At 35.9% G+C, this 72,089-nt stretch overlaps 2 protein-coding genes and 2 pseudogenes across 3 annotated transcripts; 1 reads left to right on the plus strand and 3 right to left on the minus strand.

Annotated features, from left to right (window-relative positions):
* Window positions 1–1,953: 1,953 nt before the first annotated feature.
* Window positions 1,954–6,546, plus strand: LOC143545722 (splicing factor Cactin-like; annotated as a pseudogene). The gene is made up of 11 exons (XR_013137483.1): window positions 1,954–2,236; window positions 2,316–2,407; window positions 3,751–3,850; window positions 3,930–4,001; window positions 4,086–4,148; window positions 4,224–4,364; window positions 4,450–4,545; window positions 4,689–4,973; window positions 5,065–5,349; window positions 5,917–6,351; window positions 6,414–6,546. The product of XR_013137483.1 is annotated as a splicing factor Cactin-like (transcript).
* Window positions 6,547–10,989: 4,443 nt separating this feature from the next.
* LOC143546573 (putative lipid phosphate phosphatase 3, chloroplastic) lies at window positions 10,990–13,489 on the minus strand. The gene is made up of 6 exons (XM_077038221.1): window positions 13,211–13,489; window positions 13,017–13,126; window positions 12,830–12,920; window positions 11,578–11,766; window positions 11,365–11,424; window positions 10,990–11,256 (listed from the first exon to the last, which is right to left on the minus strand). Exons 1-6 carry the CDS (start codon window positions 13,407–13,409, stop codon window positions 11,135–11,137), a joined length of 771 nt encoding a protein of 256 aa, XP_076894336.1. The 5' UTR covers window positions 13,410–13,489; the 3' UTR covers window positions 10,990–11,134.
* Window positions 13,490–15,401: 1,912 nt separating this feature from the next.
* LOC143546562 (cystathionine gamma-synthase 1, chloroplastic-like) lies at window positions 15,402–19,908 on the minus strand. The gene is made up of 11 exons (XM_077038213.1): window positions 19,420–19,908; window positions 18,877–18,980; window positions 17,913–17,986; window positions 17,667–17,835; window positions 17,015–17,074; window positions 16,712–16,915; window positions 16,541–16,627; window positions 16,351–16,458; window positions 15,889–15,984; window positions 15,691–15,809; window positions 15,402–15,620 (listed from the first exon to the last, which is right to left on the minus strand). The coding sequence occupies exons 1-11, from the start codon at window positions 19,871–19,873 to the stop codon at window positions 15,497–15,499; spliced, it is 1,599 nt and encodes a 532-aa protein (XP_076894328.1). The 5' UTR covers window positions 19,874–19,908; the 3' UTR covers window positions 15,402–15,496.
* Window positions 19,909–34,634: 14,726 nt separating this feature from the next.
* LOC143545732 (protein PLASTID MOVEMENT IMPAIRED 2-like) lies at window positions 34,635–36,087 on the minus strand (annotated as a pseudogene).
* Between the last annotated feature and the right edge of the window lie 36,002 nt (window positions 36,088–72,089).

Here is a 72,089-nt window from a genome sequence, read left to right on the forward strand (position 1 = left end):
CAAGGTGTGAAAAAGCAACAAAGTGGCTAAGAAATAAAAATTGATCATCAGAATTTTATAAGTTTCCGAGTGCAAAATAGTATTTCGTCATAGCCAATTTTTTACAGTAGATTAGTTCAAACTGAAACAAGGGTCTTGGACAATATGGAAAAAAAAAGAATTCGGGTTATAATCTCTAGCAAGGGCATTTTAGGAACAACGTTTTTTTACTACAAATATTGTTAATCGATTAAAAACTTGATACAGGCTAAAAACATTTTTATCTAAAAAGAGTTAACGGGCCAAAGTATGTTTCAACTTTCAGGTCATGACTTTGGTGACAAATCTTTTGGGTCATGACTTTGGTGACAGATTAAAAGACTGATTTTGAAAATTTAAAATTTGGTTTCGGATTAGATTCAAAGTCAATGTTTTTTGTCATGTATTTTTATTTGATAGAGGTCAAATTTATAGAAATAACATTTTACGCATCTTGGTTTCTTTTAAACTACTAACGGGTCAAAGAAGAATCAAATCGTGAAGAAGTTTGAAGAGGTACATATGCTAGTCTATTTAGATTATATGCCAGTCCTTAGTAGTATCTCATTGTATGTATAATTTGTCTGAGTTGCTAAAATTTGTGACATGACATGCTGATATAGGCCACAAAAAAAATTTAATAATGTCATCAAATGTAATTTGGGGATATGCATGCTTATTAAACGTTTCATATATGTTGAGTTTTTTATTACTTACATAATTTAAACTAGGATAGACCCTGTGTGATACACGAGTGGTTAAGAAAAACATAATAAAAAAGTTAAATTTAATAATATACATAATAGCATACCTTATGGATTAATAAGATATAAATAATGTCAAACAAAATTTTACAATTCATAAATTTCTAAAAGCCTCTTTAAATACAACATTGGATAGTGACCCATGTGATTAGGAGACATGTTAAGATCATTATATTTAAACATATTCAAAAGATAACTTGTAACATACTATTATGATATTTAACGAAAGTTGTTTGTAACAGATACCTGTTCTTTACGAGACGGGTTAGCATACCGTGACTTAAACCATTCAGGTGTGATCTGGTTTTTAGCAGCACCCTTGTACCTGAGAATACATTTGCTTTCCGCTGTTGTGTAACAATAAGATTTCAGGGCTAAAAAGTAGCCCTCTTTGATCCTGTCTTCTAGCTTAAACATACCTAAGACCGAAGAAGATATCAATCCATTTGGGAGCGGCTGTCCTAGCACAACCGAGTCAATATCAGCGAAAAGAACAACGAAACTTTACGACAACTTTTTCGTACACGTTCACTTGCATCACATACACAAGTGCTCTCTGAACCATGCAATAAGGTCACCCATCACACGGCTCATTGATCTTTTGGGGGAACCGTATGTTCGAACAGGCCTGGAAAAAGAGGTAAGGTCTCGCTTTCCTTTTCCACTCAAGTGTACGGCATCTGCCGTGCTTAGGCCCCTTCTTCCCTTCCCTAATAAAAGAGTCCACCTCCTGCCTTAGTAGTCTCAAAGAAGGTGTGCGAGCCTGCCCCTATAATATTTCTATAACTTATTTATTGGAATTTCCAAATATAGCATAATTGATTGGCTTGATAAAAATAAGAAACTATTCACATGTCATATACGTGGCATCCTTAGAACGATGTCATATAGAAAAATCATAAATTTTTAATATTATAGTTAGATCAGATTAGATTAGAATGTAACATTTGTAATACTCGGTGGTCCTGCTAATATAAAAAAATCTTACTTTACTTAAAACACATCATGTGCCATATAAATTAATTTCAATTTCATTCATCGTCTCTCTTAAACCTAAATAAATCCTATTTCTTCTTCTTCTTCTTCTTCCACTTTGGTTCGACCGTTCACGTTCTCTTCGATTCGATCCCTAGGGTTTTCAGCCATCCAATTTCCCAAAGGCAAATCAACAATGGGCAAGAAAGAAGAAGAATCCAGACGAAGAAGGAAGAGAATCACCGACTCCGAATATTCCGATTCCGATTCTTCTCCCCAACGACGACGTCGTTCTAGACCAGAATCGCCGCAGTAGCAAACGCAGCCGCCGTCGGTACTCCGGTTCCGAACATTCCGACGATTCCGATGACCGATCCAGCAAGCGAAAGAAGAAGTCGTCGTCGTCTAGGTCTTCGACTAAGAAGAAGGTTAGCGAAGAGGAGATTGCTGAGTATTTAGCCAAAAAAGCACAGAAAAAGGTACCAATTATTATACGATTATTATTGATTAATAATAGTGTTTAGTGAATAGGCTTTATTAAAATTTCGTTTTGTTTAGACGATGAAAGTAGCTAAGAAGTTGAAGTCTCAGAATGCTTATGGTTACGCCAACGACTCGAATCCCTTTGGTGATTCCAATCTCAATGAAAAGTAAGTTAGTTACTTAGTTAGTTAGTTGTTACTTTCTTTATATATATATATATATATATATATATATATATTTATATTTATGTTGATTTTTATTTGTATGCATTTAAGTAGGATAGATGATTCATAATGAGGGGCTTTTTAATATGGCTCAGCACGAATGATAACAGAAACCACTAGTACGCGTATTGTACAATTCTGTTCGTTAGGCGCTGTTTTAGAACTATTCTTGTAGGTCTTTTATGCTAGCAACTATGTTAACATGCGGCTTTAAAAACTGTTAATTGGATTTAGGTGGTTTAGTCACCTTTTTAGTACTTTAAGTTCTTGTATAAGATACATTTTAAGGTTATGTCAACGTATGAGGACGACATTTATTCAAGCAATTGATTATTCCAAACGAGTAGTTTTGTTGTTTGATTGATAGGATTACTCCCAACAAAGGTTGAAATCACTCCATCCAAGTTGATAAACTTTGTAATATTTGCTTAGGTTTTGAGTGGTTTTATCTGATATTTAGGTGTTAATTATAGTGATTGAGGGCAGTTAACACCTAGGCAGTTTAGAAGAAGGCCCTTACTAATTGAAACAACATAGAGATTCTTAAGGCCTAGGTGGCTTTTTTAACTGATTTTAAGAAGGAATATATAGTACACATGTGTTGGACAGAGGATGTTGGTAATCAGTTAGTTAATTAGATATCTCAAATTGTGAGAAAAATTTAGATGATATGCTCGTTTTGTGAAGTTTATACTTTTCTTATTGGAAATTTTTCATTTTTATGAGTTTTTTTTCTTGCATTAACATGTGCATTTAATCAATTCCAGTATGCATTTGTGATGAGAAAAGTAGGAAGGGTTTGTATAAACCTTCATTGAGTTGGCCTTTAAGAAACCATAACAGTTTAACACTCTCAAGCCCTTTATACTAAACACTTTCCAACATTTTATGCGGCTGAATCCATTGCTATTTAATATCTTTTAGTACAAAATACAAACACGAGTTAAAAATCTAGTGATTATATTCTAAATAAAATCTTTTGTGTTTTTGTAATTGGAGCTCACTGTTCCAATTTTTTTGGTTACTGTTATTTTTTCATAGTAGCATTTGAAATTAAAATCTTATCAGTTTTCGCAAGTTGTTATACTTTCTTTTGCTGTGATGCTTTGTTACAGTTTAGTTTGCTCTGAAATGTAGGATAGAATTTGATGGCGTATATTGTAATGTTTCTTCTTGGCCTTATCTGTTAGTGAACTATTTAAAAATACGTGTCACCATTGTAAGATCTTTTTTGAAGACAGTCTTTAAACTTTAAGTTATCATACTCAAATACTTGTAATTTTCAGGTTTGTGTGGAGAAAAAAGATAGAGAAAGATGTTATTCAAGGAGTTCCACTTGATGCCTTTTCTGTTAAAGCAGAAAAGAAGAGACAAAGAGAAAGAATGGTATGTAATGTTTAAGTTTCAAGTTGAATCATTTACACAACACTTAATGTTATATTTATATCTTCACATAATACTGCAGGCTGAAATTGAAAAGGTTAAAAAGAGAAGGGAAGAAAGAGCCATTGAAAAAGCACAACATGAAGAGGAGATGGTAAGTTTGATTTGTATAACTATAATTGCAATTAGAAAATCCATAGTATCAATTGATAATATTCTGATCCTCATTGTTTTGCAGGCCTTGCTTGCAAGAGAACGTGCTCGAGCTGAGTTTCAAGACTGGGAAAAGAAAGAAGAAGAGGTAAGAGGGCTTTCTTTTTCTTGTGTTTTCAAATTTGATATTGTAAGTGCTAACTAACATGTGGTGTTTCAACAGTTCCATTTTGATCAAAGCAAAGTTCGATCCGGAATACGGTTACGTGAAGGGCGTATTTAGCCAATCGATGTACTATCTAAACATCTTGAGCCTTCTGATGAATTTGATGTAGAGCTTGAGGAGCCATACATGGTACTTAAGGTATCTACATTTTATAGTCGCTTCCCTGTTTTAAATCAAAGGTGATGTTCATGGTTTCTCACAAATCTATTTTGGAATAATATAGGGTTTGACTGTTAAGGAGATGGAAGAGCTCCAAGAGGACATAAAAATGCATATTGATTTGGATAGAGGCACACCCACACACATTCAATATTGGGAGGTACACAATTTTTTTCTTATATCATAAAATTGTTTTTTTAAATAATATCATGCTTATAATCATAGTTTTTTTTTTCATATATCATAAAATTATTTTTTTTAAATAATATCATGTTTGTAATCATATTGCTTGCGTGTACATAGGCTCTTGAGGTGGTCTGTGATTGGGAGTTAGCGGCGGCCCGCAAAAAGGACACACTGGACCGGGCTAAAGTGAGGGGTGAAGCACCGCCTGCAGAGATAGTTGCTGAAGAACGTGGTTTGCATTCAAGTATCGAGACAGACGTGAAGAAACTTTTAGAAGGAAAATCATTTGCTGAACTTGAAAACCTTCACGCCCAAATCGAGTCTGAGATGCGTTCGGGGAAAGCTAAGGTTGTTGAGTACTGGGAAGCTGTTCTTAAACGCATTCACATCTATAAAGCTAAGGTATTGTTATTATACTATTTCCAATTTACACATTGTTTATTGTTTTTTAATACAAAATTGGATTAAATTTTTTGGCGGTGTGTGCATGCAGGCTTGCTTAAAGGAAATCCATAATAAGATGTTGCGTAAGCATTTAGAACGTCTTGAGCAACCAGACGGGAGTCACAACTTTAATATGGAAAGAGACAAAACTGCTTCACCGAAAGTTGACCAAGAATTTGACTATGTTCTGGAAGGTGATGAAGTCAGTGAAGAAATACCAAGGGGCTAGCAGCAAGTAACAGAGGAGGAACAAGCGGGTTCGTTTTCACCAGAATTGTTGCACGGCGATGAAGACGAAGACGCCATAGACCCTGAAGAGGACAGGGCTATTTTGGTAATTAATATTCCCCTTCCACACTATCTTGGTTATTGGGCTGTAAACTAGACGAGTTGAGCCAGGTTGGGCTTGGGCTTAAATTTAAACTAGCCATTGGCTCAGCTCGTTTATATTTATAAGCTGAAAGGTTGAGCTCAAGCGTGGCTCGTCAATTTTCAATACACATATTAATATATATAATAGATAAATAAATTATTATTTGACATACACAATAAAAAATTTATAAAGTAGAGAATTTATAACATTGTATGCATTATTTTTATTTTTATCTAAAGATTATGAGGCAGATTCAAAATATTTTCGTGTATTTTTTTTGTTTTTTTTTCCCAATAATTTTTATATGTTATTACTTTTATATACTAGAGATTAGGGTTTAATTTAAACGAGCCGATTGAACAATCCAACAAGCCATGACTTGAGCCAACCCTTACTCAGGCTCGGGTCGTTTACAAGCACTTTTTTTTTTGTGCCAAGCTTTTTTCGAGCGAGCCATGAGCTTTTTGAACAACCCTAGGTGGTTAATGAAGGTAGGTAAAGTTTGCTAAATTTTGTGTAATGAAACAGGAAATGAGACGTGTACAAGTAGTGGAACAACAACAGAAAAAGCTTCAAGATGCAATAGCTTTGCCACCACCCGAGGATAATTTGGAGACGCGGGCCATGAAGGCCATGGGAGCAATGGATAATGATGAAGTATTTGGAAACTCAGATGAAGTCAACGTTGACTCACAAGTATACTGGTGGCATGACAAATACCGGCCTAGAAAACCAAAATATTTCAACCGTGTGCACACCGGATACGAGTGGAACAAATACAACCAAACACATTATGATCATGACAACCCGCCTCCAAAAATTGTGCAAGGGTACAAATTTAATATATTCTATCCCGATCTTGTTGACAAAACGAAAGCTCCGGTTTATACAATCGAGAAGGATGGAGACAGTACTGAAACATGCATCATTCGGTTTCATGCGGGCCCACCTTATGAGGATATTGTAAGTATTATAGTTAGACACTTCTTTTAATTGACCATATTTTGACGATTTATTTGTAACAGGCGTTTCGCATAGTTAACAAGGAATGGGAGTATTCGCACAAGAAGGGATTCAAGTGCACGTTTGAACGTGGGATCTTGCATGTTTATTTCAACTTCAAGCGATACAGGTATCGTAGATGAGTGTGGTCAATGTGCTTCTAGTTAACAAGGAATGGGAGTATTCGCACAAAAAGGGATTTAAGTGCATGTTTGAACGTGTGATCTTGCGTGTTTATTTCAACTTCAAACGATACAGGCATCGTAGATGAGTGTGGTCAATGGTGCTTCTTTGACTTGTAACTTGAGTCTGGATAAATTGTACCTTTATCTATATACATAAGACATATAACATGCCGGATGCTTTTCTTTGCACCTTTATTTCTTTGTTTTGTTACATTTTGGTACCACTAAGCTTGTTTCTTAGTCTTGAAGCACAATTCTGACTAATCAAAACCATAAGTAGTGTAATGTAATAACATTCATAAACTAAATATATAAAAAAAAGTTATACCTGCAGATATCTCGAGACCAAATTGTTTACGGTAGAAGAAATTAAGATATTTGTATTAGAACTAAGAATCAGAATGTGATAAATAAATGCAAGCATAATTAACTAATTTCGCCGTCTGAATCCAAATTAAATTTATTGAACCTCAATCACATTACTCAATTAGTTGGTTTAACTGATTTCAAGTTACTAGTGTCTTAAAGTTGAGAGGCATTCGGAAGTGATATGGTCACTGAAGTTGAGAGCGAAGACGAACCCCTATTATGGACGTACGCAAAGTGCCCTTGGTTTATAAAATCTCTTTTATATTAACTATAAACCATATTTTATACACAAAACACCTTAATCCATTTAAAACTAGAAGATTTGTAATGTAAAATTCATCGATCCATGGGAAATGGTCCCTGTAATGTTAAAATATATTTATTTTATCAATGCTATCGTGCTTTCATCCAACTATTTTGTTCATAATTCCTATAGTTCTTCATTTCTGTTCCCTAAGTCACACAGAAAAAGAGGTATGCATGTGGTTCATACATAAATATGAACACAAACAAAGAAAAAAAAAGCTAGCCTTACCAGCAGAAGTTATTTATGGGTGGTTACAGTATGAACATAATTGCAGACTTGATATCAGACGCAACTGGTTGAGGCTTGGAGAGAGAAAATGGGAAAATACGGCCAGAAATAGAGCGAAAAATATTTAAGGAGAAAAGTAGAAGTCAAGCTAGGATAAATCTTATCAGAAATCCAATGCTTTCCCATCAAACTAACAAACTTTTGAAACTAGAGACAATGAGATGCTATTGAAAAAAAAAATGTTTTAAATGCGTTGCTAATTACCGACGAAATTTGTTGTCAAGAATATGCTACCGGTGATACGTTTTGTTTTTTTATTTTGAATGGCATGCTAGCGGTGATACTCATTTGTTTGCTAGCGTAATAGGCTTAACCTAAGATATAATATATATATAATGATTTAATCATGTTTGATCCAAAGAAAGGAAAAAAAAACGTTATCTTACCGTACGTATCTAGACATAAATTTTGAAAATGCATGTGTATGAGTGTGAATGAAATAAAGGAATCTGTTGAACTACAAACCAGATCCGAAAATAGGCCCTACATGTTGTATCCGATCCAACATTTGCCACCGGCGGAATATATGCATGCATCTTTAATAATAATTACAAGACATGGTACATGTACACCACATGTACCTCATCAGTCATCACACATATAAATATTTACCCATGTTTAGACTTTAAACCCATCACACAAACACAAACACAAACACAAACACAAACACAAACACAAAACATATCAATTAGTTTTAAATCAATATTCAACAATGGAAAAGTTTTTAACAACCTCTGCTGATGTTAACAAGGTTTGGAGAAGAAAAACATATGAAGTTAGTACAGTTGAAGGCAGTAGCGATAGACGAAGGAATATGAAGAAGGTTAGGTTTGGAGAGAGTCACAGCCGGTTATCAAAGATCAAGAAGCTGTTTAACATGGGTTCGGATGAGCCGGCCAAGAAGGTTAGCAGCGGCTTTCAGAGCCGACTGCTTCTTGAAATTCATAAGAACACTTCTGCGTCTCATGAACTAGGTTCTATGTAAACATTGTACAGTTGTTCGGTCGGTCGCTTAATTGTTAAAGGATCGTGTTTTCTGTTTTGTTTTATAAAACAGCATGATGTTGTTTGAGATTTAGGTGATGACCGTGTCGTACCGATTATGCAAAAACCTAATTTTACCTATAGACAGGGTAAGTCAGGTATCGAATCCAGAGGAGCATGTGGTCAGTGTCATACGTTTGTTCGTTTATTTAACTATATTTATGAAACAATTATGAAGATTTGTCAAAAGTGCCGATCACATTAGCAATTGGATTGGTTTAATAATAAATGACTAGCTTAAGCAAAAATTCAATCAAACAAAACAAATCACACCCTCGAATCCAAGTAAGCAATAAACAGTATTCTCATGCAACATAACAGATTAATTATCCTAAGTCAACTAAAGATTGTTTAACAAGCTAAACCGTAGGCATCCACAATCGCTAACACACGGCACTGGTTATCAAACGGTCCCTGGCAGTGTGACTCAACTAAGGGCAATTGTATGCTTTCTTGTAATTAACTAGTCAACACAACCCTACGAGCAATTATTATAGCAACCGGCAAACTAATCGTTCTGATCGACAAAAACCTAAACCGACTGAATGCACAACAATACTAAACATCAATACTCGTAGATTAACAAAAGACAATTACAATTAGTTGTTCTAATACATGAAGAAAATACTGAAAAATTACAAACTTTACATCCCGGGAATGACTAAAGAGGATTCAGCCGCTCATGATCTTCGATTAGTCTTCGGCTATTGATTCAGGATGATGAACTACGAATCCCGAGGTGATCGGAGCTGATCCGGGGCTCCCGGAATCGCCCCTTGTCGTCCCAAAGCGGCTGGAAGTCGTTCTCTTTGATTAGGGTTTGTAAAATAGAAGATATAAATCAAAACCCATTTTTCCCCGTTTTTTAGGCCCGTCGCGTAGCGCGATGGCCATATACCCATACTATCGCGCTACGCGATGGAAGATGACCTCATTTTTGGATTCCTCTCGTTGAGAAACCCAAAATTCATATATTATGGGTTCCGTAACTCATTTTCTAACCCAGGATATGCTCGTTTTACTTCTTGGTCGCTTTTCGTCAACCTATCTTGTTCAGTTTTAGCATCGGCTTTAGGTTTCTCATCTAAACTCATCCCGAATCCTTCTAACACTTCCCAAGACTTCAACTTATGCTCTGGTGTTCCCGATATATCATTCCATGCTCGTACAAGTCTCCAATTTAGCATCTTTAATGATCAATGACCTGAAATACAAAAGCACGTATGAAGTACCAAAGTTCTAACTGAACAAAACTACATAATTAACACACTAATATATATAAAAAATACCCGAACATCACTAGGCAATCCTGATTAGATCACCTATTGCTTCATGTAACAAGATGTTTTCAGTTTTCATTTTTCATAAGAAAACTTGTATTGTTAGTATACATATTATGTCGGTGGATTTAATAAAGCTTTTAAACTATATTTTAAATTTAATAAATTCTTTTCTTATATAGTTCAAGATTATTGACTTCTTGTAATTGCTCGTTTAAAACATGTAACACATGCCCTTAAGAAGATCAATCCAAGTTTTCAACATATTTAGATGGGAAAAGTGATTTAGAGTTGGCATTGATGAATAAATTGGGAAAAGGATAGGAAAATATGATGTCAAATAAAAGATACTATATGCACACCCCACATATTAAGATCATGGAAAGGATTTTGTGGAATAAATCTAAATCTATATCAAGAACACTAATTATAATAATCATAACTTAAAACAAAACCAACCACCGAAATTGGTGACTAAACCATAATCTACATCAAGAACACTAATCACAACTTCAAGCAAAGTGTGTAGATTTGATATAGATTAAGGTTTAGTCACCAGCGAAAGTATTATTCAAGTCATCGGAACTCGCTGAAGTCAAAGCTTTGTAATTATTATTATTATTTTACATCACTAATTGCAAGTTTCATATATGCAATTCTCAAATCCCTGTGCAATTTTAATATAATACAAACTTTGCAACTTTGGTTTTTTTTTTGAATAGAGCAAACACGGGTATAGTTGTCATTCAACATCAAACCCTCACTATCCTCTTTTATTTGTGGTTCAATCTTCGTCCCCAACAAACCCTAAAACATAAAAATGAAAGAACAAAAAACAAAAACTGTCATATAACCATTTCCTTGGGATGAGACGGAGTGAAAGAGAGAAAAATGAGTGATTGTGATGTTTATGTGGAGTTAAGAAAGGTTAAAGTATATCTCATGGCCTGATAGTCATAACACTCAGCTAAGTAGCTAACGTGCTATACTGTTATGTAACATTCTTTTTTTTTACTTTTGTTTTGTTGGTGTTCTTCACATTTTATGTTTTAGAGTTTGTTGATGCTGGGGATGAAGATTGAACCCAAATATAAAAGAGGAGAATGGCGGTTTGATGTTAAATGACGGTTATACCCTTGCTCTTTACTCTAGTACCAAAAGACTAACGAAATGCTTGCAAGTTGTAAGTTTGTACTATATATCTTTACAAACCAAACAAATATTGTTAGAAACAATGATCAAACAATCTAACGTTCTAAATACAGAAATAACTACCTAATAACAGATTCTGGATCATCGATTGTCAAACGAGAATTGTCAGATGAAGACTCGACCATGTCGGTTTGGGTAACGGAATCCTCTCGAGCCCGAAAAAATGCGTACGGTCCCCAACCTTCACATGTATTCAAAATTGCATACATAAAAAACAAAAATGTGTAAAATAATAATGATAATAACAATAATAATTAGCACGTTCGACGAGTTGCGGTTAAGGTCATACCTTCGGCATGATAGGGTGGTGCGAAAAACTGCAAATAGCAAAACATGGCCATGGTCATACCTACAAAGAATAATATGCAAATGCTAAGTTCTCCGAACGATGTAATAAGTGCCTGATTGGTGTGAATCCAGCTTCCACCAGTTAGCAGAGTTTTTTTTAACAGGTCTTCATGGTAATAAAGGAAAAAAGTTCTCCAAACGAGTGTGAATTTACCTATTAGACCTCCAGCAAAGACGTCTTGCCAATGATGCCAATAGTCGTCTACACGAGAAATGCCAACAAGTGATGCTACAAGTAGAGGCAAAAAGACTATGCATAGCTTTGCCACATGGCCTTTACGGTCAAATACTCTTACTTTTCCCGATAGATAGAGAGACAAGAATCCAAGGCCTGAGAAAGACCCTGCAATAAATTCATAAAATTTAGTAAATTAATGGTTTGACTATTTTTCTTGGTATGAATCTTGAATTGTATAATACTAGAGATGTCAGTTTAGACCCATTTAGTTATGAAAATGGTCAAGTTGGGTTATGTCTAGACGGCAAAAAAGATGATGATTTTCGACACATATAGAAGCAACTGTATTTGACCCCCTTTACCGGGCAGCCCGTCTTACCACTTCTAATTTTTATCTTTAGTAACTAAATTGTTGACTATTTTTCTTGATTTGACTGAACTATGAATCTTGAAGTATATAATACTAGAGATGACCCCGTTTAGTGTATATTTAATGCGTAAAACCTCATATAAAATTTTATTAAAAAAACTAGAGCCTTTTTAAAATAATATAACCTTTAATCATAATTGACATGTTAAATAACGACTTAAGAAAGAACTAAAATTTGGATAAAAGTTTTATGGGTCAACCCAAATTCACCTGTTTAGTGATTAAATTCGTGTTATGTTTAATTTATAACATAGGTAACAGTTTCGACCCATTTAGTTTGTATCTAATGCAAAAACCTTATAATAATTAGTATTTTTTAAAATAATATAACTTTTAATCATAGTTGACAGAGTTATTAATCATTTAACAAGAAAAAAACATAAATTTAGATAAAAGTGGTATAACTCAACCCAACTTGACCCGCTTTGACCAAAACAAAAAAACAACCGCATTTGATCCGTTTACCGGGCAGCCCGTCTTACCAGACTAATATCATAGTACTGTAGTTGATTGTATATATATATATATAAATATTATCTGTATATCTATTTACTTTTGAGTTGGGGGTCTCGCCGGAAGCAACCTCTCTATCTTTAGGGATAGAGGTAAGGTGTGCCTACATCCCACCCTCCCCAGACCCTACTTATGATAGCCTAGGCTATTTGTGATGGGAAATACTGGGTATGTTTGATTGATTGATTGATTTGATCCGTTTACCGACACGCCCATGCTACCACTTCTAATTATACCGTAAGCATTTTGACGGAAATAAATAATCATGTAGAATGTGTTGCTCACATGAAGCATGTCCACTCGGGAAACTTTTATGGCCTTCTCTTACAACCTTGCTATCACCATGACATATAACGTTTCCCAATTGATCATAAAGCTGAAGAAAACAACATGATCCTAGTAAAAAAAAAACATTCAAGTATTTCAAAAAAACAAAACAAATGAAACAAAGCAACAATCAAAAGCAGCATACATCTTTTCCATCTGGAAAACAGCGCCAGAAGAAGTCGGGCCGAGGCCTGCCAACTGCATCCTTTATAGCATTTGTTATGACCCCGGTTAACATAACTGAAAACAAAAGCCCTGTGGTAACAAACAATAATTATTCAAAATTTCAAATCCTTTAAACCAGTGGCATTTATGGAAAGGGTTAAAGATTTAGTCTACCTAATATGGCATGATGAAGATCATAAACATCTCTTCTATAATAATAGAAGACCATAAAGATAGCCATTGGAAGCAATACGGCATATACGCGAACAGCCCACATCGGAACGGTGTTATCCTTCAGCGGGTACTTAAGATCAGCCATCATGTCTTTTCCAACATAACGGTAGAACGGATGGATGCGGTTTAAAGCGAACATTGTAAGCGCCAATAATACAAGAATGAACCAATCAGTGACGTGGGTCTTTGCCAATACAAGCCCATGTGAGGTGACAGTATGAGTTAGCAATCTACGAGTCTGTATTGAAATAGTAGTTTTTCTTTGTTAGTTAGGGGTAGAAAGTAAGTAGAAAAAGATAAGATAAGATGCCTTTTTGTTGTGATCTACTAAGGGAGAATAGAGGTTGCTTGATGAATCCTGTACAAGTAAACCCTAAATAATCAGTCTAATTGAATCAATAATACATCCAAACATCATTAGACAAGTTTTGAAAGTGAAATTGAGGTATTACTTTACTTTCTAATCTGTAATTTCAACATCAAATATGTATACAATTGAAATGTAAAGATAATAAGGAACAGAAGAAGTAACTAACTAACCAGAGGGGAATTAATATTATTCCGAAAAGTGAAAAGGGATCTGAGATTCCATGAAGAAGAAGAAGAAGGCATGATCGATGAATTACGAATTATGAAATGAAGGCTGCCATTGAATCAGATTTCACCATCACCACAGCTGCCGCTGGAACTATAATATTAATAACTCATTCTTTATTTTAACTCACCACATGTAGTATTTAGATTTGGTTGAATAACAAGTAGGTACGGTTGGGTCGGATTTAGCTCCAGCTGTTGTCTATGAAATTCATATCTTACGTATCTGGTGCGGGTCATAGTGCCGTGCAACCTAAAATCGGTTATTTGAATATACTATTTTCGGGTATTGAAAAAAACCCTATTTGCAGGGGGGTTTTATGGTTATATTTTGGTATAGATTGGATTTTTTGAGTAGTAGCACTTATTTGGGGTATTTTTTTTCAGGTATTTTTCGGGTAATTTCGGGTACAGATCAGGTATTTAAAAAACCCGGTTCTGGTTTTCGGGTATTACTGGGTACAGTTTCGGGTTTTGTACTAAAATGCATGCCCTATCTGTACCATACTATTAAGGCCAGGTATTAAAAACCGGCATATAAAAAACCCTTTTCAGTTCAAAAGTAAAGCAATTCAATCGATAATCATCATGACATGTTGGTGTTTTTGAAAGACAGGGAATGGAATACTGTTTGACAATTAAAGAGTATCCATTGATAGAATAAAGAAAGACATCAAGAGTTTGAGCTTTCTTTGGCTGAAGCATATAGAGAAACTATTGGAATAGTCGGTGTTCATTTTCGTTTGGGTAATGAAAGTAATAGTATGCATATGTAATTGGGTGCAATTGTTGTTTAAGTCTATCTTCTTGCTAGTCTTTCTGTGTCACTAATATAATCGATCATTCAAAAAAAAGTAAACTAACTTCGTAATCTTGGGGAGAGAGAGAGAAGTAAATTATGTCTTTTCATCTCATTACTGTTATGTAAAGGCTTCTTTTAGGTACTTGTTTCAAAATTCAACACAGTTTTCATTTTAAACCGTCTAATATGTTAGTGACTTCATGAAAAAGTTCACAACTTTGTAGTCTTGTAAGATGTTATTTCTGGGTCAACTAATCTCATAATATGCTTGAGATACTTGAAATTTTCATGTTTTAGGAGGTAAAATATTGACAAAACGAGCATGGTTGATCGTGGATCGATTGCGAGAACAACCATGGAGGCTCACTTTAAGAAAATTGATGTTTCATTATATTTAACTTCCAAAACTTTAAACATCCTCTTACACACTAATATTACAAGTTTTAAGTGTTAGTAGCTACATGGGATAAGCCTTTGGTAACCTCTACCCCATTAGAGAAGTCGAAATAGTGGCCTCTAGTTCCATTAGACAGAAAATGGTGGCTTCAATCAATCTTAGAAAGAAGATTGCAAAGGTTACCTGAACTTCTTGATTAACATTCGCTATCTCAACTTTAAAACTATTATTGTTGACAATAAAAGACCAACCTCCTTTTTTTTTTCTTTTTTTGAAATAATGGGTCGGACTTTGATGGTTTTTGAAATGTCAATTTTCAGCCAGAAACTTATTCACTCAATAAGTGTTCAACTACAAACAATCATGATCATGATCCAATAAACCACATTTAACACCAAATCATAAAACAACAAGAAAAAAACACACAGGTGAATCATATCTTCTCCAAAGCCTGAAGAACATCAGCTTCCAGATCCTCATAGTCTTCCACACCGAAGCTGAAGCGAACCAGATTATCCAATATCCCATATTTAGCCCTCTTTGATTGGCTAAGATCCCTGTTCACAAGAACAATATCCAAATTAAACACTGTTACACAAATTCAATAGAATATGACAAAAAACTGACCAGTAAGACATAATGGCTGGCTGGTCCACAATGCTTTCACAGCCACCAAAAGATGGTGCAATATATGGAATCTTTAGAGAATCAACAAACTTAATGGTGGTCTCTAAGTCGCCATCAACCTATAAGTAACACAAAAACGGTTAACTAACTTCAGAAAGCAGCAAGGTTAAACAGAAAGCAATAAAGACTAGAGTTGACCTCAAAGCTGACAACACCACCAAAACCAGTCATCTGTTTCTTTGCAAGTTCATGCTCGGGATGACTTTTCAAGCCTGGATAATAGACACGTTTCACCTGTAAAATTATCATTAAAAATTCTCATCATTAGATCATGTTACATCCGTTTTATTTATAAATAATTATTTATAAATAAGTTGAATCTGGTTATGCTTTAACTCTAACCAATAAATCAGGCAATCGAATATCATGTAAAAGTCAAACTGGCTGAATGAGTCAAAGTTTTCTTCAAATGTATTACTAACGCACAAAAGCCTCTGAGACGTCTTATTTTGTAGCTTGTGACTATTTATCTCATATTTTGAGAAAAATACTATTAATGAGTAAATATATAAAATGTTTTAAGGGTAAAAATGGGTGGAATATGTAAAGTTTTTTTAAAAAAAGGGTAAAATGTCATATTATGAATTCCAACTTAAGTACCTTAGGATGTGCCTCTAAAAGTCCGGCCATCCTCTGCGCAGTGGAATTCTGCTGCTGTACACGTAGCTTCAGCGTTTTCATGCCTCGAATGATTAGATACGCCGCATTCTGACATATCACATATATATTCAAATTTAATATCAAACAAGATGGTATTAGTAACAAAAAACCAGATAAGCACGATACTTACAGGATTAAGAGTGCCACCTAACACATGATGCACATTACGAACTTGTGATACTATTTCAGTAGAACCACTAATGCAGCCTGCAAGCACCTAAACAACAAAAAGCAAATGCTAGATTATTATTGTCTTCTTGATGCTAGTAAAAATTAGATTAGTTATAAAATAAACGCTTACATCATTGTGACCACCGAGATATTTAGTTGCAGAGTGTAGAATGATGTCAGCACCGAGTGCAAGTGCCTTCTGGTTTAAAGGTGTAGCAAATGTTCCATCAATGCAAACCACAGCTCCTTTAGCATGGCACATCTTTGATACTAACTCAATGTCAACACATCTTAGAAACGGGTTCGTTGGTGACTCAGTGAAGAAAAGACTAACCTAAAATATTAAACCATGTTATACATTAACACCTTTTTAATCAAACACACAGCAGATATAAAGATTGAATCAAAGTTGTATTAATATTTTAATACTGACTTTGTGGTTATCAAGTGCATGTTCAAGTCCAGCAATATCGGCAGGGTCAATAACTGTAGCCTGCATTTCAAGAAAAATAAGTCCATTTAAGCAATTTACAGCTATAGTATAGAAGTGTATAATAATAAGAAAAAGACAACTACAAAACATCAACGTTTACATAAAATTGCAGGTTTCATCTTTCAACTTAAAAATCACGCTGAACATCCTTTATGTTAACACTTTGTTAAAAAAGTATGTCCTTCACACTTACTGCTGTTAAAAACTTTAGTTTACTTTGAGAATGAAAAGTTTACCTTTGCCCCTGAAGGATCCTTTATGTTAAAAAGAGCGTCCTTCACACTTACTGCTGTTAATAACTTTAGTTACTTTTTGAGAATGGCAAGTTTACCTTTGCCCCTAAAGGACCAAATCTGTATTTATCATAATTGTTCTTTTCATTTATGTAAAAGAGAAAACGATCAAAGGAAATGAAAACGAAAAGCGAAAACAATTATAAAAATTACACATTTTGGTTCTTTAAAGGATAAGGGTAGAATTGTCACTTTAGAAAGGTAACTGAAAATGAAGAATGAAACCTGTAACTTTATATAAATGTAAAGTACATTTTCAGTCATTTTGTCTAAGAATAAACATGGATCGCGTGCCGTACCGTGATCCCCATCTTGGGAAGAAACGTCTCAATGAAAATCCTAGTTTTTCTGTAACAATCAGTGGTAGTGATGATGTGGCCGCCAGCTGGAACAAGGGCTAGCATCATAACAGTGCTTGCACACATTCCAGAAGCCAATATCAAGGTTGACTCAGATCCCTCAAGCTGACTGTTTCACAAATCATGGTTATAGTTTTCGCTCAATAGCATAAAATTTGATCAATGGGATGATAATAATAATAATACCTTATCTTGTTCTCCAAAACCTCAGTAGTAGGATTCCCATATCGCCCATACTCAAAGCTAATGCTACGTTTTTCCTGGTCAAAGATCAATGATTCAAAATATTAACTTACTACAATAATGAGTTTTTTTTCCAATAAAGGTGTGGTTACAAAAAATATTTACCATTTTGGAGTACTTTGAAAAGTATTTACGAAAATGGTGTAGTTTAAGATACTTATATTCTTTATTAATTAATATTTTTCATCAACAGCAATCCTCTATTAATTACCTGAAAATATAACAAAAAAAAAACATCTTTTTTTTTTCCTGTTTTCATGGCGGCAACCATGAATAACTGGTTAAGTTTCTCACTTGAACCGCAATGCCAGCAACAAATGGTTGATTCACAATCATTCATGGTTGATAACTAATATCTTCAACTCCGATAGCATCTCAGGCACCGGAGAATGCTTTGATGATTGTGAATCAACCATTTGTTGTTAGCCTTGCGGTGAGTGTGAGAAACTTGACCAATTATTCATGGATGCCGCTATGAAACAGCAAAAAAAAATGCTTTTTTTTTGTTTTTTTTCAGGTAATTAATTGGGGATTGTTTATTAACAAAGGGAGACACTGATTGATGAAAAACATTAATAAGGTATTTAAATATCTTAAACTACACCATTTTGGTAAATACTTTTCAAAGCACACCAAAATGGTAAATATGTTTTTGTAATTACACCTTTTTTTTTGGGGGGGGGGGGGGGTAATATAAGAAAAGTAATGTGACATGAATAATCAAATGCATAAAGTCAAATTCAGATTTCAGGGACAACAAAGTTATCTTAATCCAGCTTAATCAAAACTCACTCACTAAATTAGCATACAACATAAAAATTAAGGCTTGAGTGCTTGACAACTAAAAAGATCTTGAAATAAAATTATATATAATATTTTAAAAGAAAAAACTTGGTGTAGTGTATACCTTGAAATCAATGAGGTCAATAGTTTTCTTGAAAAAATATGCAGATGTATTAACCACAGGTGTAGTTATTGCATCAGTAACAATGCCCCTACCCAATCTTTCACCTAACAATATCAGATCATGTTTCATTCAGTATCATAAACACAAATTGCAATTGAATTAGCAGATCACATAATAACTAAAATACTATTCAGTCGATATCGGTGCTATAGCAGTTATCGAACCTCTAGCAGAATACCAGTACCGAGATATTGACTGATACTTGATCGATATATCAACGATGATACTTGATCGATAATATATCACCGATTTTCCCGATATCAGTTTTTTAAGTCTTAGTTAGTTCCTACTTGTTACAATTGTTAGTGTTTTGTAAGTTGCAAAAGATTAGTTAGTTAATGGTAGGAGACTGTAGTAAATTGTTAGTATTAAACTGCTAGATGTATAAATTCAGCATGATATTAAAATAACCGATATCCGATAGCTACACTACACAACAATAAACAGATCTAAGTGTTGAGATAAAGAAGCAAACATACATACCAGCATGAATTGCAACGCTACCATCACCGTTCAAAAAAGAAGCCTCATGAATAATATTATTATTATTATCCACAGACTCAAACTGTACAAATTTGCTATCAATATTGTTGTTATTATTAATAATAATATTATTATCCACAACAACGTCTTCACCCGCAGCGATGGGGACGGAGACGGCGGCATCAACCGCCGCCGCCGAAAGAGGAGGCTGGTTGTTGGACCATGAGGCGGCAACAATCTGAGCAACACCGATGTTGCTGCAGTTCCTTCTGGCCTTGTTGCTGAGCTGTCGGACGAAATTCGACGGGAACCTGAGGATCAAAGAGGACATGCCGAACGGTTGTTTGCCGGAGAAACGGGCGTCGTCAGGGCGGGGAATGGCGCCGGAGATGCCGGAATCGGAACGGCATTCGAAAGGAAATGAAACCCTAGGTGTGCAGCTGGACATGGCCATGTTAATTGGGAGAGAGGTTAGACTGCTGCAATGAATCTCAGTGGATGATATGATCTGAAATGAAATGAAATGAAATGAATTGAATTATATTTAGGAGGGGGGGGGGGGGGGGGCTGTTTTTATAGGCAATAATAATAATAATAATAATAATAATAATAATAATAATAATGAACAGATTCCATGGATCGACGCCGAAAGGGGCCATTATTATTATTGGGTCAACAGCCAACTTTTCTCTCTTTTTATTATCTCTTTTTTATTTTTCATCAACTTTCATTTTGTATCAGGGCGTAACCGAGCCGAGTCGAGTCGAGTCAGTGTAGATTTGAACTCGAGCTCGAATGTAAACGAGACAGTTTGGCTTAGCTTAAGGTCGAACTTGAAGTTAAACGAGGTTTAATAGGAAGGGATTATGAATGAGATTCATCATCGTCATCGTACTCGGTGTATCCCACCAATAGAAAAGCTATGGTAGGGTCTGCGGAGGGTAAGATGTAGACAACCTTACCTCTACTCCATAGGAATAGAGAGGCTGCTTCCAGTGAGACCCCCGGCTCGAATGAATGAGATTCAATCAGGTTTAATTAACAGGCTATAAGAACATTCTCAATCAATTCCCTAAAAATACGTGAGAAATATTTGCAAATTATATGATATGGCTATGAGTGGTTGTGAGTATATGAGAAAGAAAATGTTATATCAGGAAGTTAAATTTAGGGTTTCACTGTTCATAACGTATAATCTTTTAATATTTTCTGAAAGTGGATGTGAGTAGATGAGAGAAAATATATAATGATAAATGTATAAAAATTTTATTTAACTGAACATGAGAGAGAAAATACAGTGATTTTTAGTGTAATTATATAATATATGGTAGGAAATAGGTTGGGAATGCTCTAAGTATTTTTTAAATGGCATCTTCCAAATTCCGCTCCATTTTATCAATTCGTCTATAAGATAGAAAGGGATTATGAGGTTCGTAAAAGTGTCCTCGATAAAGTTTGCCTCACTATCCCACTCAGAGATGTGGAATTTGCCTAAGATGTCCCTTTGAACACCCTTGGGTATTGTTTGGTATGCAAGAATGAAGGGCGAAATGGAATGACTCATTGTGAGGGAATGGAGAAAAGTGTGTTTGGTTGATCAAAGGAATAGAATGACCCATTACCTAGTCAATTTCATTCCCTCTAAAATACCCCAATTTCATTCCATCCATACCCCATGTTTTTTTTTCATTTCATTCCCTCCTTCATCCTACATCACCTCCACCACCCTCCCAACACCACCACCCACCACCATCAACACCCACCACCACCACCAACCACCACAACCGTCGCCACCAAACACCACCATTGTCGTCCACCACCGCTATTACCGCCACCAACCGTTGCCATCAGTGTCAGCCGCCCACCATCGCCACCTATCTGCCACCACCATCAACCATCGCTCACGCCCCTCACCACCACCACCACCACCACCCGCCGCCCACCGTCACCGCTACCTACCACCGCCACTGCCACCACCGCCTACCACCACCACCACCCACCTCCAACCACCATTATCTCACGTCGCCCCACCACCACCCGCCACCACCAACCACCATCACTGCCCACCAATGCCACGACCACCACATACCTCCCACCACCACCGCCACTCACTACCATTTTAGTTTTATTTTTTCTTTTTTTCCTACCTACCAAACAACACAAAGAAATCATTTATTGCATTTACATGTAGTAACCAAACATCTTATTAGAATGGTAATAACACATTTCATTCCTTTGTCCATTCCATTACCACGTCCATTCTATTCCATCATCAATTCCATTACCTCATACTAAACAGATCCTTGGAGACTCACCATCCTTGATGAGGTTTATCCCGCCATCCCAAACGACACATGGGTGGTGCTGATACATGTTGTAACACCCTGCCTCACATAACTTTGGCAAAACAAATTTTTACATCTTAACTTCTAAGTAGCTAAGTGATATGGGTACCTTCATAATTAGTTAGTCTATTTGGCGTTCAAGCATAATATTAACTATACCTACTTATAAGATACCACGTTTATATGATTATCCCATGTTATAATTCAGAATATGGTAACTGTAAACTGCTAAAGACGTTGATAAAGTGTAGTTAGTTGTTTACTTTATTTCGCATGCCCCCTAAACATCTCCTGCAACAAGTCATTTTAGTATTCTACCCACCAAATAGAATGGTTAAGTAATCAAAGAAAAGTTATTCCTACATAACTTAAGAATTTTAAAACCTTGACCTTTTTACTTGCAGTCTGCAACTACCCATATTGGCATTCCTGCTTTTGCTCTCATTCACAGTTTAAGTATGGGCATTTAGGGATGCCTGAATCTCTTAAACTATCAATCTAATACCAAGAATCTCTTATGTCTATGCCCTATGTACGAATTGTCTAGCGTGTTACAACAGTATTCGCCTTGCTATTATTGGAGAGCTTTTTGTACCGCTAAAAACGTTATTTAATTCTTGTTACTTATTTTTTAGATGAACCAAATTATTGCTAAAACAATTCATTGTAAAAAGTTCTCCTGTAAAACTTATTTCCCCATAATTTCGTCGTCACGGGGAGCAGATTTAGCATATCTTTCGTTGTTTCCCATCAAATCTGCAGTTTTGCAAAGCTACACAATATAAGAAGATGATTTATTGATTCTGAAATAATTCCCCAGCTAACGAACTTGTTGTCTGACATCTTCACATCCACCTTTCTAACACTTCTCTTACGGGGATTTTACCTAAATCTGCTCTCCATTCAAAGAATTAACTTATGTTGGGATCTATTCTATTCAAAGAACGCATATCACTATTTGCAGCAAACAAGGTTCTTTCCTATACTTCTTTCAGGGGGTGAATAGAAAACGTACCCAAGGCATCCAATAGAAATTCCATTTATCAACACGATATGTTAACATACTTTTATATACTTCATGTTTGCACTAATGCAATTCCTTATTTTCCAATTCCCTTGCTATATTTCTTTTCAATCCCTATCGACCTCTTCATTTTCTTGACTATATAATTGACTCGGAAACCCAAATTTCCTTTCTGGTTCCAAAAGAAAAGGATGTGGTAATTAAATTTTACACTATAACTTTTGTGGCGTGAGATGTTGCTGCCAAGGGCGTTAAAGTTTATGTGGATTCGTTAAGACGCTTTAACACCACTCTGGCCAAACATTAAGGGTTTTTAAAACGTGGACAGGTTAATGTGTTAACGATCGTGAAAGAGGGATATGTGAGTGGAGCATTAAATGTAAAAATGGGCGTTTAGGGTGCTAAAGTATTTCCTTGGTTGAAATGGGGCGTTAAAGATGGGTGAAATGGGAATGTAGAGTTAATGATGTGAATGTATACTTTATCACCTTATAACTTTTAGAAGTTGTATTTGAGTTATATAATTTTAATTTTGAGACATCTATTACTACTTCTATTAACTATTTAATAATTTAATATTTTTTCATTCAACCCGTGTAATACACAACACGAATTTCTAACCTAGTACAATAATAAGTTACTAAATTTGTTGTTTTTGTTAGCATATCACACATGTTTTTATAAAAAAAAAAAATAACATACAAACAATGAAGTTAATAGAAAATGCTAAACATAAATAAAATACAATAAACAATAAAATTATCATATATTATTAACTAGTTGTACATTTTATATTATAATTATAAAAGTAAAAAAGTAAACACTATTGTAAAAATCACAAATTAGTAAAAGAAATTTTGTACATTTGATGTTGTATTAGTTAGTTTACCTTGTTTATCATAAATCCTAATTAGTGGGATTTCAAAATCAAATCCCTTAAATTGATTTGTATATAACTTTTGAAAACATTTATCAAAAATAAGTTTTATAAGTTTAAGACTTCCGATAATAGATATCTTTAAAACAATTTAAGTTAAATTGTTATATCTATTTAGTTATTTTTGCTCTTAAAACTAGTATATTTAATAGTTATTCGTTAACAAATAATTTGTAATGAATGATTTTAAGGGTTTGTTGGTTTTAAATGACGAGGATTAATCGTTAATGTGAAAGTGACAAATGACAAAATATTATAGGTGTTTATTAGAGAGTATAGATAGATATAAAAAAAATTCATATATATTAATTTGTGGTCTTTGCAGATTTTATTTCTATTAGATATTATATTTAATAATAATAGTGTTTTTTATGTTTTTCTCTTAATATATTAAATTTTTTTAATTTTAAATACTACATTAAAATTATTATAGAATTTTAATAAATCAAGCATGTAAAAGACGAGCTAGAAACATTATTAAAGTGTAGATGCTGTTATATGTGTTTGTTTGCATGTGATAAAATGGAACATAAATGAGAAGAAAACAAAACCTGAAGTATATACATTGTGATTTAATATATGACTATCGGATGCATAAAACATAAAATAAAGATTTGAGGCATATGGAACTGACTCGGTACTAGTAGTGAAAAATATCGAAAAGATTTGTATTGAAATCATTAAATTAAATACCGATTTCGTTACTGATATTTAGATGGTATCGGTTCTGTAATAACTGATGAACACTCTATTCAGAGAGAGAGAGAGACTATTCTTTACAAATGACACATGACGAGGCAGTCCGTTAATATTAATGGTCGTTAGCCTTAGTACCCAATGCTGCTATAAAAGGAAAACACAAAACCCTAAATTATTACTTTTAAACATTAGTACATGAACACGTTATATTCCATAAAACAACATGACTATTTGTTGACTGCTTGTGTAATTAACTCTTTACCAATTTACACACATTATGACAACTATAGGCATCCTTATCCACCCTAAAATCCAATAAAAATATGGCTTTTGTTTAAATAATAAAATTGCTAAATCCTAAGGGTCGGCATGGGATGCTGGGGTTACTAAGTGATGAGTGAGTGTCCTCGACATAACATTTTGTATTATTAGTTGATTAAAATAAGGTTTTGCTTTTCTTAAAGTTTATATAGTCATTAGATATTAGATATGCATCATGGATTTACTTTCAAAAGCATATGAATAAGTCATATTAGCTATCATAATAGATTTTCATCTACAGTTTAAACACATTCATTTCTTGAAAAACTAAACATATGTACATAAACATGTAATTTATAAATAAGTGGTATCAACTATCAATTTGGTTACAAGCATTCACAACTTTTACTTTCATGGGCAATACCAGTAACAAAATCGACACCGGTTCCCTTTGATTAACTCGATTTTCCTCATAATGATGATTATGAACTAAATGGGGAAGCATACAACCGAAAATCGAGTAGAAATCAAATACAAATCAATTCTAAATTTATAATCATTATGCTATTTGGATTATCCTTGGTAAGGAAAATGAAAGTTAAGATTGCTATTTATCAAATCATTGGTATTAATTCTCTTCGACCATTTGATTATAATTTGGGTCATTAAAATCCAATTTTCCTATGTTTTTTAAATTTTGGTAACCTTTCCTCTCTTGATTCATAATACAAAGTTATTTTTCCCATAATAAATAAAGTTATAGTCTTCTGTTTGGTATATAAAACATATACAGATTTATATAAAAAATTTCATTTAATTGTTTATTAAATATTAAATTTGCATCTTGCCAATATATATTTATGCCTAAGGAAGAAAGGATCCAAGGGAATGTACCAATTACTTGCCACTACAAGTTGGGGCTGTGGACCTACTAAATTTGGATCCGCGTCACACCCACAAATTAAATTTGCTCCGATCAATTTGGTCCTAACTTGTAGATTTTAATCATTTTATGTCGACATCGTTTTTTTTTTAGACAAATTGCTATTTTGGTTTATATGCCTTATCTTAGAGTAATGAGGTTGGTGGCTAAATGACAAAGGTCCTTATTAAAATATTAAATAACTAGGATGTCTTGTATTCAAGTCTATCAGATAATGGAAATTCGTCGTTTAATAAAATATGATGTATCTTCGCTCATTCAGTCCAAAAATACAAACTTCTGACGAATTAAACCATGACATTTGATTTTAGTTACAATTTATACTAACTTCACTAATAATCTCTCTTTAAGATAGTGGATGGAGTTTGCCTAATAGAACAAAACTACAAACAAATGTTTTTTCTTTTTCTTATTCTTCTTATAATTAACACATATATTTAACTAATCAATTAATCAAACACATTTTGAGTTTATTATTCATTTGGTAACCGCCACAGTGTTGGAGTTTGGTAGCATGAGTTTGGATGTTGCATGATAAAAAACAACGGAACAAACATGTTTCGATATTCCTTTTCTTATACTAAAATTATATTTTTTGATTTTCTTTTTCGTTTGCTATAACAAATACATCGAAACTGGAAAAAATTATGTTGCCATAGCGCACGGGTTTGATCTCGCTAGTAAAACCATGAAGAATAAGGAAGAATGTATGGTGGTTAAAGCTATCTCGGTAGTAACTTGTTGGATGATTGGAAATCAATGAATGACTTTATCTTCAATAGTATACCCTTTCAAATGACCAAGGTGATAAACGAAATTAAATCCACGCCCTTCTTGTGGGTAAACCATAGGAGCAAATGGGCGACACTAGACTGGGAGAAATGAGTCAAGTTTAGCTTTATTAATCTTCCGTTATAGTGTGTAGCTTGTTTTATTATCCAGTTGTTTTCTTCATTTTTTTAACGGGTTTCTAGTTTCTTGCTCTTCGTGAGCAATCCTCTTTTCGTTTTTAAGCTTTTTTTGTCCTTACTAAAAGAAAAGTCATGCAAATATGAATTATTTTATTTTTAAAATATAATTAAAGGTATGCTAAATATATATATATTTTAAATTTACAAGGAAAGCTGTTTTATTAAAAAAGCTTACCAACTAATGAAAAATATATTGACATAAAGGTTGATGCGACTGCAAGCATTCTAGTGTAAAGTTTGATCGGAAGCTCTTGCCTCTTGGTTATCACTAGATTGTACTTGTCATTTATGTGGGGGATGTGATGAGTGTTTATATGATTTTATGAACTTTAATGTGTTGACATGAACATACAACTTGTATGTGTGCCCTACATCGTGATTGGTTGAGACAAACGAATGATACCATTATTATAATAATAATAATAATAATAATATCTGGATAGGTCATCTGCTTAAAGGTTATATCTGTTAATTTGTGTTAACTTAAGTGTTTTCATTTAAGTTCGTTCATATTTGTGTTCATACGTTTGTGCATACATGTTCGTTTATCTTTGTTCAGTTATGTTTAGTGGCGGATCTAGAAAATAATTTCAGGGGTAGCGGAAAATTTTTTTTAACCGTACATTAAGAAAAAAAATGTTTACCAGTTTCGCTTTTATGGGGCCTGATTGCGCGTTTCGCGCGTAGCGAAGCCCAGTAATGCGTTTTGCTTGTGTAGGTGTCTGGTTACGCGCTTGGCGCATCCCGGGCTCGCCTTCGTGTTACAAGCGTACCGGCACCCGGTTAATCTATTTGCAATGGCGGATCAAAACAAGTTGGTTTATAATGCGTCGCATCAAAATAACCTAAACTTGTTTGCTTAATGATATTGTAAAATTATTCAAACTTATTAACTTACTAACTCAATGATTTTATTGATATCTTTCAATCAGATCAAACGCATATTGTTAATGAGTAGTTTTAAAGTTTACTTAACAAAAATATTGATAAACACAATATTTAATTAAATAAGAAAATAAATGAGTCGCACATGTTTGAACTTGAAGTTGGAATATTTAAATTTGGTGATGAACTGATGTCATCATTTTTTTTCTTTGACGTTTAAAAAGGTTGCTAATAAGAGGTTGTTTACTCATCTTCAAAGTTCCCTAAACAAAATTTTAACCAAAAACTTAATATCAATTCCAATTTACACATAAAGCTAAAGGCTAAATCCCTAATTAATTCCAATTTAAACATAACCCTAAATACCTAATCAATTCCAATTTAAACATAAACCCTAAATCCCAAATTAATTCCAATTTAAACATGACTCTAAATTCCTAAATACAATAAATCTTATCGGAAAGATGGAGAGGCCGGAGATGGAGTGGCTGGTGGCAGACTGGAGGTAGGCGGCTAGAGGTGGAGGTGTCGTGGTGGTGGCTGGTTACGGTGTCGTGAGGCTCAGAGGTTGAGCAGAGTATAAAGATGAGCTCGGTATCGTACCGGTACCAACCGGTACCGAAAATCCCGATCCCGAAAATCATAAAATTTTGGTACCGGTAGCGAAATGTTCGGTTCGGTACCGGTGCCGGTACAGTACCGGGACGTTACCGGTATTTAAGGTAAATTTCGGTAAATAACGGTACCGTACCGGTCACAAAAACTCAAAACTTTGGTACCGATTCGGTACCGGTACCGGTTCGCTACTGGTACTAATCGATACCAATACCGATTTTGCTCATCCCTAGCAGAGTATCAGGTCTGAGGTTTGCTTCTTTTTTATTATTGTATTATTTGGGTTATTGGGGTTTTTGGTTTGGGCTTGGGCTTTTGTTGGGTTTAAGTATTAATTGGTTGGGCTTAAAATACACAGGGGTAATGTTATTTTTTGTTCAGGGGTAACGAAACACGAAAACCGACCAAATTTTTTTCTTTTTTACACTACCGGTAAAACGTTACCCCTCTATATATGGTGCATCCGCCACTAGATATGTTCGTTTAGAATTAAACAAACGAACACAAATGTCCATTTTTAAATAAACGAACACGAACATATATATTTGTTCGATTAAGTGTCTGTGTTCGTTTAAAGTTAAATGAATGAACACGAGCATGCCCTTGTTCATGTTCATTCGATTCGTTTACAGGTTTTCATTATTCACTTTGATGAATACATCGGTCTCAATCTCTAGACTCTGCCGATTTTATTTGTGTTCGTTTGTGCTCGTGAACCGTTCGTGAACACATTAATTTCCTTAATGAACAAACACGAACATAAAATCTCATTCGGTAAGTTTTCTGAACCGTTCGTAAACACATTATTTTCTTAAAGAACGAAAATGAACAAGGCCTTGTTCATGTTTGGTCGGTTCATTTACAACCCTACTTTCAAACAACAATGCATTGCGAGCCTTCCATAAAACCCCTTAAGCGGTATGAATTATCGCATGAACTACCTTAGCCGCTTATTTGAAACCCTCAAAAACTTATGAGATTCTAAAATAGCTCGAAACCTGAAGGCATAAATGGAGGGAATTTTGCACCACATGAAAACCGTCTGCCAAAGGGATTGGGCAGCACCACAAGAAAAGAACATGTGTTACACAGTTTCCTTAAATACATCACACATCGGGCTAGGAACCGATTACCAGCATTCCTTGCCTCGAGCACAACCTGTGTTGGAAGCCTTACTAATTCTTCCCACCAAACCATAATGCCCACTTTCCTAGACACCCAATTGATCAGCTTAAAATTGAACTTGATAACCACTGAATTCAACCTCTTAAACATGTTTATGCTTTAAACATGTCACTTCTAGAGCGAATAAAATACAAACTAACAATAAGTCGTATGTGATTTATTATTTATAATTTTTGTAAGTTTTAAAATTCGCACTTCATCGAGGTTACCCGACATATATGGTTTAACTAGTTGGTTCACCAGCCGCAAGTGTAAGTTTTTTGTTTTCCTTTGATTATAAAAGGTTAGCGACAAATTATTTGTTGGCTGCATATGAAGATGTTTTTTTTAAAACTAAATATAACTATGTGAACACTTATATTTATTAAAATAAAGCATAAAAAGGCCAATTTAAGTGTTGAAGAGATCTATGACTTCACATCAGACAACTATTACACAACGTGCACCAGTTAAATTCTTTGTTTAAAAATTCACTTGCAAGTGTATATATGCAAACATAAAGTTATTTAAGCAAATATATTGCTCTTTGTTTAAAAAGTTATTTAAAAGTGTATATATATATGTGTAAAAACAAAGTTATTTGAACATTTATATTTGAAAATTACAAAACCAAACATTTAAGATTTGAATTTGAGACCTATGTTTTCACACCCAACAACTATTCCACCACACCAATTGAACTCTTTGCTTTCAATCATACTTGGGCTTCTAAATATGTAAAAAACAAAATAGAGAATGGATAGTGGTGTACAAATGATGAAGCAATGTTTACAATCTATGATACACAAAGTCCCAAAATTGTTAATATATAAATAAGCATGGACCGAATGAACAACGTGTGCATCGTTTACACGTATGGGAATAAAGTTTGTTTGTATTAAATCCGACTAGAGCGCAGTGGCGAAGCTTGGACTAAGACACAGGGGGGGGACTCAAAATGTATACAAAAATTCACAAACGATGGGCGGCCGGACTCAAATTTTCGGCCAAAAACGCCTAAATTTACACTACGTATAAAAAATTCCGGACGAAAACGAATAAATTTACACTACTACGCGAAAAACGAGGAGGGGGGACCCCCCGCCCTAACTAAGCTTCGCCATTGCTAGAGCGTAACAATTGTTCTAGTACAAACTAAAGTTGCATTAAACCATCAAGACTAATATCCAATGGAACTTGGGGTGTAATAAGTGTTTCCTCCCTCATAGGTCTGAGGGCTCAAATCACGCCAGAGACACGTTAAGTGGATTTAAGAGTATATTACGAATTGCTTTAAAAAAATAAAAATCTAATAGTTATTAATCATAACCACTGTAAATGAAGCTCGATACTTACCTAGTTCTTGGCAATATTTGCAATTTACTAATTTTTTTAGCTCGAGGTGCTCGTTTACAAGATCAAGCTCGAATGGCTTGCTTGTTCCCTTGAGCTTGGATAAAGTTAAACTAGAAATGTGTTTGGGTTAGTAATTAGTTGACATGGTTTGATTAACCCAAAAAAACAAGCATATTAACATCTATGCAGTTTAATTCATGAATATAATTATTACATAAACAGTTCATGTGGATCCACACCCATGACTTAAGCATTAATAATTTTTTTTACCCATGACACCCATCTATGCAGTTTAGGTACTAAACCGGAATACAAAGCTTTCTTCATTGATATTCAGGTAAATTACAAGATATGATAAATACAGACAAAATCACCAATTGAACAACCTCTACAAATGAGAAACAAGAACCTATTTATTTATACTAAACAACAGTTTCGCATATATGGTGTGTCACACACAATTCTCACATTAATCTCTGTCTTGTCAATAGTTTTCGCATAACTTCAGTTCTCACATCCACCATAGATTTCGCTCCTTAAGATTTTTTGTTTAAATCTTGATTTCCGAGCAACAAATCGAATCCTTACATATAACGGTCAATTGATGGTGCAATTATAAGTGACTCCTTTCTGTCTAGTAAATGTCTTAGGTTCAAATCTTTCTTCTACCGGTTTCTTATCATAACATCGTCATCTACCTTGAACAAGTTGCAATTTACCTGATTCCATTGGTTAGCATGGTAATGACTGGTCACGTGAGCTTATCCATAATGGGTTCTCATAATTACCAGCAAATAACAAGGTTAAGTGTACTGATGCATGTAAATTATGGGTTCTCATAATTACCAGCAAATAACAAGGTTTGTGTATGCATATGCATATAAATGAAACAAGACTGATTCGCTTATCCAGTTCGTTATACTCGAATTAATCAAACAAACTTTTGAATATATCAAATTATCAAGTCTAATAATAATGATTAGAATTACAAAATGCAAGTGGCCAAAGATAAGAGTTGTCACACCCCGATCAAAGGCGGCGGAACATGCCGAGGTGTAACGATTGTCCATAAACACATGACACGAATTAAAGTGACAGTATTTAATAAACTTATTTCATTTCACAACATCGAAAATGTCACATAACAATTATCCATAAAATAACCATAAACAAGATATCACAAAATATGGCAAATTTGATATTGTTCATTTTTACTAATATCCTAAGGTTTTTGATGTCATTTTCTTCACAATCATAAATCAACCAAGATGTAAACCTGCAACATTTCATAAAATAAAGTTTGTCAACACAAATGTTGGTGAGCAATTCATAAATTTAATCATATTAGTATATAATAAAGATAGCCACAAAACTTGCATACGAAACGATAAATAAAAGTGGTAATTTGGACAAATAGATATCGCTAAACACATTAGCGATACCTAGCTATAAGGGGATACCAAATAGTATAGGATTTTATAGTTATCGTTAATTGCATTACGTTAACGACACTTTGCTATAAGGGGATGCCAAATAGTCTAGGATTTTGTGGTTCCACCAACCAAAAGCTATAAACACATAGGCATATAAGCATAGAACACCAAATTGAGCAATTATTTAGGTAAAGTATACAACTACGTTTGTGGTTTAAGATTCAAATATAAAGCATTTTGTTGAATAAGTATGAAATGTCACCCCCAAAATAAAAGATGGAAAATGGGGTATGAAGTACTCACCTTCAAGTAGTAAACTTGAAAGATGATAATTTGGAGATTTGTCGGAACGACGAGTTTAACACACAATGCCTAAAAAGAAAAGAAGTCTTGAATTTAGAAAGGTTGTCTTGAAGGTCTTTAAACAAAATAAATGTTGAGAAATGTAAATAATTAAAGTTCAAGGTTTTAAAATGTAACTATTTAAGAATTTATAATAATAACCCTTTAAAAATGTAAGTTTGCTCAAAATCGGGTTAAAGTATTTAACCTTAATATTTACTCAACCTATGTTAAGTAATAAGGTGGGTAAAATGCAACAATGCGAGTCCCTTTGGAATAAAGATACTAAAACGGTTTTTTTTATTGAGTGTTCGGGTTGTCAGTTCAGGTCTTGATAATTGGTCAAACCCAAAGTCAACTTTCCAAAATATTGAATGTTATGAGAACTCAATAAAATTTAATAAGACTTAACCAAGTATGTAGTTCCATTGTTTTAGAACTAACAACGCACGTTAAACGAGTGTTCGGTTTTGTTGGTCCAAACTTTGTTATGAGATCAAGTTGGATCCAACATTTCCAAGTACTTAAGAAAATATTTAAAAATCAATTTGTAACTATTTTAAAAAATATACAAGTCTTGATGGCTAAAAAAAACACACTTGTGTGTCTTAAGCGAGTAAGAATCGGTTTGGTTTTCACATGTCCAAACACTAAAGAACTTGTATAATAATGGACAAATAAAAAAAATACTTTAAGTTTTACAACCAAAAGTTAACAATAAAGTCTTTAAACAAAAGTTTGGTTTTCGGTTCGGATCGTATTTCGGGTTAAGACCGAGGTAAGATTCTACAAACCCATAACCATAGAATTTGTAAAAATGATTTTAGAAACTTAGATCTAACAATAAGTATGTTTAAACAATTATTTAACAAAACTAGTAACAAAGTTCGGTTTACGGTTTAGAGCTGTTTACGGTTAAACCGAAGCATAGACTCTTAAAAATCCATAACCATGGAACTTGTAAACATGACCAACAAACTAAAATAAGCAAGATTAATATGTATGAACAAGTTATATAGATATATATATATCAAGGACACGAAGTCCTCCATGAAGCCTTGCCTTATGAGGTTCGAAACCTTACCGACCGGAATCGGAGAAGTAACTACTAAAGGTAAACAAGGGGTGTATATTATATATATGTTGCACAACCATAAACAAGTATTAATAATGCTACATAAACTAATTAAGATGAAAAACTAAAAACCTTCAAGAACACTTAAGAAGATAACCTTGAATCTTTGATGTTTGAGAGAGTTTTTTTTTTTTTTGGAGTTGTAGCAAGGGAAAATGAAGAGGAAAGGTGGTGTATATATAGGGTAATGTTGGTGGTCAAATATGGGTGTGAGACACAAGAGTTTTCATGCAAAATGGATCAAGACAAAAACACAAAACAACAAAAAAAATAATAAAAAAAATAAAAAAAATAAATAAATAAAAATAAATGTAGGATGTTTTCAAGACCCAACAAGTGTGAAACAATATTATAACATAAATCCATCATTTTGATTATAACATAAGCTTCGGTTTACAAATCGGGTCAGTTTACATAATAAACAAATACAAAAACGAATACAAACAAGACCCAAAATTGACGAATGTCACAAGAGTCCCACATATTGATTTCATTATTCATTATCAATCAATCAATCAATGTGGTCACTACGTTGCTTCCAAAAAGAGGAGAAAAGTAAGCAGAGTTAACCACTTGTTTGTGTGAAGCCTGTGAAGACAAGATTCCAGTATCCCATATATGATGAGTCTGAGAAGCATAATCATATTGCCTAATGAATCAACAAGTTGGAGTCACAAATTCTTTTCAAAAACAATAAAAAGGATTATCAAGTTGTTGGTTCCTTTCTACTGCATAATCATATGAATGATTCATATCACTTAATAAAATCAATAAAATTGCATATTTCAGAATACAGTAATAAAAATATTGGAGTCGAAGAGTATCATCTACAATCGTTCATCTACGGCTCAGATGCAACGAAACCTTCAACTTTCGGGTTATTAGATACCACACATCCCTGATCAAAGACAGCAGCCAGCGCAATATATTCAAACCGCAACGACACGTTACATTCAATACCCAACAGGACCACTCTTACCCCAAGTTAAGATTTCACTTGTCTATAATAAATGAGTGTAGTAATTAATGTTTGTGGAAATAGAAGCAAGCTTGCTAAGTTTTATCTATATTCTATACACAACAAAACTCTTTATATTCAACAAATTCACTCACCCATTTCATTGTCCTCATCCAATGATTTCGCTAAATTCCGTGGCCCTTTCCTTTCTCTTACCGAAAGAGGCCGATCTAATCGCGTGACGCGTTGTAGGAGATAATAACTTCTGCGACCGAGTCCGCCTCCCGGGTGTCATACTCCCAATTTTATACATCGACCTCCGAGGCAACGCCAATACTTTTTCCTCATTTTGCCCCCATTTTCCCTCCAACTTTCTTATTTCTTTTTTAAATATTTCTATTTTCATTAATATCTCCTTTTCATTTGCTTTTAATGCTTCCACCCATGCCTGAGCTGCAACAACCTTTTTATCAGCAATCTCTTCTGCACCGCTCGCCTTTCCCGTTAAGTAGTCGTATTCGAAAGTAGTGATTATTATTGTTGAACTGTTTAGAGAAGTCTGTTCTAGAGCTCGTACGGTTGAATCAATCACTGTTTTTAAATTCTCTAGCGCGGTAAATTCGGTTGACTTGGTGGCTTTGAGCTCTTCCATCACGGCTTCTAATCTTTCTTTGGTTAATTCTATTTCCGACTCGGTTTTAGGAATCTCCAACTTGATATTTGCAGTTTCTTTAATAATAAGTTCCTTCGTTTTCTTTATTATCTCGGCTTCCCTTCTCAAGTTTTCGACTGTGACTGATAGATTTGATGCAACCGAGTTGGCTTGTTCTGTGGTCGCCGTGATCGATTCTAATTTAGCCTGTTCTTTTAGTATCTGTTTGTTTAGAGTTTCAATCGTTAAGTCTCGTTTCACTTCTTCTTTCTCAAAAGGTGATTTTTCGTCTCGAACGCGTTTAAGCTCGTTTCTGATTACATCCATGGATGTCATGAAGTTAAACCCTTCCCCTTTAATATTGGCTAGTTCGGTTTTTGCGGTTTCTAGTTCTTCTGTAACTGTTTGTAACAAACTGGGACCCACTTTTGGTGCTTTAGCCCGTACGAGTTCGTTCTATAACAAACTTACATTGTAAAGAGTTAGTTGGAGGTCTTGTTGGAGTTTGTTATGCTGGGCAATCTCTTTGACTTTTGCTTGGTAGTGATTTGCTTCTTGTTTTCTCTGAGCTTCAATGAGCCCGTGTTCTTTAATAGCTTCGATTCGTGCTAGTTCAACAAGAATGTGTTCTTCGTCTATTTCTTGGATCTCTTGTTTGATTCTTTGAACCGCGTTTAAAAATGTGGTTTTTTTAGAACTTGAGGCTTTGAACATGTTGTCCGTGTGTCTTTTTTCTTTCAAAACACGTGCCATATCGAGCTTTAGCTTGCTTAATTCGCGTGTGATTTGTTGGATTTCTTGCACCACTTGTGCATACCGATAATCTTCCTTGTTCATTGAGGAAACTTCCATGTTCTTGTCTTCAAAAAAATTGGAACCATAGTCAGGTCAAAACGGTGTAGAAATTAGCCTTGTAAACGAATCGAACGGACACAAACAGAGCATGTTTGTGTTCGTTTGTATAACTTTAACCGAATGAATGATTGAAAATGAACAACTAAACGAACAAGGTTTTCTTGTTCGTGTTTGTTCGTTAAGAAAATTAATGTCTTCGTGTTCATTTATTAACAGTATAATCAAACGGTTCATAGACGTAAATGCATGAACATAGCTAAAAATGGATGAAAGAACACAACTGAGCTAAAACAATCAAAAGTACATGTGCAAAAATGTTATTAAAGCTCAACTAAATTATAAAGGGCCTACAAATAATAAATATTTTTATAAACATAAACGAACGAACTTAAATAAACATACACTATAAAACATAAATGAACGTAAACAAACGAACATTAACGGATTTAAAGAATGAACGATCACGGGCATAAATGAACGAACGGGCATAGTTGTCAAAGGCGAGAGGCGCACTCAAGGCGCAAAGGTTAGCCTTAGGCCTAGGCGCACGCCCAAAGGGATTTGATAACATAGCCATTGAAACCTATTGGGAAAAACCGCATATTTGAAACCTATTTAGGCGTTACCAACTGTTTTAAATCCCCCCCATTCATTCAAACCCTACCACCTACTTCCATAATATCGCCTACTCCGCTGCTACAAATTGGCCGCCGGCGACCATCGCCACCGATAGTATACCACCGTTTTCCTCTTTGCAATCTAGTTTGCTTCTGTTTCGCGACACTAGCTCCAAATCCCGACAACGTACGCCGTTACCGTCGCGTGTTGTGTACCACCAACCACCGCCGCAAGTCAAACGTCACTGGTGTCTTCGTTAGTTTCGCATCTAGTTCCGGTGACATACGTCGTACACCGTCACTCGTTTAAGTTTCCCGCAAGTACCGACCGCCGTTAAGGTACCAAGATCAACCCGATTTTCCTTTAAATTTATTTAGTTGAATTTCAAGTTTATTAAATCATTCCGTCGACATACAGTCACCGTCTAACACAGCGCGCATCACCTCCGTTGTCTCCGTTTTCTGTTCGCTTGGTCCGACCATTGAGGTAATTCCTATTAGCCTATTTATGAACACTTGTTTGAATACGTTATTTCTTTCCGGCGACTAAGGACTAGAAAATAATATATTGAACTCGGTTCCCATGACTCACATTTACAAAAGTCAAGCGACCATCTCATGTTCTAAATAATTGTAAGAGTATGATATAAAACTAGGAATATTAATAGCTCTTTATGAATGAAACTCTACAAAACGAATTTTTGCATAATAATATAGAAATAACTAAGGTGGGGAATATAAGAGTTCATTATTATTATTTTGGTAAATTGAAAATTTTTGTCAAGATTAAGCCACTGGTTGTTTACAAAGTTAACCAACCAAATCTACTTGGTATCTATACTAGTTTTATAGAACAAAAATGCCATCATTATTTTATAATATGAAAAGCAGCTGATGGCTTACATGGAAGTCAGAACTCTTTGAAATTAAATAGTATACTAAGTAAAAGTTCCAGCTAAGAACCCTAAAGCCTTTGTCTTCGGAAGGTCAACAACTCAACGGGTCGTATAAGTTAAGTTTCATAAAGATTAATTCGATCCATAATTAACCCATAGGTCCTCATAATTGTTGGAGACGAGCCAATTTGTTTACTTTTGCTTAACAACTAAGGTACGGATTCTGTTTTCGTTTACTCGTAGTATAAATTATATTCCATTTTATATTCAGTGTCCGTCACTTTGTAGTGCGGACTTTTCTTTAGCTTTTATTACGGTTTGTTTGTTATGTTTTATATTTATTTCTGTAGCATGCAATAGATTATATATTTTGTACTCATTATTGCATGTCCCGTTAGTAGCATTTTTATTGCATATTTATATGACATTAACTTTTGTACTCTGTCACCCGAGCATGTCTGAAATGTCGTATGGGCGTCAACGGCATGCACTTATCGTGACAGTGCGTAAATAAAGTTCACGGCATCTCTAGCTCGGCCCCTAGAGGCGTATAGATCGATCTTAGCTCTGAGTTTGCATTTGTTGTGTGGAGATGGAATAATGGGTGTACGCCACGCTCACCGTCTCATAGGTGCATGGACTAGCTAGCTGTGTACCAGTCTAGTGTGTTTAGGCTCATGTGTGACATCTGCCCTGATCCGACCCGACCCAGGTACCCGTTTCTCTGACCCGATCTCTTTCTTTTATGATTTAATATTTATTTATACTTATATTTTACTTTTAATAATAAAAATATATATTTCCTTCCCGCCTTTTTCTCTCTCTTTCTTTCCGCCGTCCCCTCCCTCTTCCTTCTCTCATTCCGCCTTCTTTTCCCTCTTGTCGCCGTCCCGCCCTTAAGCCTTGTTTCCCTCAACTCTTTGCTTGTCCTTTGGTTCTTCCCGCCTAAGGATGTCTGCAGCTCCACGCGCCAGACTCCTTACATGGAAGCCTGCGTGAAGACATCTTGTTCCTGCGATGCGTGAAGAGAACTCTTCTCGCAGCGCGCTAAGAATGCATGTTCTTCCCGCGATGCGCTAAGAATGTATGTTCTTCCCGCGATGCGCTTAGAATTCTAGTTCACACAGCACGCTAAGGATGCGATTCTTCCCGCAGTGCGCTAAGGGTTGTTGTGCCAGCCTTCGCGCTCGCGCACTCAGCCTTCCCGCGCTTAACCCTTGTATCTTCTGTTTAAATCTAGCCGTTTGCTTTTGTGTTGTCTTATCTTTTGAGCCGTTGACCTAACCCATCTAATGTCTGAAAAGCCACTTTTGGCGCAGCATGCGCACCAACCCCATTGGTTGGCAGATAAAGTGACTGACATAATCTTTTGAGATCTGCTTTTGCCATGCTTGACCAGTACCTTTATCTGATCCGCCCATGCTTTTTTTACTGTTCCCTGTCAGCTTTATCTTGCCCCCTGCAGCTGCCATATCTTTTGATATCTTTACTTTTCAGAACTTTTTACCGTTGATATCTTTTCTTTTACTTTTTGAGATCTTTTCCCCTTTTTCTAGGGTTTGTGTCTCCTAGGGTTTTCCTATATATAATAATAATATTTTCATAACACATCACACACAAACACTTAATCTCTCCTGTTCTCTTGCTCCTTGCTCTCTCTGCCGTCTTCCTCTCTGCCTCCGTCTTCCTCCCTGTCCTGCCCTGCTTTTCCGGTAATATATATATATATTATATAATAATTTACTTATTAATTATGCTAACTTATTATCTAGACCTAAAACAGATCGTTAAAACAATAATCTTAATTATAGGTTAACTTTGCTTGTTTAAGAGTTGATTCTTGCATATCTTTCACCGCATCGTTTATCAAGTGAGTTATCTCGTATCTAATCCCTTTTTATTTTAAATGCTTTGGGATGTTCATGTGTTCATACAAAACTTGAGTCTTAAACTGTTTATGAACTTTAGTCGCGCAGTATCCCATGTGTTGAGGACGTAGACTCGGCTGTTTATTTGTATGTGTGGATCATTAACCGTATGGACGGTCTATTCCGCAGTTTTCATGGTACCATTAGATGAACACGGGAGAACTATCGTTTATGATTTTCTCTTTTGTATACACTTGCACAGTTAGTCTTGTTTGTGAGCTCAATTGTGAGCACTGGCAGTCTTGTCTCTTAGAGTTGGTCCCGATCAGATTACACCCTTGTTGAAAACCAGACATACACATGTTGCGCGCAGATTTATTGTTATCTATGTATTGTATTAAACTTGATTTCTCACCAACACGCAAGTGTTTGACGTTTATTTTAACACATGTTCAGGTTTGCAGTAGCTGTTTTGGAGCTTGTGGACACGTAGGAAGTTTTTACTTTTGGACCTAGAATTAAAATGTATCAAGACAAGTTAATGTTGTTCGAATGTTATAATTTATAATATATTGATTTATGTTTGATTTATGTTCTTTATTTTCCCCGCTGCGCGTGCGCGATAAAATGTGTATTAATAAATATTGACACCAATAGTGTCGCGAGTAATGAAGCAATATGTGGCGCCCCGATGTATAATCCGCCTTTGGTCGGGGTGTTACAGATTGGTATCAGAGCTCGTTGACTTTAGGATAGGTGGTTAGACGTAACGGCCTAGAATACCTAAGAGTCCCTTCTCGCGCATGAGAGAAATCTCATGTTTGCGCGCTTATTGTTAATTACTCGTTATTTATGAATATGCTCGCACTTGCGCAGTATATGATTTTATGTTCTATTTCGCGATATTTCGATTTTTGTTGAATTTCGATTTTTATTGATTTTTCTTACATATTCGTTTGTTGGGATTGAAAATCCGAAAAGTCATGGTGATACATGAATAGTTGATTTTCAATTTCCATTTACGATTATGTTCTGAGGTTGGAGACTTGAAAAGTCATGGTGATACATGAATTGTCAACCTCCAATACTCATTTTCTTGTATATTTTATATTGAAGATTGGAAAGTCATGGTGATACATGAATCGTCAATCTCCAATACTCGTTTACTCGTATATTTTAAATTGGGAATTCGGAAAGTCATGGTGATACATGAATTGTCGATTTCTGATTCGAATTTGTTACCTTTATTAAGTCTGCATTTAGGGTCATTTAATCTACTTTAACTTTTGATAGCATCTAACTCCGTGAAACCAAGCTTTATAAGATTAAAACTTTGCGATAAAAACCAAGATATTAACTAAAATTAAAATTTTTATAGAATGCCTCCGCTATCTCGCCGATTTCAGAGAAGAGAAGCCTCGCGCATGCGTAGACAGCAACGTTCCCAGGAAATGGCCGCCGCAATAGCCCAAGCTTTGAGCCAAAACAATACCAACACCTCGAGTTATAACATTAAGTCCTTTAATGCGGGTAACCCTCCGAAGTTCACAGGTCTTGAAGGAGCCACCGTGATGCTCCAATGGCTTGAGAAGATTGAAAACACTTTCCTCCACACCCAATGCCCCTCAGACAGACGAACCCTATATGCTTCCAGTGTCCTGGAATCCAGAGCGCTTACATGGTGGAATGGAGTAGCTCATGCGCGTGGCGCAGAGGCTGCTTCTAGCATGACATGGGAGGAATTCAAGGAAATTCTTACGCGAGAATTCTGCCCTCCCAACGAAGTTAAGCGCCTGGAGGAAGAATTTTGGAACCTGAAGCAATACAGTGGAGAAGCGCGCGAGTACGCGACGCGCTTCCATGAACTAAGCCTGCTTGTCCCTCACCTTGTTACCCCTTCCCGCCGAGCAATCGAGAAATTCCTTGGGGGTCTCCCCATGGAAATTCAAGATTCTGTATGGGCCAGAAACCCAGTTACCCTCTCTGACGCCATCGAGTTGGCCGCTGTGCTTAGCGACAACCATGTCAGAGCAGGAACCCTGTTCCTGCGGGGAACTGAGAAGACCAAACTCACCAAAACTGCCCCTGAACCCGCAGAAACCAAACCAGAACCCTCAAACCGTAACAACCTCAAGCGCAGGCGCAAGGCCTATGCGCTTACCAACCCGCCCATTGTCCAGCAACCCGTTTACCAACCCCCAGTTTACGCGCCTAACCCACTGTCAACCTACCCAGCACCTCCTGCAGTCCATAACTATGCCTTAACCAATCCAGCACTCCCTGCCCCGCCAACTAAGAAACCTTACACAGGAAACCATCCCTTTTGCCCAACCTGTAGATTTCACCACCCAACCCAAACCCCGTGTCGACTTTGTAACCGATGTGGCCGTACTGGTCACACTGCTGAGAACTGTAGAGTCCTTCTCGCCAATCCAATTGCGCCAACACCACCAGTCTACCCGCAGAATCCACAACCAACCTACCAAAACCCACGACCCAGATCGTGCTTTAACTGCTGTGATCCCAGTCATTTCCGGAACGCGTGCCCGAGACTGCAAGTGCAAATCACACAAGCGAATCCGGTGAACCAGATTTCGAACCAAGTGACGCGTGGACGAGCTTTTAACATAACCGCGCACCAAGCGCAAGCGAATAATGACGTAGTTAATGGTACATTTTTACTTAACGGATTTTATGCTTCTGTACTTTTTGATACTGGCGCCGATCGAAGCTTTATCTCTCGCGCCTTCGAGCAGAAGCTTGCGCGACCGCGCAACGATTTAAAAGAAGATTTTTCAGTTGAATTGGCTAATGGTGAAATTATTTTAATTAACTCAGTGATTAAAGATTGTACGCTTAATCTTAACGAAAACGATTTTCTGATCGACCTCATCCCTATGCCTCTTGGAAGCTTTGATGTTATTATTGGTATGGACTGGCTCTCGCATAATCGCGCCGAAGTTATTTGCGCCAAGAAATTGATTCGCCTACCTCGAGAAAATGGTGATCTTTACATTTACGGCGAAAAACCCTCCAGTGGTCTTAAACTTATGTCTTGCGCCGAAGCCCAAAGGCTCATGCGGAAGAAGTATATTGCATTCCTAGCCCATGTGGTTAAGCCTGCTGAAGAGAAGAAGCTTCGCGATATCCCTGTTGTGCGTGATTTCCCTGAAGTTTTTCCTGATGATCTTCCTGGTATCCCTCCCGCTCGTGAAGTCGAGTTCCGTATTGATCTTGTCCCTGGTGCTTCCCCCGTAGCTAAATCTCCTTATCGTCTTGCACCCGCTGAGATGCAAGAATTGGCCAGCCAACTTCAAGAGTTGACTGCTAAAGGATTCATTCGCCCTAGCTCTTCGCCCTGGGGTGCTCCGGTGTTGTTCGTTAAAAAGAAAGATGGATCGTTTCGCATGTGTATTGATTACCGCGAGTTGAACAAACTCACCATTAAAAACCGGTATCCCTTACCGCGTATTGACGACCTCTTTGATCAACTCCAAGGTGCCTCTTGTTTCTCGAAGATTGATCTCCGCTCTGGCTATCACCAGTTGCGCATCCGCGATGAAGATGTTCCGAAGACTGCTTTTCGAACTCGTTATGGCCATTTTGAATTCTTGGTCATGTCCTTCGGTCTAACCAACGCACCCGCCGCTTTCATGGATCTAATGAATCGGGTGTGTAGGCCTTTCTTGGATAAATTCGTGATCGTGTTTATCGATGATGTTCTGGTGTATTCTAAGACCAAGGCCGAGCATGAGCAACATCTTCGGTTGGTGTTGCAGAAGCTTCGAACCGAGCAGCTCTATGCTAAGCTTTCCAAGTGTGAATTCTGGTCTGATGAAGTACAGTTTCTTGGTCATGTTGTAAATAAGATGGGTATTCATGTCGACCCATCCAAAATTGAAGCAATCAAGAACTGGATTACGCCATCCTCTCCTTCTGAGATCCGTTCCTTTCTGGGCTTAGCTGGTTATTACCGGCGTTTCATTTCAAACTTCTCAAAGATCGCTTTGCCTTTAACAGCTCTTACGCACAAAGGTAAACCATATATTTGGGGCTCGAAGCAAGAAGAAGCCTTTCTGACGCTCAAGCGTTTGTTGTGTGAAGCTCCTGTTCTAGCGCTACCTGAGGGAAGTGATGATTTTGTTGTGTATTGTGATGCCTCCAACCAAGGTCTCGGTTGTGTTCTTATGCAACGAGGCAAGGTTATCGCTTACGCATCAAGGCAACTTAAGGTTCATGAAAAGAATTATACAACTCACGACCTCGAACTTGGTGCAGTTGTTTTTGCCTTGAAGATCTGGAGACACTACCTTTATGGTACTAAGTGTATCCTCTACACTGACCATAAAAGCCTTCAGCACATCTTTGATCAGAAGGAACTTAACATGAGGCAACGCCGATGGAACGAACTCATCAGCGATTACGATTGTGAGATCCGGTATCATCCTGGTAAGGCTAATGTGGTAGCCGATGCGCTCAGCCGAAAACCCTGCCAGCTTAACTGTATCTTGCCGCGCACCCAGCTTCACTTCGCGCCGATTCAAAGCAACCTTGAATCGCGTATTCGTGACGCGCAGCGCGCATCCATCAGTAATGGTAACCTTCGCGCCGAGTTAGCGTGTGGCGCGGAAGCACTCTTTGTCCCTAATCTGAGTGGAATTCTCTGCTATCTCAATCGCATCTGGATCCCTTGTGATGAGAATCTTCGCGCAGATATCCTGAGTGAAGCGCACAAATCTCGGTATTCTATTCATCCTGGCGCTGATAAGATGTACAAGGATTTGCGCATAACTTATTGGTGGCCCGGTATGAAAAAGGATATTGCTGTGTTCGTAGCTAAATGCCTGACTTGTTCTAAAGTGAAAGCTGAACACCAACGCCCATCTGGTTTGCTCGAACAACCAGAAATTCCTACGTGGAAATGGGAATGTGTAGCAATGGACTTTATTACCAAGTTACCTTTGACAGCAAGCAAGCATGATAGCATTTGGGTAATAGTGGATCGATTGACTAAATCTGCTCACTTTCTGCCCATTCGTGAAAACTACCGTGTTGAGCATCTCGCGCAGCTTTATGTCAAGGAAATCGTCTGCCGCCATGGTACTCCTTTGAGCATCATATCCGATCGCGATGGCCGTTTTATATCTCGCTTTTGGAAATCTCTCCAATCTGCTCTAGGAACTCGCTTGGACATGAGTACGGCATATCATCCTCAGACTGACGGTCAGTCTGAGCGAACTATCCAAACTCTTGAGGATATGCTCCGATCTTGTGTTCTTGATTTTGGAGGTAATTGGGATTCGCACCTGCCTTTGATTGAGTTCTCTTATAATAACAGCTATCATTCCAGTATCGGTATGGCCCCATTTGAAGCACTTTACGGTCGTAAATGCCGCTCCCCGATCTGTTGGAGCGATGTGGGTGAAACTCAAATCACAGGACCCGAACTTGTTCAAGAGACAACCGATAAAATCGCCAAGATCCGTGATCATCTGCTGACTGCCAGAAGCCGACAGAAGAGTTACGCAGATCGTAGGCGAAAGCCTCTCGAATTTCAAGTTGGTGATCTTGTTCTCCTCAAAGTGTCGCCTTGGAAAGGTGTTGTCCGCTTTGGGAAGAAGGGTAAGCTTGCTCCTCGTTATGTTGGTCCATTCAAGATTCTCGCGCGTGTGGGAAAAGTTGCCTACAGACTTGACCTGCCGACCGCGCTCAGTAATGTGCATCCAACGTTCCATGTATCCAATCTCAAGAAATGTTTAGCTGACGAGAACCTTCACATTTCACTCGATGAAGTTCAAGTTGATGAATCTATGCATTTCGTTGAGAAGCCTGTTGAGATTATGGATCGCGAGGTTAAGCAAACCAAGCGCAGTCGTATCCCTATCGTGAAAGTTCGTTGGGAGTCCAAGCGCGGAGCCGAGTTTACATGGGAAAGGGAAGATCAAATGAAGATCAAGTACCCGCACCTGTTCTCTGCGCAACCTACTTCGAGATAAATTTCGGGACGAAATTTCTTAAAGTAGGGGAGACTGTGACATCTGCCCTGATCCGACCCGACCCAGGTACCCGTTTCTCTGACCCGATCTCTTTCTTTTATGATTTAATATTTATTTATACTTATATTTTACTTTTAATAATAAAAATATATATTTCCTTCCCGCCTTTTTCTCTCTCTTTCTTTCCGCCGTCCCCTCCCTCTTCCTTCTCTCATTCCGCCTTCTTTTCCCTCTTGTCGCCGTCCCGCCCTTAAGCCTTGTTTCCCTCAACTCTTTGCTTGTCCTTTGGTTCTTCCCGCCTAAGGATGTCTGCAGCTCCACGCGCCAGACTCCTTACATGGAAGCCTGCGTGAAGACATCTTGTTCCTGCGATGCGTGAAGAGAACTCTTCTCGCAGCGCGCTAAGAATGCATGTTCTTCCCGCGATGCGCTAAGAATGTATGTTCTTCCCGCGATGCGCTTAGAATTCTAGTTCACACAGCACGCTAAGGATGCGATTCTTCCCGCAGTGCGCTAAGGGTTGTTGTGCCAGCCTTCGCGCTCGCGCACTCAGCCTTCCCGCGCTTAACCCTTGTATCTTCTGTTTAAATTTAGCCGTTTGCTTTTGTGTTGTCTTATCTTTTGAGCCGTTGACCTAACCCATCTAATGTCTGAAAAGCCACTTTTGGCGCAGCATGCGCACCAACCCCATTGGTTGGCAGATAAAGTGACTGACATAATCTTTTGAGATCTGCTTTTGCCATGCTTGACCAGTACCTTTATCTGATCCGCCCATGCTTTTTTTACTGTTCCCTGTCAGCTTTATCTTGCCCCCTGCAGCTGCCATATCTTTTGATATCTTTACTTTTCAGAACTTTTTACCGTTGATATCTTTTCTTTTACTTTTTGAGATCTTTTCCCCTTTTTCTAGGGTTTGTGTCTCCTAGGGTTTTCCTATATATAATAATAATATTTTCATAACACATCACACACAAACACTTAATCTCTCCTGTTCTCTTGCTCCTTGCTCTCTCTGCCGTCTTCCTCTCTGCCTCCGTCTTCCTCCCTGTCCTGCCCTGCTTTTCCGGTAATATATATATATTATATAATAATTTACTTATTAATTATGCTAACTTATTATCTAGACCTAAAACAGATCGTTAAAACAATAATCTTAATTATAGGTTAACTTTGCTTGTTTAAGAGTTGATTCTTGCATATCTTTCACCGCATCGTTTATCAAGTGAGTTATCTCGTATCTAATCCCTTTTTATTTTAAATGCTTTGGGATGTTCATGTGTTCATACAAAACTTGAGTCTTAAACTGTTTATGAACTTTAGTCGCGCAGTATCCCATGTGTTGAGGACGTAGACTCGGCTGTTTATTTGTATGTGTGGATCATTAACCGTATGGACGGTCTATTCCGCAGTTTTCATGGTACCATTAGATGAACACGGGAGAACTATCGTTTATGATTTTCTCTTTTGTATACACTTGCACAGTTAGTCTTGTTTGTGAGCTCAATTGTGAGCACTGGCAGTCTTGTCTCTTAGAGTTGGTCCCGATCAGATTACACCCTTGTTGAAAACCAGACATACACATGTTGCGCGCAGATTTATTGTTATCTATGTATTGTATTAAACTTGATTTCTCACCAACACGCAAGTGTTTGACGTTTATTTTAACACATGTTCAGGTTTGCAGTAGCTGTTTTGGAGCTTGTGGACACGTAGGAAGTTTTTACTTTTGGACCTAGAATTAAAATGTATCAAGACAAGTTAATGTTGTTCGAATGTTATAATTTATAATATATTGATTTATGTTTGATTTATGTTCTTTATTTTCCCCGCGGCGCGTGCGCGATAAAATGTGTATTAATAAATATTGACACCAATAGTGTCGCGAGTAATGAAGCAATATGTGGCGCCCCGATGTATAATCCGCCTTTGGTCGGGGTGTTACATCATGGGTGTTTCCTTTTCACGTGACCTTTGAATTCTTGATATGTGTAGTCACGTGGTTTGATGTGTGTATATGTTCTGATATAAGTATGCGTTTGAATTTGTTCTGACCAAGTATCGGATTATGCGTCAGTTTATGTTTAGTATTTTTGTCAGTAAAAAGTTGGTTTCGAGTTTGAAGCAAAGTTTTAGACTTACTTTTCCTTCGTCTGTCCTTACCTATACTATTGTTCTTCCGTTACTGACAATTTTTGGCTCAACTGTATTTTCTTTGTTGTGTTTTTCCTATTTGTTTACAGGTAATTCGGGACTCGGGGGAGTTAGTGATGAGAGAGACTAATGAAGTTCAAGATTTTAAAAGTTAATTCATTTTGGTTTAATAATATGACTTAGGTTGCTTTAATTTATTATAACTTGGATTGTGGCTTTGATTTGATATCTGTAATAGTGACACGTCAACCTGTTCCGGGTTGGGGTGTTACATTAATATTCCATAAACCAAAGGAAAAGTGACACGCTTTCCGGTTTCCACCATTAGACAGCATGAAGGTTAATCTTGAATTATTAATAAAGTGAAGGGTTTATTTTGTTATGTTTTATTTTATTTAATTGAATTATGGCAAGTTCAGGAAATGTTTGTCTTGGAGATAAAGTTTTATAACTAGGGGTCTATGTTATTGTTTTTTGTTGTGTCAAGGAGTTTATTCTCTATGTAAGTTCATGAAGTTCGTTTGTTAAATTCGTTTGATTATATGAAAAGAGTCTAGGGTTTTCACCCCAATATCTTGTGTTCGTTTGTTTGATGTGATTGTTTGATTCGTTTGGACCGATAGAGCAAGGCCACCATTTCACTCATTTTTTCAAATTTAACATTTTCCTTTAAAGTATAATAAAAGGTCATAAGATCACACCCTCTTTTTTCATTATTAAAACCACTTGGATACATCTCAGAAAATGCCACCATGTTAGATATGTCAAACTTAGAAAACGAATCACATTGATTTAAACCAGACATATTTTCTAACAAACTAGTTGAGACTTCACCAGATCTATTTCCAAGTTTTTGAATTTGCATATCCAAAACCATATTAAAAACTTCAACCTCAAAATGATGTCGATTAGTAATGACATTCTTTCGGTTATTTTGATTACCATAACTTAAAGTCATATCTAACATTTTAATCTTGTTTTTTCTTTTTTTTCACACAGAGTTGTCTCTCTTGCCAACGTCCTGTCAAACACGTTTTGTCGTAGATTATTCAATGCTCGGTTTGTCTGACGGTTGTTTGCTGTTTAATACTCCGCCTAAATCATCGAGTAACAAGCTAATTTTTTGAAAAGGGTTAATGGGTTTAATTGGTTTGGGCTTAAAACTTTAGTGGGCTTTAATTGGTTTGAACTTTCAAATTTGTTGAGCTTAAACAAAGAGGGGTAACGTTATATTTTTTTCAGAGGTAGCGAAATACGAAAACCGATCAAAAAGTATTTTTTTTACACTGCCAACAAAAAGTTGAGGGGTAGCGGAGGCTACCCCTAACAATAAGCTAGCTCCGCCCCTGGGTGAGGGCCACACACACTTCGAAGGATGAGCATGATCACCCGCATTTTATTCCCATCATGCGTGAGGGAAAGGGGGTGACGCAATGTTCAAATAAGCCTTTTGCATGAGGGAGATGTCAGATAAGACCTTTCTATGAGGGGGCATGAACCATACCCTGTGGCTTTAGAAAGAGCCCTTGCACCAGGTGTCAAATATGTGAAGTGTTTTATGGGACTGTATAACAAAATCGATTTATCTGGAGGCTCAGGTTGATGTTAATTAATCTATTCTACATTTTCTTCCTGATTCTCTAGGAGTTGCTCCATTAATGTTTCTCTTAGCTGGAAGAGATCAACGATACACCCAACGTTTCGCCAGTTCAAAATTAGTGATCACCGTATAAATGTTTCACTAATCCAGTGTAGTGATCACCCTCTTCGTTTCACTAATCTCAAGAGGTGATGATCATATCTCTAACAAATCACCAAACAATAATAGTGAACCTTCACAAACTAATCACTAGAACACATCAGTAAATATCTCACAAATACGACACAAGGATGACTATGATTTTAGTTTTGGCGTAACTTTTCTATTTTTCTCTTCTTTGATTTTAATCTCCTCTTTATCAAATTATATGTGAAATATAGAGTCAAGAGATAGATGTGTACATTATATTAAGTAAATTGGCCGTGGAAATAGTTTGAACCTGTTAGGAACAATAGGCTAATAAAGTTAGTGTCAAAAATGGATAATTTCAATAGGTTAATAAGATTATTCGGTTTTTATTCGATTAAACCGGTTACATAAGTTAGAGGTTTTCCATTAAAAACCAGTTAAGATATGTAACTGGCTATTACCAATAACCGATTCAACCGTTTGACCAATGTTCAAATACTGCTAGTACTTGATATTTAGAAATCGGTTAACCACTGTTATGCTATCCCAGTAGTATCTAACTATACTATTAAAAAAAAAACTTATTGTCCACGGGACATTCAATTAGACCCTCCATATAGGATGTCAAGTAGATATCATGTCAAGTATTTCCTATTATATCATGACCCATGATCTGTTTTCTTATTATAATAACTATACTATTAAAATAAACCTATTGTCCATGGGATATTCAATTAGGCCCTCCACATAGGATGCGAGGTAGATGCCTTGTCAACTAATTTCTATTATATCATGACCCATGATGCGTTTTTTTTTATTATAATCCATGACAGTAAGGCCTTGTAAAATTTTGAAATTTTGAAGGTCTTGAACCCAAGACCTAATATTTAAAACTAAAGATGATTACCAACTCTACTCAAGTGTTAATTATGTTTGATTTTTTGACTTAATATATACAAATAAGCCTTTTCTATTCATGTATAAAACCAAATTTATATTTAATTGATGCTTTTTTCATATTTTACAGTATACTTTTTTTCTTTTTCCTTATTGACCAAAATCAAATAACTATTATAATTAATTAAATTTAATTATGTAAAATTATCCGTTCTTATAAATATGACATTTACAATTCATTAAAATATATAACATACACATATATATTTCGTTTTATTTATATTCATCTGTGTGTAACATGGGTAATTAATCTGGTTTTATAATGAGAACTCCAACGTGTATTTCCAACTCTTGCAAAAAAAAGTTCTTTGATTTAAAACATTTCCGGTTGCAATTTCTAAACAATTATTTTTCTTCTTCCAAATTCTGTTTTTGACTTTCTTGAATCGTATCTTGTCATTTGCAAGATGCACAAACCACAATTATTAGTCAATATATTCACACAAAAATTCCTAACTTGGTATGTATGTTCGTAAGGACTACAACAACATACAGATATAGTTAAGTTGATGAGCAAATCAATGTATAATCATTAGGTTGAAAGTGATAGTAAACAGTAAGCATAAAGGAATTCACAGTAGCGGCGTTTTAGGTTTAGGAATTCACAAACCGATTTGAAAGTTTTTATTAGGAATTAGTGAAAGGAGTAAATGAGTAAATTAGAAACTCGGTATAGAGTTAAAAGTAGAGGTGTACCAAATCGGTTTTTTTACAAACCAAACCTGTTTTAAAACTGAACCGGTTTGGTTTTGGAATATTTAAAACCGGTTTAGGAGTTTAGAAACCAGTTTAAACATAAAAGTAGCCAAACTGATCCGGACCGGTTCGGGTCGGTTTTAAACCGGTTTAAGAAAAAAAAAAACAGGTTTGATTGTAAAATACCCAAACTGCTATACGAACCGGCGGTTTGGGAGCCGGTTTGGTTTCGGTTTCCAACTGGTTTTTTTACACCTTTAGTTAAAAGTAGACAGCTGGGCTTGTCTAATTTGAGTCTATTAAATTTGGCCCATTACAATAAAAACGTAAACTGGGTTTGTTATTTTCAATAAAAACGGGTGTCTATTTTTAGATTTGATGGGTGAAGAAACACTAAGTGACCATGTCTAGTGGTGCGTTGGGGGAGGCCATGTCTAGCTACCAAGAGGGTAGGCTAACGAATGAGCTCCGAATCCTCCTTGCCTTGCAGCCGCGCGTCGAGTTGCTTTGTCGTGAAAACGACAAGTTAAAGACGGCGCGTAGCCAGGAAGTGGCTCAGGCGCTGGCTATCCGGGAGGAGAACAGGAGACTTGCCGCCATTGCTGCGGAGAAGGAAAAGGCCTTCAAGGCCCTCGAGGTTGAAGTTCAGGCCCGGCTCGAGGCCCGTTCCAAGGCTACCAAAGCTGTTAACGAACAGCTTAGGTTGGCTAAGAAAACTGCGCGGAACGCGACCGAGAGGGCCACAAAAGCTGAAGCCATTGCTGAGCCTCTGCGCGCCGAGAATGAGGAGCTTAAAGTCAAACTAGAGACACTTCAGCAGGCTCATGATGCTTTGGCTTTAGAAGATGCCAAGAAACTCCAAGAGCTCCTGGACCAGAAGGGTATGCTTGACCGCACTGAGCGTAAGCTGAGGGGCGTTGAAGAGGCTGCTGCTAAGGAAGTGTTGCTTGCCAACCTTAACAAAAATGAAGCCGAACGCGCCCGTGACCAAGCTCAAGCTGCCCTCCAGGAAGCTCTGATCACCAAGGAATGGCTTCTACGAGAAGCGTTGTCGCAGGTATGCGTAGCTTCATAATATCTTTACGCTTTTCTTTATACTTAGAAAAGTTTTTTAAACATATATTTTTTTTTGTAGGTTGTGCATCGGATCTTCACGAACACATCTTATGACGATGCCATGAGCGCAGCCCTCAACGCTTCCCATGAGGATGGGGAAAAGGCTGGTTTCCTGCTTGGTCTGGGGTTTGTTGAGAAGGGCATCCCGCCTTCCAACTTCCCTCTTTATGACGTGGACACTGAAGCTGCTTACGACCAAGCAGTGAAGCAGTATGCTGCCTTCCCGCATCCGGTGGTGGAGAAGGTGAACGAAATTGCTGTTGATGATGATGGGCTAACTATTCTCAAGGCTTTCCTTGAACCGCCACAGCCAACTGATGGTGCGGGTTCAAGTGGGTTTGGAGGGAGTGGTCCTAAAGTTTGAACCTTGAGATCCCTTCCCACCGTTAGGATAAATTTATATTTCTGTAGGCGGGTAGATACCTGGCCATTCTTGTAATGTTTGAATTTTTTATGAAATATAAATGTTTGTGCGGGTAGGACCGTCACTTTCACTTAATGACTTGCTTTATAAACGTTATATGACTTGCTCATGCATATTATAGTTTAATTTGGCACTTGTTTTGCCTCATAAACAATATATGATTCGCTCATGCATACTTTAGTTTAACTTAGCAATTTTCCAAGTGTTTTGAATAAGTTAACCTTTCGACGCGTGGTTGTCAATAGGTTAGTGTTCAGCTTCCTCTATCATGATTGCGCGGGTAGGACCGTCACTTTCATTTAGTGGGATGGCCAAACTTCACCTATAACTGACCTGCGTGAAGGTTTTCCTCATCTTTTTAGAAATTTTCTAAGTGTTTTGAATAAGTTAACCTTTCGATGCGTGGTTGTCAATAGGTTAATGTTCAGTTTCCTCTATCATGATTGTGCGGGTAGGACCGTCACTTTCATTTAGTGGGATGACCAAACATCACCTATAACTGACATGCGTGAAGGTTTCTCATCTTTTCCTTAGAAATTTTACCGTTTTTTGTGTTTATGCGGGTTTTGCCGCCTTCCACACGCAACGACTTACTTCTTTCCATATTTATGCGGTGAATACCGGCATATCAGTCTGGAAAGTTCATAAGTATAAATGTAAGACCATCAGCGTCAATGTGATTTGGAGAATCATTTCCATTAGAAGTGGCTCTAGGCCTTTTCTTTACAAGTTTGGAATTGATCTACATGCAGCCTGTGTAATTGAGCTCCCTTCCATGTTCCTGGGATGGGGGTGTCATCGAGCCTTTCGAGCCGATATGCACCTGGTTCGGAATCTCGTTGATTACGCAGTATGTAGTCTCCAACATTTAGGCTGCAGTTTCATCCGTGTTTTCCCCAACTGGGGTTCTACACGCATTAGCCTGCTTAGCGTCCATTACACCACGAGGTGAGTGAGTTTCCCATTTCTGACGAATGCTTCGACGACGTCCTTCAAGGCTACGCATTCCTCCGTGGTGTGGCCTTTTGTCCTGTGGAAGTCACAGGATTTGCTTTGATCAGCGTTTGGACACTGTCGGATTATTGGAGCCTCTGGCCATGGGAGCCTCTCGGTGGCAAATATCTCGGTGACGCTTTTGGTGAGTGGCGTCCATCTGGAGTTCCGGTTCGACGACTGCATGTTATCCTTTCCGCCTAACCGAGGGTGCGAGCCGGATGAGGTGCCAAAGTTTACCCTTGACTGCCAAATACCAAGCTTCCTCTTTTTGTTTTGTCGGGCGGTAAGGACATTGTTTTCTCTTGTTTTTTGAGTGTAGAGGTTTGTACTCTAGGGAAGATCTCTACCCAGTTGCTTTTCCGTTTCCGCGAAGCATTTAGCTGCTGTCATGATGGCATTCCACGTGGATGGCATGCCATCTTTACTCGTTAAGGTGCGGATGAGCTCTGGGTCTTCCGCGCCCTGGATGAAAGCAGCGCGGACAAGATCTTCGCTAATAGTGCCCAGACTTAGCTTCTTTGAATTGAAGCGCCTGATGAAGTCTAGTAAAGACTCATCTTCCTCTCGGATGCAGTTGAGGATCGTCCATTGCTCTTCGGTATACTTTCTTTGTTGACTGAAGTGTTGGCTGAACTTTTGCTGGAAGTCTGCCCAATCGTAGATGTGGTGGACCGGTAGACGGTCGAACCACGCTCTGGCTGCCCCAACAAGCGTCATTTGGAACATGTAACACCACGTGGGTTCCGTCCAATTGCTGACGGTTGCCCCCGCTATGAATCTGTTCAAATGATAGTCTGGGTCAGATATACCATCATATGTGCCTATGTTGGACATTTGTTTGGCACTTTTCGGGGCAATTGCTTCCGCAATGTCCCTTGCAAATTTGGACGTTCCCGCATTTGCAAGAGTTGGTCTGAAGGTTTTAGAGAAGTCACGCGGGTTTCCACCCGCGTTTTTTGGTTTAAAGGTTTCTCCAAAATTTCTTCTGTGGAAATCTGCTTCTTTACGCTTCCCTTTCGCCCTATGGCGCGGGTTTGCGTCACTGTCAGATTCTTCCCAATCTTTATCATACTCGCACTCATTACTCATGTTGAGCTTTTGTCGAGTGCTTCCGAATTCGTCAGCCTGTTGGAGTGAACGTAAGCGTTCATCCAACTCAGCTTGGAATTCCTTCTGACGTGCTTCCGCCCACGCTTTAACTTGATCAAGTGTTTGGCGGGGGAGCCTCGTCGGTTGTCTCTCCAACTGGGTATCGGTGAATCCCAGGGGAGGATTATTTACCGCACTTGCCCCGGCTTGGGTAACCGGGGTAGTGTTCGTAAAAATTGTGTACTTGCCGGTGTTCCCCCCAGTAGCTGGGGTTGTGGTTACCGGAGTTTCTTGGTCACTCGTTGGCCTTGGCATCGGAGTAACCTTAACCATCTTTCCAGAGGTTTGGAAAAAACTGAGAAAATTAGTTCTAGCTTTTATGCACGGATGGCGCCAATGAAGAAACACTAAGTGACCCTGGCAGATTACGGATAATCTTAGGGTCAAGTAGATGTTTCCCACGAGGGTTAGGTCCGGCAAAGATGGTTATTCTTCTGATGACCTGCAAAACAGACACCGTGAGCTCGTCACTGAGAAGGGGGGGTACCTCCTTGTGACCACCCTCCGGCGTGAGAATCAGACTAGATTGCTCTGAATATAAGTGTATATTAAGAGAAATAGCTAGATAATATCAGATGACATATGATGGTATAAGATGTGATGATAATACCGTTCCAAGGTGTTGGAGTATTTATAGCCGAAGGTAGGTTTCCAAGCAGGTACAGCCAGCTGTATAATATTCCTTTTCTACCAACTGTGGGCTACGCACGTGCCATGCTGGTGGTTGGTGGGTAGGCAGCGGCTGATAGTGACATGGCCGGCTGTGTACTATTCCTTTTCCACCAACTGCAGGCTATGTACGTGCCACGATGAGGGTTGGTGAGTAGGCAGCGGCTGATAGTGACATTTTGTACTAGAGCGTGCTCCGCCTCGTACTGTTGTCAGTGAGCTGTCGCCCTGTGATTGGTTCATGGGCTGCTTTGGTCAGATCTTGTCTATTTTGTCCATACCTTGGCAGGTATAGTACAAAAGATCCTCCAGAAGCGTACGGACTGGCTCATTTGGGCGGGAGTATTCCCGCCTTGCTCATTCCTTCTTCAGGTGACATTACTGAATTATTGAGAGTTAGTGCCTTGTGCGTGTAGCCTTACTATTAGTGCGGGTAGCCTTCCCTGATGGCTTGTATCCGCAGCTGCGGGAACAGGCGGGGTACTTCACCATTGGGAGGCTTTTCCTGCGGGAACAGCTGGCGTACTGCGCGTAAGGTCTTCATCTCTCTGAGCATGGTGGATCCTGCGGAGCCAGTTGGTCTTTGCGCAGACGTCCCTCTTCGAGGTAAGTCTTGCGTGTCCAACTGGGCTCTGCTGGGACCTACCTCTTCAATGGGCTAAATATTGTTACAAACAAATCTTTTGGATTAAGGGACCATAACTTATTATTTTTTCTCGTTTTTTTTCGAAAGTGTTATGTTTAAAGAACTAACTGACCGAAGAAAAAGGTAGCATAATGTCATAAGATGTAAAACCTTATGGGATTTCCCGGCCTAGAACTCATAGTATGGGACTATGGGCCGTCACGTCAATATACAAGACAAGCCCCATAAGTTGCTCTGGCTAATGACACAAGTCCAAAGTAAAAGGGGCGTTGGGTACTACACGACGATTTAGGGGTGGGTAATAGCTAAACTGTTAATTAAACCAGAACAAAAATATTTGAAACCGAACCAAAATTAATCGATGACCAAATTAACCAAAAAGCGGTTATTGGTTTATTTTTTACCCTTGGTTAACCGAAATTAACCGAACCGAACCTTTAATATTTTTATATTTTCTAGATTTTATACCATCATTTCATGTATTCAATGTTTTTTACCACAATTTCTTGTATTTATACATCCATTTTATGTACTTATATTTATATTTCATGTATTTAAATCTATATTTTTTATATCTAAGCATCCATTTCATGTATTTCTAAGTAAACTTTAAGCCCACATTTGATTTTGGCTATTAATCAAACCAAAAATCAAAAATTACCAAATAAACCGAACCTGTTAACCAAAAACCGATTGCTAAATTGGTGAGGCTAATAACCGAACCAACCCGAAGTGCGCACACCCCTATTACTGTATTACATTGGTGTAAAACTCAGATAATCCAAGTATACCATTAAATTATGTGGAATAGAGTTATAATTGCTATGAAAATCATTATTTTTATATCATATATCATAGTATTTAGTTGTAAGTTAAATAAGAACCAAAAAAATAATAATAAAATGAAGAGTATGTTCAAACCGAAAATTAGAGAAACCAAAGTTGTTAAAAACTCTTATTTAACAATTCTGTATTTAGAATGGGGTGGGGTTAACATCGAGTTTAGAAAGATCAAAGACATGTTATAAGCTTCTTTAACCAAAACAGGACTCCTAACTAGAAACTAAACTAGGAGACCAAAACATACAAAGGAAGAAAAAAAATTGTAAGGAAAACATGAACAAACCGGAAAATTAACGAAATGATTGCACATCCTTATAAAAGAAATGTTAGTTATTGCATCTTTGCCGAAATTACACTTCAAAAATCTTCCACATTTTTTAAACAATGATTTTAAACATCTAAGGTTATGGGTATACTCTAAGCCATCTTAATTTCACATAAGCTCTGCATCACTTATTTTTCTCTTTTTCACTTCATCTCATCCAGAGAAAATGGTTTAATCCATTTAACTCAATCTCACTCCTATTATTTTTTAACAAATCAATTAGTAATTAATACATATTATTCCTTTTAACTTGTGAAAAGCATAATCCATGAGTCTTTTTAACAAACTTGAAGAAGCATGGATCTAATCAACAAGGGATCGGATCTATGTTTCCACCAAGTGTGAACTACTACACGAACCAACAAGTCAGATGTAATCAGATCTCAGCCAGATTCCTGCAAAACAGACACCGTGAGACTCGCTATGGGAAGGACAGGGGGGGGGGGGGGTCTTCTCGTAACCACCCTTCGGCATGAGAGTAAGTACTATACTGTGATCGAAGAAAGTACGAAGTACAAGTGATTGATGTAATATGTGAAGAGTGAATGAGTACCTCATGGTGGAGATAAAGGTATTTATAGCCGGGGTGAGGGAAGGTGATTGGCGGAGTTATCACTGTCTAGAATATTTCTCTCTCCCTGAATGGATACGTATCGCGCCTTGATAGGATGTGACAGCCTGACCACGTTCGAAAGGCTAGATGACACCCCCATCCCAAGAACATGGAAGGGAGCTCAATTACACAGGCTGCATGTAGATCAATTCCAAACTTGTAAAAAAAATGCCTAGAGCCACTTCTAATGGAAATGATTCTCCAAATCACATTGACGTTGATGGTCTTACATTTATACTTATGAACTTTCCAGACTGATATGCCGGTATTCACCGCATAAATATGGAAAGAAGTAAGTCGTTGCGTGTGGAAGGCGGCAAAACCCGCATAAACACAAAAAACGGTAAAAATTTCTAAGGAAAAGATGAGGAAAACCTTCACGCAGGTCAGTTATAGGTGAAGTTTGGTCATCCCACTAAATGAAAGTGACGGTCCTACCCGCACAATCATGATAGAGGAAACTGAACATTAACCTATTGACAACCACGCGTCGAAAGGTTAACTTATTCAAAACACTTAGAAAATTTCTAAAAAGATGAGGAAAACCTTCACGCAGGTCAGTTATAGGTGAAGTTTGGCCATCCCACTAAATGAAAGTGACGGTCCTACCCGTGCAATCATGATAGAGGAAGCTGAACACTAACCTATTGACAACCACGCGTCGAAAGGTTAACTTATTCAAAACTACTCAAGAAATTGCTAAGTTAAACTAAAATATGCGTGAAACAAAGATTCAAAAATAAGAGGGAATATACCCCCTTACCTTGGTAACCAAGAAACCGTAAGACAAGTGTGGGTACAGTGTCAAGGCGAAACCCTTCACATACTTAGCACCTGCAGGGAATTGAAGCCAAGAATACCTTGGAAATCAAGAAACTATAAGACGAGTGCGGGTACAGTGTCAAGGCGAAACCCTTCACATATTTAGCACTTGCAGGGAATTGGAACCAAGAAGGATCTTCTGGGCCATGCTTGTGGAAAGGGAAATAACATCCCCGCATAGCGGGAACGTTGAGAACTAGATTGTTTGAAGCTCCAAGATGGAATTGGTTGTTTAACATAATTGATCACTATGTTTAAAACTACCAAAACCTCGTGGAGAATCTACACAAGTGAAACTCAACGCTCCTGACTTGCGAGGAGGTTACACACCTACCCGCATCATACCCAAAGATCAAGCAGAAAAGTCGGGAATTTCTGCACGTGACATTAGGAAAACCGCGGGAAGAATCCCCACGGAAAACCTTAAAACTAAAAACCCTTTTCAAAACCCTTTGCTTAAGTCCAAAAGTTCACCTCACTTATTAACAATTCATGAGAAGAACAATGGACTGGGGGGACTTGAAGAGGTAGGTCCCAGCAGAGCTCAGTTGGACCCGCAAGACTCACCTTGAAGAGGGACGTCTGCGCAAAGACCAACTGGATCCGCAGGACCCGCCATGCTCAGAGAGATGAAGACCTTACGCGCAGTACGCCAGCTGTTCCCGCAGGAAAAGCCTCCCAATGGTGAAGTACCCCGCCTGTTCCCGCAGCTGCGGATACAAGCCATCAGGGAAGGCTACCCGCACTAATAGTAAGGCTACACGCACAAGGCACTAACTCTCAATAATTCAGTAATGTCACCTGAAGAAGGAATGAGCAAGGCGGGAATACTCCCGCCCAAATGAGCCAGTCCGTACGCTTCTGGAGGATCTTTTGTACTATACCTGCCAAGGTATGGACAAAATAGACAAGATCTGACCAAAGCAGCCCTTGAACCAATCACAGGGCGACAGCTCACTGACAACAGTACGAGGAGGAGCACGCTCTAGTACAAAATGTCACTATCAGCCGCTGCCTACTCACCAACCCTCATCGTGGCACGTACATAGCCTGCAGTTGGTGGAAAAGGAATAGTACACAGCCGGCCATGTCACTATCAGCCGCTGCCTACCCACCAACCACCAGCATGGCACGTGCGTAGCCCACAGTTGGTAGAAAAGGAATATTATACAGCTGGCTGTACCTGCTTGGAAACCTACCTTCGGCTATAAATACTCCAACACCTTGGAACGGTATTATCATCACATCTTATACCATCATATGTCATCTGATATTATCTAGCTATTTCTCTTAATATACACTTATATTCAGAGCAATCTAGTCTGATTCTCACGCCGGAGGGTGGTCACAAGGAGGTACCCCCCCCTTCTCAGTGACGAGCTCACGGTGTCTGTTTTGCAGGTCATCAGAAGAATAACCATATTTGCCGGACCTAACCCTCGTGGGAAACATCTACTTGACCCTAAGATTATCCGTAATCTGCCAGGGTCACTTAGTGTTTCTTTACCATGAGAGACATCTTAGTAGTTATGTGACGTGCCTTACAAACGAAAGATTGAGGATTCAAATCCTTATCCTAGAAAATCCAGAAATTGCTATTAGAAAAATTAAATTAAAAATAAATATTATTTAAATTCATTAAAACACGACAATAAATGGGACGATACGTAGCATTTGCTTTACTAACATATTTAGTAGAAGATATATATGGGAGACTGGGAGGTGCCTACCTGCCCTCCAAAACTGATTACTTGCATGCAAGTATGCGACTACCTCTTTACATAAATTATTTAATTTTGTGAAATTGAAAACTTAAACCGGCGTATTTTTTATTTTAGGTTTTGGGTATTAAGGCTATGGAACTTATATTCATTAAAATATCTTAATTATATATATATAGGGGATGAATCATGCGAGAAGTCAAGTTAAAATGAAAAGTGCGAGAAATCAATCTGGACCATTGATTATCTGTAATCAATGGATTAGAAAAGTTATGGCAAACTTGTAATTATTAAGATATTAATCTACCAATATTTTAATGAATAAGGGTAGTTTAGTATTTGTTTTGTAGACTTTTCAAAGCGAAACTTAAGCAATTAATAGCATTTATTTATTATCATTACTAACTAATTAGAAGTTACATATGAATTTTTTAATTGTTTTTTTAATTGATGATATTAATCAAACTAATGTTAAACAAATATAACTTTAATCAAATACTATAATATCTTCAATGATATTTCTTCAAATGCATTAACTATCATATAATGCCTACACAAATTTAATTATGTATAGCATACACATGTATATTCATGTATAATGTATGTGGAATCACGAATGTGTGTATGTGAAAATTTTAAAATTGTAAGCTATTAACATGATTTGTTATTTATTATATGTAAAAAAAATTTTTAAAAAATATTTTGTCCCGGAGCAGGGCTTATATATGTACTATTTAGGTGGTATCACGAATGTGTATGCGAAAATTTTACAAGTACAAGTTATTATAATTATTCGTTATTTATTATATATAGTATATGCAATAAAAAAAAATATTTTGTTTTGTGTAGGTTTATTTATGTATTGTGTAGGTTCATATATGTACTGTGTATATGGCATTTCGAATTGTGTATGTTTATTTTTTTATTGTGTGTAGGCTCATTTATGTACAGTGTAGGTTCGCATATGTATCTAGTATTTCGAATTGTGTATGTGTAATTTTTCTCGTGCGTAGATTCATTTATGTACCGTAACGTCTTCGTTTCGATAATATATAAATAACGCATTTTGAGTTTAATTTAGTTATCGTGTCGCGTGACGTTGAATTAAATTAATTAAATATTTTAATAGAAGAGAGAAGATTATTATAGCTATGAACCTAAACATATTTTCCAGTCTAAAAGACTTGAGCTTTGCCTATTTAAACCCTAATCTCATCCTTCATCATTTTATCATCATTCCCCAATCATCACCCACACACCCATACACACACAAACAAACATCCTGTACCAAAGATTTCAAATCCAAGTTTACTCCATCCTAGGTCTAGCTCAATCAAATCCAAAAGATAAACATTATATTCATTCTTTCGTTTTCTCGTTAAGAATAGTAACGAGTAAACTGAGCCCAACCAAAACGAACCGGGCTAAGCAAGTTTCAAACAGATCTAACAACAATGATAACAAACAACAATAGCATGAGTTTTGGCCAAAAACACAAATTAATAATAGTAATCTGTCGTAAACGGGGTTAGAAGAAACCCGAGTTACAAACTGTTCGGCCAGGCCATGGGGACTCGAACCAAAGAACCAGAACCTGGTTCCAAACCCCCCGGACCTGAACCCAAGCGGAACGGCGAACCAGATCTAAAAACCGCCAAACCCTTCATGCGAATAGTGGGATTCGCATCCCGTGCGAACTCGTAATTTCGCATCCCGTGCGAAATCGTAATTTCACATCCCGTGCAAACCCTTATGCGAAATGTTCAGATTCGCATCCCTTGCGAATTCTTCTCGTGCGAATCTCCTCCCCATGCGAATCGTTTCTTCTTTATGAGTGTCATGGTGGCTGGGAATGGCAGGGATGTGGCGGTGAGGCGCGTAGCCGGAGAAAGGGGCCGGCGACTGTGAGAGGGGTGAAGGAAGGAAGATGCGGCGGTGGCCGTGGCCGGAAGACCCGGAGTGGTGGCGGCGGCGCGGTGGAAGTGAGTAAGCAAGGAGGGAGGTGAAGGATCTGAAAGAGGGGGAGGGGTGGGTATGGGAGTTACGGTTAGGGGGAGGGACTTGGGTGGGTACTTATAATAATAATAATAAGTTAATAATAATAATAAAATAATAATAATAATAATAATAATAATAATAATAAAAGTGTTGCAAGGGTGCGAAGACATGGACAAAACCCAAACCCGAAACTCGATTCGTTTAGAACCTGAGACCTGACTCGTTAGGAAAGTTTAAGCATATGAATCGACGCGAACCCAAATGGTTAAGAATACTTAAGTAATATGAGTTCGTTAATATAAATAGCTAACTTATAAAAAGTATGAACGAGAACGTAACCGAGCATGAATCAAATATAAACCCAACGCGAACCCGAACACGTTTAAAGAAATGTTAACTCTTAGACGTGTAGAGAAGGTAAACTAATAATAAAGAAGGAAGTATAATAATAATAATATATATTTATATATATATGATAATAGTAAAGATCCTCAAGGAAGCAAACTAACGAAGTCGGTTCGTTAATAAAATAAAGTTAAGTATAATAAACTAATATGATCGGTTTATGAAGGTTACATGTCGGCTCAGTTAGCTTAAAGAGTTAACCCCATTAACTCAAGAAAATAAATAGTGAACAAAAATAGAGATTAATGTGTATACGTTATTAACAGTTAGTCGAGCACAGTTGAAGGTATGCATTACGATTATCTCAGAAAGGGATCGCCTACAGGTGAGTTCTAGCCCCCTTTTCCTTTAAACGTTTTTGGGGCTATATGCATACTCCTATGTGAAATAATAGATATATGTGACTTTAGTTAATGACATATATCTTGTAAGAACGTGTTTATATATATATGAATGTTTGAATGATAGTTAGAATAGAAAGAGTTAAGGAATATATCCTACTAATGCTTGTATAGAATGTTTAGAATGTTATATGAATATCAATGAGTATGAATGCTATGTATGGAAGAATGTGTATATGTTCATGCGTAGAGCCTTCGGCCCTCATGCATGCACGATAAGTTAGGATGACAAATCCCTCTAACTTTAGAAAGCGGATAGGAGGCTCGGTTAGGAGCAAGGAAGGCTCGGTTATGAGCACGGATAGGAGGCTCGGTTATGATCAAGTGTATATGAATATAATTAGGAAATGATTGGCAAGCAAACATAGAGAAATGTAAATGTAAGCGTTATGCTATTTATAAATGTATGAAAGATGTGATTTTCTTATAAATCGTATGTTGTGAAAAGTAAAGAACGTTAGAACTCACTCAGCGTATAGCTGACTTTTAGTATGCATGCAGGTATTGTGATGACGTGGCAAGCTTGAGGCACGTACGAGGCTATCCATGTTGAAGATTAGTTAGAGAAAGAAGTTATTTATGTAAAAGTTTTTAGTTTCCGCTGCAAACTGTTTATGCTTCCGCTGTATCAAACTGAGTTTATGAGTAAATCCAACACCGAATGTAAGGCTACCGGGCTCGGGGCCTTACAAGTACTATGTAGGTTCATTATTGTGTAGACTCATATATGTACTCTGTAGGTGGTATTTCAAATGGTGTATGTGTAATTTTTATCGTGTGTAGATTAATTTATGTATCGTGTAGGTTCATAAACGTACTATGTAGGTGGTATTTCGAATTTTGTATGTGTTATTTTGTTCATGTGTATACTCATTCATGTAGTGTGTAAATATATCGGTGCTATTGAATTTAAGAACCACTATCTGGATAAAGGTATGAATATCAAATTACGAGAATAAAAAAAATAATATTGATAAACAACAATATTGAATATGATAAAATAAAAAAACAAGAATTATTTGTAACTTTTCTATACATTATGACCTACCAAATATGAAAAAATGTTAATTTTACTATAACACGCTTGTCATTAAATAAATAATAAAATAAAAAAAAATGTGATTTGTTGGGTAAATGGTTATAAATAAATCATGACATAACTGTAAATAATTGGCATTTGAGGAGTAAATTTTACGGGGTTAAGGGCATAATCGTAAAAGCAGTTTTGCTATGAAAAAAGAATCCCGATTATTACTCCTCCGACCCATATCCACGTTTTCTTATAGCCCCAATTCATCAATTGTTAATTATTACATTTATTATTCTTCTTATTAATAATCCTACAAAACAACATGAAAGCAACATCCCCAACTGACGATTACATAGATGTGTATATTAAAATAATAAAATTTACATATGTGCATGTTTACAAAATTTACATATATATAAAAAAAGAAAAAATTGAATTTCAAACATGAAAATTACATGTGTTGATAGCATGTAAAGTGTTTTGGTAGGTTGATTTTGAACCATTGAATGGCTAAATCTGGAAAAAGTATTTACATGTTGACGATGATAATATTACATAGGACATGCGTTTGATTTGTTTAAGTTTAGATAATTTACATACGAATACAATTTGCATATCGGTGAAGATCTCGTGTAAATTAATTTTTTATTTGATTTTGATTATTTTATGAATAAGCGTGTGTTTTTGAAACGAAGAACTTGACCAAAATATGTTTTATGACTTTATTTACATATGAGCAAATTTACGTAAATGAAGTTTTTATTCATAATTTTTGTGAATGATATTGAGTTAACGATGTGGTTTAAGTTTACATATGAGTAAACCTTAGATGTTGGCTATGATATTGTGTAAAAGCGTTGGGTTTTATGTTTCCATTTCACATAAATTTTATGTAAAACTTTTCAAATATTAATAAATTTACACATAGCATCTTTTGTGCCTTAAATAATAATAATTATAGCAGTTCTATTTTTCAAATGACATATCAGAAGCCGGTTGAAAAACGCTGCGATTTAGAGGATAAGAATGATCATTTTTTTTCTCTCATAACATTGTATCATTTGAGTCATGATAAGAATGATCACCAATTTAATTTAGTTCGATAATTGTAAATAACCTGTGAATTCTATTGAGGAAATAAAAGGATTAAGTTTGAATGGAATCTTGACTGAGATTTTTATGGGGATCTTATTTTATGGTTATTTATAAAAAAAGGACTATAGTACCCTTATGTTTCATAAAAAAATAGAAGCTTAATAAATAAATCTTATTGGTTGAAATGAGTTCTTAGAGTTCCTAATGAAAAGAGTAGTTCTCTGTTGATACCAACCCTCTTTATATATATATAGGTGAGATTTCAAATGAGAACCCCTTTGAGTTTACTCGAAAGAACTCAGTGTAATGATTTTTTTTTTGAATTTTTTTTACACATGCGTAATATATGTAAGTCACATTACACGTAAAAAATTACATAATTTTTTACGCACTGAGCCGACTTTTTACACATGTGTAACGGACGTAAAAGTTAGTGTAACCACTTACATCTTTATTTTCTCTCCTACTTTGACTTTTTTGCCAGATTTAATCTCAACCACATATTCCAATCCACCTAATTAAATGTGTGGTCTGAAATAGAGTTCTTAAGTTCTTAAGACTCGAAATGGTTCTTATTTGAAATCTCTCCTATATATATAATATATATAAGGGAGATTTTAAATATGAACCATTTCAAATCTTAAGAACTAATTATGTGGACTAGATTTACTCACATCATTCACACATTAAAATAAAAAAGGACACTATGTTCTTTTAACATTATTCTCACACTCTCTTTCTCATCTATAATTATATCTTTTAATTTTTAATTTTAGATTATCTCTCTCTTTATTAAATTCTGCATCTATAATATAACTACATTTATTTAATATTTTAAATTTGTTAGTTAATTGTTTGATGCTATATCATTATTTTTTTTTTCACGTTTTTTGTATTTCTTTTTTAAAAACTAATTGATTGCCAAAATTTAATTTATCCCTTTATTGTTTGATTGCACGAAAAAAAAATTTAATTAATTTCTCATGTGCTTCATATTTAGAAAAAAAGTTGGTGAAAATTTAAATAACTTAATGTTACTAATTTTTTTTGTTCCTTTTGTACCTCTAATTATAAGTATATTTATAATACCATATTTTTTTTTTCATTCAATCGTTTAAATCAAATATCAAATACCACTTTTTTTCGTTAAAAAAATATATTACGTATTTGCTACTAGCTGATATACGTTCATTTTCTTAAAAATAATAAATAAATTAAATATAACAGTTTTTTTAATTTGTGTAATTTGACTAATTTATAGTTTCAAATATGTGTTTTTTTTTGTGTAGCATATGTAATTGGTAATTTATGTAATATGTGTACTCAATGTAACTTGCATAATTTGTAATAAATTTAATTTATGTATTTGTGTAATGTATGTAATTTGTAAAATTTGTGTAATTTGGGTAATTTGAGTAATTTGTGTTGTATTTTATATGTAATTAATAATTTTGTGTATTCCGTGTTCGGGTAATTAATATAATTTGGGAAATATGTGTAATTGATGTAGATGTAATTTGGGTAATTTACTTAATTTGTTTATTGTGTAATAATTTGGATAATATTTGTACTTAGGGCAATTTCTGTAATTTGTGTAATTTGGGTCATTTATGTATTTTATGTAATTTTGGTATGTAAGATCGTCTAGAATCTTTTTTGAAACGGTTTCAAAAAGAAAAAGAAGTGTTAGCGAACAAGGTGCTGATTTGAAATGATAATGAAGGAGTTTTTAGGTATTTTTTTGTTTGTTAAGAGTTTTTAGGTAATTTATTTTAATATTATTTTTTTTCATTTATAAATTTGGTTTTATTTTTTATTAAATAAAAAATTTGATTACACTTAAAATATCTTGGAAATGAAGATGTTGATCATAGGTGTTGGAATTTGGAAATGAAGATATGGTTACACTTAAAAAATAATTTTGAATGTTGATTTGTGTTCATAGGTGTTGGAATTTTTTTTTGTTTGAAGACGGCGATCTTGATTCATTTCAATAAAGAACTAATCTGCTTTCAAAATTTTTTCACTTTTAATAATTTGTTTTAGAATTTTTGTTCAAAGAATTACATTTGTTTATTTGATATGATAATGCACTTCGAGTTCAATTTTTATAGTATTACATATATGTAATCAGGTATTATTAATATGAACTTTACACATTATAATCGAAAAAAGTGTGTTTTTTTTAAATCGGATTTTTATAAAAATATGTAAAATTGATTTTTATTTATAAAGATCAAACATTGTTTTATTTTTCTTATTTGAAATTCAAAAAGAACATAATTAGTTTGATATTATTAGAGGTGATAGTATTTTACCTAAATACCCATTCCTAATTTAATAATGTTGTTTCTCTCTCATTTCTTATATTTTTTATAGTGGTTTAATTACAACCATAAAATACCAAAATTGAAATGAAATGTGTTGTTAAAATGTGGTTCTTAAAGTTCTTAAAACTAAATAAGGTTCTTAAAATATCCTTCTCATATATATATAGCTAAAATGTGGTTTTTAAAGTTCTTAAAACTAAATAAGGTTCTTAAAATATCCTTCTCATATATATATGGCTAAAATGTGGTTCTTAAAGTTCTTAAAACTAAATAAGGTTCTTAAAATATCCTTCTCATATCTATATATATATATATATATATATATGAAGTTCGTTCATACCGAGTAAATTACTATTTATTTATTTTTAAGCTTTTTTTGTGTAATTTCGCTGAAATTCCTTGAAATTTCAGATTGATCTGTTTATTGTTTCTAATAGTTAGTGATTTATGATGAAACGATAAATGTGATGTGGTACTAGTTTCATCGAGTTCAATCCATCCATCTGGAAGTTAAGGTCGGGTTTGTATGTTTAATATAACGCTGAATTGACTAATACATGTTCGATTATGATTTTATGGTTATTATATGTGTTGAAATTGGGGCAATTTGCAGTACAAAGAAGTGCTGGGAAAGGGAGCTTTCAATTGAGGCTCAAAGCCATATCAGCTGCACATGGTTGCAAAAGTATTTGACTTTTAATCTTGAGTTCTTGACCACTTATATATTTAATTGGAATGCAGGGTTTCATAATGAGATTATAAAATCTCATCACTAGGTTTTAAAAATGTATGATTTAAGCATACAAGTGGTAATAAACAGGCATCGGATTAAGTAAGTCTTTCGACCCGTTAGTTACTATAACTGCACAAATAGTGTTTGATTTATGCATTCTAATGATCGATACTTTGTAAGCAAAAGGAATTAAGAACTTACCAAGATAGACACTAATCAGTTGAGGATGTCTTGGTTATGCAGCATCACTTTGTATTTTAATGAGGCTGCCATGGTTTGGAACTGTGAATTGAATGAGAAGGTATGCAACACAGTCATAGTTCTTACATGCTAAATTCCCTAGATAAGTTTTGATGTTAAATATTGTAATAATGTGTTACACCTTTATCCAGAGATTAGCTTTGGGTGAAACTGGTTCGGTTTGGATTCGTCAGGTTGTAACAGGTTTGAGAAAAACTAGTTATATAATACGATGTTTTGGTCAGATTCATCTGGATTTACAAACCAGTTTATAATCCGATCCGTTGTTCCCAATCTGGTTTTGAGTTCTTCGACTTGATCCGTAGTGATTTTAAAACCAATCCGGTGTGGCCCAAAACTGGTTTCTGGCTCTGCATCACTAACTCGAAGCCTATGTCCATGATTTAGAAACCTTTTAGTGCTATATAAGGTAGCAAGCTTAATAAATCTAAAGCCCACTTCTTTAAGTTTAAATCAGTATGGCCCATATGTTGATTTAGTCATTTAGGGACAATTTAGCTTCAGGGATTATTTTGGAGCTGTTTGTTGACCAATTTAGGGATCATTATAGACTGTTTCTCAGAACAATTTATGGAATCTTTTTTAGACTGATCATAAGTTATATTGAGAATTAGTTTATGGACTATGACTATATTATAATTTTCCATTGATTCAAATGAAATACAATTATGGAACTTAAAAATTGTAGCCCTTTCTTAATTCATTGAACTATTTGGGCCCATTTCTCTTACACGGCCCATCTTAAATTCTCTTAATGGGTTGGATTTTTTCCATTGGCGCATATGTAAATAGTTTTCTAAATCCCATGATAATCTTCATTTTACATGTCCAAAAAAATAAAAAAGTAATAGTTTTAAGACAAGCATATTCCTAACTGCAACTCTAACTAATAATACGTTAAAAACGAGCAAATAATCTGGTTGGAATGACCGAACTAGCGGCATAAACTACTAGCGGTTTAAAGCAAGACAATACCTTAATTTTTACCCTTTTTTGCTTTGGCCTGGCCTGAAACTGGATTAGATTGACCAGAACCAAACCCCTGCATTCATTACATGACAAGTAAATTATACATAGAATGGAAATGCACAGAAGTAGAACAAAAGAAAACAAAACAAAGAAAATTTAACTAAATCCATGATATATTAATATATCATATAATCTACCTATTCTAATAAAGTAAAATAATTGTGTACACTTGTCATCTTTTGGTTAATTCTCATAATTTTTTTCCCCTCCAAAACTATTATCTCAATTTACCCTAATATATGTAATAGATCAATAATTATTTACTTTCCTTTTATACTCTATCTATATTATTATATCTGGGTTAGGTTATAATAGGAAGTATACTTTTTGTAAGAAGGATAAGAAGTAATCTTGTCTATTGATTTTGAATATGGAGGGTTGAGATTAGTTTAGGGGGAAATCAAGTGTGAACACAAGGTAAAAAGCATAAAAGGAATAATACATTTGTTGACTTTCTCTCTCCACATGCAAGGCACATGCCAAATTCCCCTATCATTTTAAAACGTCCATAACTTTTTTTTACGACGTTTTTATTGAAAAACAAATTCACCATAATAACGAGTGTCTTTTTATCTTTTATATGAGTACCATATTGTAATATAAAAATTAAAAAAAAAATAGTCGGTTTTCTACAAATTGTGTTTTACCGAATTGTGTTTTACAAAATTGTGTTATACAATAGTATTTTTCATTGTGTTTTTTCCATTGTGTTATTTACATTGTGTCATACAATTGTGTTTTAATCATCGTGTTTTTTTCTTCATAGTGTATTTTTTCATTGTATTTTTCATAGTGTTTTTTCGGACTTTTCTGGCGAGGTGGTGGCGATGGGTGAAGGTTGTGGTGGCGGAGGGTGGTGGAGTGGTGGTTGTTGTAAGAGATGAGTGAAGATGTAATTGAGTTTTATGTAAGTGGATTTTTGAAATTAATCTAAGTGAGTTTTGAGATTAAAGTAAGTGGGTTCTGATATTAAAGTATTAGACTAAAATACCCTCTTTCCTAGACTTCTTAGGAAAATCAAACTTCTTATTTGAACCTAACCCTATTATATCTATACACTAGATTTTATCCCCCGTATTACGAGGGGTTGTTTTACATTATTCGTTTTATATTTATATATGTATATTTGGATTTTCATTTTATTTATTATAAGAAAGTTAATAATTAATATACTTGAGGTTTGATGATGAAATGGTTTCACAAATAAATTATATGTTATAATCTGGTTTAAAAGCTATCTGGGTTTGGTGATACCCATTACCCGTTTATTTTCTTTATTATAAAATTGTTTCTTAGTTATAAATAATATCTTTTTTTAAAATAAAATAGGATATTAATTTTTAGTATAATTTTATTTTATAGGATTTTCATATCAAATATTTGATGAGATTATTTTTTAATATAATGAGATGTTATAACCCGTTTAAGAGCTATCTGGGTTTGGTGAGACATTTACCCGTGAATTCGGGTCAAATGCGTGAGAAACCTTCATTTACAAATAAAGTAATCTGATGCCTGTGACTCTGTGAGAATGGTTGTTTTATATTTTTCGTTTTTTAATATTTATTTTTTGAATTTTAATTTTCTTTATTGTAAGAAAGTTAATAATATACTTAGGGATTGATGATGAAAGACTTTCATAAATAAATGATATGTTATAACCCGTTTAAAAGCTATCTGGATTTGATGACCCATGACTCTCTTATGTTTTTTACTATAAAATTGTTTATTAATTATAAATAATATATTTTTCTTTTTAAATTGGATATTAAATTTTAGTATATTCCTACTTTGTAGGATTTTCATATCAAATAATTGGTAAGGTTAATTTTTAATTTAATGAGATGTTATAACCCGTTTAAGAGCTATCTGGTTTTTGTAAGACCCATACCCATGAATTTGGGTTAAATCAGTGAGAGACCTTCATTTAAAAATCAAGAAATCTGGTGGCTTCCATAAAAAAGGGAGCGACCACATCGTGACACATAAGATTTTTGGGTTTTCGTTTATATATATTATAGATATACATTTTTATAAAAACAAATATTAACATATTATTTACTATGTATTCCAAAATACTTGGTGAAATCCAAAAATCAACAACAAACCATGTTTATCAAAGATTGAAAAGAATATAATTTCAAATGTTATTATTAATATATTGTACTATGTATAATATAGAAGATTATAAAGAAAAACAAAACTCGAATATGCTTTCGTTTTACAACGTAATTTTTAATCATTAAATTATAAATATACTTAAAAGTCGATCCATTTTTTAAAAATCAATAAATCTATATATTATTATTGTTGTTGTAAATTGTCATATAAATTTATAAATTATAAATCTATGCTTTAAATCTATCCATTTATTTTTCGGTTAATTTAGTAAACTATATATATGTTAAATTATACAGATGGTATATGTGAATCACTTTCAAACATAACAGAGTTTATCATATTTAGTTTCTTAGTTTTTTTTAATCAAAGATTGTTTCGGGTTTTTTGTGGAACATAAATTTGATCTTTATTGGTCAAAAGTTGGTAAATAGATTGTTTGATACAAGTTAACTATTTAG

This window comes from Bidens hawaiensis, unplaced genomic scaffold (genome assembly GCF_021521415.1).
Source record: "Bidens hawaiensis isolate Kalapana, Puna unplaced genomic scaffold, B.hawaiensis_p1.1 tig00000904_1, whole genome shotgun sequence".
Classification (NCBI taxonomy): Eukaryota; Viridiplantae; Streptophyta; class Magnoliopsida; order Asterales; family Asteraceae; genus Bidens; species Bidens hawaiensis.

What these genes read in the sequence shown, in the direction of transcription:
- LOC143546573 (XM_077038221.1), bottom strand. Translation starts at nt 13,409, where the DNA reads ATGTTCGCTTTAAACCGCATCCATCCGTTCTACCGTTATGTTGGAAAA. An exon ending in CCCGAGTGGACATGCTTCAT is followed by an intron (nt 11,767 to 12,829) that starts GTGAGCAACACA and finishes AATTTATTGCAG; the next exon opens with GGTCTTTCTCAGGCCTTGGA. An exon ending in CTTTGCTGGAGGTCTAATAG is followed by an intron (nt 11,425 to 11,577) that starts GTAAATTCACAC and finishes TATTCTTTGTAG; the next exon opens with GTATGACCATGGCCATGTTT.
- LOC143546562 (XM_077038213.1), bottom strand. Translation starts at nt 19,873, where the DNA reads ATGGCCATGTCCAGCTGCACACCTAGGGTTTCATTTCCTTTCGAATGC. An exon ending in TAGCGTTGCAATTCATGCTG is followed by an intron (nt 18,981 to 19,419) that starts GTATGTATGTTT and finishes TGATATTGTTAG; the next exon opens with GTGAAAGATTGGGTAGGGGC. An exon ending in TTTTAGAGGCACATCCTAAG is followed by an intron (nt 15,985 to 16,350) that starts GTACTTAAGTTG and finishes ATAATTTTACAG; the next exon opens with GTGAAACGTGTCTATTATCC.